This window comes from Amphiura filiformis, chromosome 2, assembly GCF_039555335.1.
Source record: "Amphiura filiformis chromosome 2, Afil_fr2py, whole genome shotgun sequence".
Lineage (NCBI taxonomy): Eukaryota > Metazoa > Echinodermata > Ophiuroidea > Amphilepidida > Amphiuridae > Amphiura > Amphiura filiformis.
In genome coordinates, this window is record NC_092629.1 from 48,210,587 (window position 1) to 48,282,675 (window position 72,089).

The following is a 72,089-nucleotide window of genomic DNA, read 5'->3' on the forward strand; positions in this document are numbered from 1 at the left end:
GTCCTTGCCCCTATAATATATCTTACTTGTCACCAATGCGCTATAATTTTTGAGAAAAATGCAAAAATAGGCACAAAATTAGGCAGGGTGTAGTACCAGGCTGTCAACTTTTGGAATTGCTTGGCGTGAGACAGAGGCGTACTGGGATTTGCCGACTCAATGTTCATTTTGTACCATGATTATTTGAGCCACGGCGCCGAGAATGTGAAAAGCGGGGGGTAGGAGCAACAAATTATTCATGACGATGCGTGAGATTTTACTCATTTTCCAGCTTTTTGCGTGAGCTTTACTACCTTGGCGTGAGATTATACTACTACCTTGGCGTGAGACCGTGAGAAAGTGACCCAATGCGTGAGAGTTGACAGCCCTGTGTAGTACCCCTTAATGTGTTTGAAAATTGGCGATGATTAAGCGACTGAAGTAGTTTATAGTTCCATGCTCTATCTCTGTCCAGTGTTCACACTGTGTCATCGTGGATAGTAGACGATTTCTAGATCAAATGATAAACAGACAGTAAGCTTACTTCAACCCAACAGAAGCCAGCTGCTCGGTCTAATATTTATTCATAACCTCATTTTATACGTGAAGCCTGTAATCCAATCAAAAGAAATTGATTGCCTGACCGCGCACTAATTGCATTAATAATAACTCACAATGACTCGGACGCAAGAACAATGACTTTCTGCAGCGTGAGTGTATAAGCTACATGTTATGGCAACGCACACACCTACGCGATGCCGTCGCGCTTCTGTGATTGGTAGCTCTTGTTGTCGGGCGCGAATGTTATATTCGCCTGGTTGATTTTTTTGTAGGGTAGGTTACAACAATGATTAAAACTGGTTATATTTAACAGTGTTTTATGGTATAAAATAACATAAAATGCCATTTTGATTTGTTCAAAATATTAGATACGACGGTAATGAATGACAATAATAACTGCACCATCTATTTTGAGGTCATTGTGTGAAATTGTTGGGTTTTGTTTTGGGCCTCGGTATTTTTCCTCGGTTGGAAAAATACCTCAGCCCAAAACAATTTCACACAATTCACCTTTTCAGTAAATCCCATAAGCCTTTGCGAGTACACCTGAGAATTTGTCATTTGATGTCACGCTGACTAGCAATGGGCAGTAACCATGTTCGATAACCGATGTGCGCATCGGCGCACACTGGCGTGACGTCAAATGACGAGGTCTCAGGTGTAGGCCTACTCGCAAAGGGTTATGGGATTTACCAAAAGGTGAATGACCTCAAAATAGATGTGTGCAGTTATTATTGTCTAAATATTATGCATCTCTGACTGTGCAATGGTATTTCCAGCATGCCAGGTAGTAGGTACATCCACGGCCTTGGCCCTTGCTAACGTACCGGTACATGTTTACATACACATACCCATTTACATAGTTCCAGTAACTGAGTGTAACCATATTCATTATGTTTATGATAAAGACTGAAGTCTTGCTGGCAAGACTACCTATTTACATGGCATGTACATGTAGCACTCAGACATACATGCATGCTGGATGCTGTACATGTATATAATCATGTATACCGCCTTTAATACCGGTAGCGGCCATGCATGATATTGAAATCGTTTACTTTATATTATTAAAAAAAACAAGTACATTTTTTAACCTTGGGCCATTCATTAATTGACAGCGTTTTTATTCACTTGCATACAAGATCAGATATAAAATTAGAAGGTGTACCAAGTGCCCAAAATCATGGGAAAAGTTCAAAATGATTTGAAAATCCTACCGCTGCTACTGCCTTGTTGCAGCACGGCACGGTGAATCACTTATGCAGAGCTCCGGAAACAAGTACAGAATTTGGGTCCCCGGGATTTGGGTGCAAAGTAATGTACAATTTCAGGAAATATTTATCGCTGATGATGAAACCGAATTCATTTTAAGAATATTTTAGATCAAATAATTACCTTCGATTCGAAAATGTAGTTACTCTTGCAATATGAACACCTTTTTTCAGCATTTTTATTCCATCACGGCTATGCATGTATACATGGCTTGGAAACAGGACGGTTCGCACCCTTTCAATTTCGCACCCGTGCACTTTCGCCCCCTTTTTAAACCGCGGGTAATGTGCTGCTGTTGATTGATGATGCACGATCGATCGCTTCAACTCCCGGCGGTACAGTGGGGTGTTGTATGTGTATAGTATTGGTTGACTGTATAGTCCCGGTGTTTAGTGTTGATTGTCTGTGTTTGCAGTACCGGTACTGAGTCCAGCGTGTACAAAAGCAAATAAACACAGCCAAAAAAGAAAGTCTCCAGTAGTTCCATCCCCATTTAATCAGATTCTGATGAGTTTATGGCAAAATAATTTATATAATAATTTTCTATACACTCTCCTTCGAAGATTGATACCAAATTTGATATCAAAAGTTTAATCATCGTGAGCATAGAAACATTTGTTTGGAAATTCGTGCAATTTTAAAAATGACATAGGAATTGTATCACGTAGCAGAGCTAGCGTGAGTGCCAAGAATTACGTCGCCTGAATAGGCCGGCAGGTTAAAGGTTTGCCCATGCATGTCAAAATGCAAATCAAATACCCCGCTCTTTCAATTGTGCGCAGGCAAGGGTACAATGATTCCTGTACGGGCATGCTTCAGGCCACATAATAAGCTGATACCATGCATTGATTTTTGCGTGGTCAATTCGTAATTTGTCATTTTTAAAATTGCACGAATTTCCAAATAACGGCTCCTTTGCTCATGATGATTAAACTTTTGATATCAAATTTGGTATCAATCTTCGCAGGAAAGTGTATAGAAAATTATTATATAAACTAGAGCGGTTCTCGGGCTTCGCGGTTCTCTGCTTTGGTGGTTTGTTTTGGTACTGAATGGTACATGTGTTTGGGTGATCATTGATGGTGTTTGTGATCGATTGGTTTAGGTTGGGTGATGTATGTTTTGTTTCTGTTCAGAACCTTGTGGGGATTTGGCGAGTCGATGGGTGGGGTAATTAGTTAAATGTTTGTAAGAAGGGAAAGTGAGAGGTTAGAGAGTTAAAATGAGGTAGACGGTAGAGGTTTGTAAAGGTTGAAGGGAAAACATAGGAGCATGGACACTTGGCCTGGTGAAATAGTTGTTGAATAGAAGTAAGAAGTTGAATGTATAATGTTTGTTGATGAATGAGACCGATTTGACCGAATTAATTACACGTCTGTCTGCAGTGGATACTTTGAAGGGAAGTGACGGCCCGGGTTGCCAAAAGATTTCAGCCTGAATTGCGGGTCAAATAATCGAAAAGTCGCCCAATTTTTCTCTTTACCATTGGTTTCTATGGGACATGAAATGATCGGAAGTCGCGGGAGCCAATGTTGAAAAGTCGCCCAATTTTTTCTTAACCATTGGTTTCTATGGGACAGGAAATTGTCAAAAGTCGCGGGGAAAATCTTCAAAAGTCGCCCAATTGGGCTACCAAATCGCGGGTTTGGCAATCCTCACTCACTGACGGGCGCATGTGACGCTTTCTTTGGCGTGGTGTAAACAAAAACATGGAATATAGCATAGGCGTGCGCAACATCATTTAAATTAATTATTATTTACCGATACAACATTGTAGGCGTTTCAATGTACAAAAACTTGTGTCATAGCGTTACGTAATCGCTATCATCATCATCAATTCGCTCAACACGATGAGTCATTCATCAAGTCAAGTACCAATTTCCTTGATGTGTTTATTATACAGGTTTGGGCAAAATCGATTTTTCTTTTATAATATCCCGTGGACGGCAATGCACAAAACGTACTACGCCATAATATAAATAAGGCTAAATAAAAATAAAATGATGTTTCCGGTAACATGCTCTGAAAAAATTGGGACGGAAGGAAGGAAAAAAAATTATTTACACATACTGAAATTTCGACCCAATTTAACACTTGAAGGCTAGCCAATAGAAAAACAGTATGACTCGGGGTCTCAATCGCAAAAGCTCTTCTCATACTACATAACAAGTGTGTCGTACTGTCCAATATCATTTACCTACTCTCTGTCATTCACTGTTCTTGTCTATATATAAAAGCTTTTTCTGTTTGTGCAATTATAGAAAACTGCTACATACAATTGGGAAATTTATGCAATACAAAACACTAAACAGATAAAATAATATTTTGAAATGACCATAATTAGGGGTAGAAAAAAGTAAGGAGTCAAAACTCCAAATGGACCCTCTTGTCTTAAATCCAAAAAATAGGGGTCCATAACCAAACTTTTGGGATCCAAAAATAGTCAAATATAATATTAACTTGTAAACAGTTAATGACTTGAACGTGAAATCAATAAGTGTAAATCAAACCAATTTTTTAAGTTTACCTGACTTGGGGATCAAATCTCGACAGAGGTTTCTTGCCAATACAACATTTTACTAATTTGACCTCAGATGACCCCTGGTGACCCCCAAATGACCTTACCAAAATATGGCTCTAAATGGTGACTGTATCCACCAAGTTTCATGCCCATATGACAGTTTTTACTAATATGACCTCTGGTGACCCCAAAATGACCTTCAAAAAATTTGGCTCTAAATGTTGACTGTACTAACCAAGTTTCATGCCCATATGACAGTTTTAACGAATTTGACCTCAGATGACCTCTGGTGACCCCAAATGATCTTCAAAAAATTTGGCTCAAATGTAAACTGTACTTACCAAGTTTCATGTCCATATGACAGTTTTAACTAATTTGCCCTCGGATGACATATGGTGCCCCCGAAATGACCTGAAGAATTTGGCTCTAAATGTTCACTGTATTAACCAAGTTTCATGCCCATATAACAGTTTTAACTAATTTGACCTCAAATGACCTCTGGTGACCTGAAATGACCTTAAAAGAATTGGCTCTAAATGTTGACTGTACTAACCAAGTTTCATGTCCATATGACAGTTTTAACTAATTTGACCTCAGATGACCTCTGGTGACCTCAAAATTACCTTCAACAAATTTGGCTCTAAATGTTGACTGTATTAACCAAGTTTCATGCCCATATGACAGTTTAACCTAATTGACCTCAGATGACCTCTGTTGACCCCTGAAATGACCTTCAAAAATGTGGCTCTAAATGTTGACTGTATTAACCAAGTTTCATGCCCATATGACAGTTTAACCTAATTTGACCTCAGCTGACCTCTGGTGACCCCAAATGACCTTCAAAAAATTTGGCTCTAAATGTTGACTGTACTAACCAATTGTCATGCCCATATGTCAGTTTTAATAATTTGACCTCAGATGACCTCTGGTGACCCCAAAATGACCTTCCAAAATTTTGGCTCTAAATATTGACTGTACCCACCAAGTATCATGCCAATGTGATGTGACAGTTTTACTAATTTGACCTTTGGTGACCCCTGAAATTACCCTCCACAAATTTGGCTCTAAATATTGAATCTACCCTATCAAGTTTCATGCCCATATGATAGTTTTTACTAATTTGACCTCAGATGACCCCTGGATGACCTTGACCCATTAACCAATACAAACTTGTTCTGTCTCGGGTCATGATGAACCCACCCACCAAAAAGTTTGGGTCAAATAATAATTGCCCTTGTAAAACAAACTGGGACATCCCCATACCCCCCATTTAACATGTGCTTAATATGTGACGTGTCATGTCAAAAGGAGACACTTTTGGGCAGGTTATCAATTTTGAGGTTTTTACATATCTTAAATACAGAGATATTTTGCTCCTCAATGCCGTTTTCCCCAATGTAATCGGACATTCGTAAGCGAAGATATTGAGTTCGTAAGTTATGGTATTATAAAATTGGAAATTGAGATATCGGCCTTTAAAAATATTATTGACAATGTTGAGAGTAGGAATTACCTTGAAAATGTCTCAAAAATACAAGATGTCAGTTATATTTGGGTCTGAAACTATCAGACAATATTTTTAACATTACTAACATCACAAATTCGCAATAAACCGAAATTGTGAACAAGAATTTGTCTTTAAAAAAGACAAGTTCACGGATCAGGTGTATAGTACACGTACTTTGAACTACTTTGGTCTAACATTTAATATTCATATCTAACCTACTCTGCACTTATTCAACAATAAATATGTGATATGAGACTTAATAATGATACCTGCATCTTGACTCTGGAAAACAATATTTTTTAAAAACCTCATTTTGCATTTAGTTTTTTAAGCCCCCTCGGGAGCCACATAGAGGATCTCATTTTGCATTTAGGTTTTTATTGCGTTGCAAAGTAGCAAAACTTTCTTTATATATGGCCCAATTTGTGCCTGGAAAAGGCTATCCCCTCTTACAACCTATCAGCAGGTCTGATTTCTATAATGAGGTGTCACCGGGTTTGCAAGAGATAATTAATACCGTACCAAATCTAAACACCATGAAATTCACCACATCACGACCAAGCTCACATTGGGCGCCCGTTCCTTTTTAAAGGAATTTTTTATGTCAGGGTCATGGTCCAGCTTTTATATGACACCAATATTACACAGGTTTATACACATGGGTTATTACAATGGTCAATAAACATTCAATTAACTGGGTTATTACAAGAGTAAACATTCAATTAACTATAGATAAATGGACTTAGTTTTGTGCATTGTAATTATATTGAACTTTTTCTGAAGTAAATCGCCTGCTGCATGGTTTTCTAATTGGAATACAGATGATATGTTTACTTTGTGATTAGGCCTGATGACCATGAAATGGTAGTTTTGATAAACCAATCAGTTATGTGTATTGTGAGCATGTGATGGCTATAAGCCAATTGAAAACATGTTTATAAAAAAGGCTAAAAAAATCCTCCACTTAAAAGACTCTTTGCCGGGTGTAAGACTAAATATTAAGTTGTCATAGATTAGATCATTAGATAAAGGCATACAAACTAGGGTAAGAGATATTAGGAATTATTTCCTAGCCTCTTAACCACACTGGTTAACCACATATAGCTATTCAAGACACAGGATATGTAAGGGATAAACTGTGCATATGAGATGTGGGTGCAACCGTGCAAGTGGCATCATTTCACTGCCGTGAAAAAAATCGTCCCGGGCAGATTTTTGGCTATTTCTCCATTTACGATCCTGCCCAAAAGTGTCTCCTTTTGACATGACACGTCACATATCTGTATCATCCAAGTATCCTCATCTTCAATGCAACGTTCACTATTTATCGCTATGGAATTATATTTACATGTTGAAAAAGGTAGGCCTAGGGTTGAGTTTCTTGACGGGATAATATGCAGGCCTGGGCGAGCGGCATGAGAAAATAAATGTTGGTTAATCCTGAAATCTGCCAGGTTAGTTATTTTAATTTTTATTATATCGGTGCTGACAAAATGCACAACTTCCTCAACGTTTATAAATTGAAATGAACAGTCTTTTATTCATACTTGATAGGGGTTTATCGTTGAGTGTCTAGGACAAGATTACACAATTTTTCGGCCTACATCATTTTTAGCATTTTAACTTTTTTATTACTTGCTCTTTTTAATACGAGCTTTATGGGAATTAGTTCGACAACAACACCGATTTAATGAGCGTTAGGCCTTTGTCTTATAGTGTTAGGCCTACTTTTACCGTTTTTATCAAATTTTTTGCGGACACAGACAAAATACCCAGCAAACACAAAACGTTTTCAACATCATTCGCAAAAGGTTATAAAAAGTTGTCAGAAAACGTTTAAATGTCGGGTTATATAAAGGGTATACCGTAAACGTTCGCCTAATGGCGCTATGGAGTGCATGGAAATGAGAGAGCGCCATCCCTGTAAAAGCCGACTATTATCACTGATCATTAAGGGTACGTGTAGTTAAAGGGTGAAACCTATCGACACATACAATGAACAAGATCGAACAAACTTGTTCATGATAATGCGGTAATCTTTCACCTGATACGTTGTGGCCCAGTGACCAGAGCATTAGACTATAGTGCGAGGATAAAGAGAACTTGTGGAGAAGATTGTTGGTTCGAATTCTCATGCAGTAATTTCTGACAGATTTTCTGTCAATGTTTTTTTTCTGATTTGAGGAAATTTTATTCTCTATTTTATCTTTAACATTGTTTGTATAATTTTATTATTTTATCTTGTATGTGTCTTTTTTCATGCTTTGTTTTTATCGTTTCATTTTAATCAGATGTTGTAATGAACCTATTTGATTGTATAAGCATTTGTTATGTGTGTGAGACGAACTGTCGTGTGCGACAAGTCTTTCAATTCGCGCGAGTGTCCTTGCCTATGCATCAGTGGTCATAAGAGGTATATCATTTTATTCGAAAGGGGGGGTCCCAAATATACGGGGGTCATAAAGTCTTGGAAAGAATAATAGGAGGGGTCATAAAATGTAGGAGTCACACGATGACCACAGAAAGTGTGTTATTTTATTCAAAAGACTGATTTCAATACAATTTTGGGGTTTGGGATCATAAAATTTTTGTTGCCGAAATAGGGGGTGCGCAATTTTATTGACGCAGACTTTTTGTAAATTTGGGACCCCCCTTCCGAAAAAAATGATAGCCCTCTAAGAGGATTCAAAAGATAACCTCTGCCCCAATAATCCCTAGCTATATTTGTTTGAAACTGTTCCACGGAGGATGTATCATAATAGGCTCAGTCTTCAAATGATATAAATAAAATTTGAATGAGTGAACGAACAAAATCATACAACGACCAACTGAATAGAGGCTGTGCATATGACGTATCATCCCGTAAATATGGCGGACTACTCAAATGCATTCAACAAAAGCATGATTGCATCTACCGCGACAGTTTGTCTCACACACATAACAAAATGCACTACGATCAAATAGGTTGATGACAACATTTGATTGAATGGACTGCACTGCGCCATGATTACGGGGAAGAAACCGGTTCAAATCCTTTGTTTGGGGCCAATCGATAAACGCAAGGCCTCTATAGCTATCATTGAATACTGGCTAGGATTCAACAACACAATGAGAACATGTTATAAGGCGCTTTGGAAGGCACACAATACCCCAATGGCTTTCCATATTATATGCACTCAACAACTATTCAGTATCGAAGCCCGGTATCGAAGTTACGTAATGTTACTATGTCAACGGGATCACGCGCTTAAAATATTAAGTAATGAACCACGATCGAAACAATCAGTACAGAAAAAAGGCATACCAAAATAGCGTGATCGTAATGATCGCTATACAAACAGTGCTTGGTTCCGATACCATCACGGAGTTACGTAACTACTTCGTGGTCTGATAGTTATATGATCAATGATCAATGGTCTGATCTACTTGGGTTCGAAAAAAAAAAAAAATAGCTGATCATTTATAATGCATAAATAAATAAAGTAATGTGGTTACACAATTTGAAACATTGAGGCCTATTTTTCAAAGGTCATTTAACTGTTAAATGTAGTGGAATATATCACGCATTGATAGGTAGCAGGTGGAGCAAATTTTGTCAGCGGTTTTTGTTGCCGTTTGTTCTCAGTGCCTATTTATCTAAAAAAAAATAAGAATTTAAATTAAATTAAAAAAAATTCACAATATTCATTCGTAAAATGGGGACAAAATCCAAAAACATTTCTTGACCCTTCTTCACATAAAAGTGGGAGCAGAAATCAAGATTCGAACAAGTACCATTCACCATTCAAGGCGCACCCTCTACCGACTGAGCTAACGGGTCAGACAATAGCAGGGTGTAATTTTCAACTGAAGAATATTAAAAAAATATGAAGAAATTACAATGTTATAAAAAGATTTACCAAAATGAGTTAGGTATAACGTATGAATCGATTTACAAATTAAGTCAAATGGCACTTTGAGAAAGAATACCTGAAGAAACCCCAAAACATCTGCTGCTCTTGCAACTAACCTAGTGACCTAAAGTATTGGGTCATGTCACGATATTTTTTTCTGAGGCACTATGGCCAGGTTGCTCAATTTAGCATACACGTATCCTTAATGCTGTTGAGATTTTACAAGGATGGCGCTCTCACATTTCTAAGAATCCAAAAGCGCCATTAGGCGAACGTTTACGGTATTAAGAGTATAAAACATTTTCATAACCTTAAAAACATTTTTGATAATCTACTGCTCAGCAAACAAAAATGTTTTACAGAAAACGTTTAAATGTCGGGTTATATAAAGGGTATAAAAACGTTTTAATAACATTCCAAAAACATTCTTGAAAACTTGATACAAAACATTCTAAACAGAATGTTATTTTGGGGTTGAAAAAATATTTGCGAAAAATGTTTGCCCAAAATATTTTCAATAACGTTTTAAAAACGTTTTCATGACCTTTATATAACCCGACATTTAAATGTTATTAAAAGGTTTTGAAAAAACATTTTAAGAACATTTCTGTGTTTGCTGGGTTCAAACATTTTAACATAATGTTATTTAAGTATTGACACAATATTTGGCAAAAATGTTTGTAAAAATAGTTTACAATAACATTTTTTGAAAACATTGAAAAATATTGTTGTATTGTGTTTTCATACAAAACGTTTTAAAACGTTATCATGACCTTTATATAACCCGACATTTTAATGTTATTAAAACGTTTTTAGCTAAACCAAAAGCCAAAATATAACTTATTTAAAACGTTTTTAAAACGTTTTTGTGTTTGCTGGGTAGTTCAATAGTTTTTCAATAGTTGTAGGCCTACTTAATATTACGAGTCCTGCTGCACGCTGTTTTCATAAATAAAATAGTTGTGCATAGGCCTAGGCCTATATCGCGATAAATATTATCTATCAATTCAACTGTATTTCTTTAATCATTGAATGGCAGAAAGTCGGGGAAAATAAAATAATGTGATTTCCAACAACTTCATATCAGAATTTCGACACGGACGACTCTTGAAAAATTTTATTTTTTCCAAAAGTGGCATAAATTATTTCATGTCAGAATTTCGACACGGACTTCTCTTGAAAAATTTTATTTTTTCCAAAAGTGGCATAAATTTTTTTTTTTTTTGCGGCAAAAAAGAGGGCGGGCGGGTTACCGGAAACCGAATTTTATTTTTAGTAGGCCTAACAAGATGAGTCATACATCATAGTTTATTGGTATCACATTGATACAACCTGATTGGTCCCCATATTTTACTGCTAGAAAGCCGATTGGTCAAAAAGCCACTTGAACATTTGCCCACACATTGATCAGCCACTTTGACCTTTTTATCACGACTTGATCACGCGCCACGATTAGTGACAAGTAGGTCTATTACTAGTAGGGATTTTACGATTTCAATATTACATTCGCATGGACGGTCATTTTTTTTGCGGGGTCGCTAGGATTCTAGCGAGTAGATTTCTTGCAATATTTGGCTTATTTACCATCCAATTTATATCCTACAATGTACCTGTATATCATTAGCATATCAAGCGATTTTTGGCGGGCCGTTCGGAAATTAACCCGGGGGGGGGGGGGTAATTATTGCACAGCCCCTATTATCATTGTTATTATCATTATTATTCTTATTATTATCATATTATTATTATTATCATCATATTATATTTTTAAATTAACTTTGTTTATATTATTATCAGTGTTATTATTATTATTATTATTATTATTATTATATTATTATTATCATCATAATATTATTAAATTACCTTTGTTTATATGTTTTGTGTTACTCCCCCATTGGATTTTGTGTCATACTTTCATTGTTTTTAATTTTATCCATTGCTTGTTGACACTAGTCTTGTATCCTTTTGGATCCATCCTTTGGTCGTCAGTTGGAACAAATTTCCCCTCTTTTTATACATATTATAATTAATAATTAAATATAAATTTATTATTATTACTATTTATTATTATTACTATTTTTATCATTGAATTCTAATTATTTCATTATTTTGGGTAAGCCTGCTGCTAAAATATCTGGCCTGTAATATAAAAAAAAAAAAAAATTGTTCCTCTATTTTGTTTTAAAATATCCTTTCTTTCCTTCCTTCCCGGGTTTATCATGACTCAGAGCTCTGATCATGACTTGATAAGTGCATGCGCTATGCCCGACGGCCCAGTACTATAAACATACTACGCCGCATTGCCGGGAGTTCAAGCAATCGATCGTGCATCAATTCACAGCATGACAGCAGCACAATACCCGCGGTATAAAAAGGGGGCGAAAGTGCACGGGTGCGAAATAGAAAGGGGGCGAAAGTGCACGGGTCCGAAATTGAAAGGGTGCGAACCGTCCAGCATTCCATGGCTTACGTGCAGACCGCCAGCATCCATCTTTAATGTGTCGAGCAGGGTGTCGAGGTCAATTAGTCGCAAAATAAACAGCGGTCTTGTGCAGTACCGCATGCGGTCCGCTTGCCCTTTCGCATGTTATTGTAGTCTCGCTGCGGAAACTAATTAAATTAATGTCGCACCGGGATGTCGCATGTAGGCCTAATTTATATTAATGATTAAGGGCTGTACAATAATGAGCCCCCGGGTGAGGAGGGGGTAAAATTTCCAAACGGCTCGCCAAAATCGCTTGTCCCCTCTCGGCCCGCCAAAATCGCTTGCCCTCCCCTCCCGGCCCGCAAAAAATCTTTGCCCCACATGCGAAATTTTGAGATCCCAATTTGCAAACTTTAAATGGTCTATATACCTGTTAGTGTTACGAGCGCAGCGAGCAGGAAAATTTGCATATTTAAGCGTTTCTGTACGGTTTTCCTAAGCCTTTTTAGAGCGTTTTATTTAAAAGGCGCCCCACCCCCACCCCAATTTTACCCTCCCCAGGGCTCATAATTATTGCACAGCCCCTAATGTGGCATGTCCGAATGTATTCAATTCAATATCAGGCCTACTATCGTTTTACTTTTTGTTTCAATTGTAGCTCTTGATCAGAGCCCTCGCAGTAGGCGCTAGGCCTACCTTTAAGATCAAGATCCAGCAATCCCCTAGACTATGCCATAGTCGATTTTTGATAAATAAAAATGTTATTAAACATGATGAACGCATTCAGTTGAACTCGAAATTATACTGATATTTAGTACATCAAAATACTATAGGCCTATAGTATAAAATGGTTATGAAAAAGTTTAGGCTATATAATTATATTTGTGACAGTAAAAATAAAGTATAGGCCCTACGTAGGCTTATATTATTGAATGCAACATATCATAATGGCATAATTATAATGACACTTCAATACTGAACAATTCTAATTTTAGAATCTGCCATCCGAAGCTAACAAACAGAGGGCGTACGGTGACTGAAAAGATCAGTTGTGAAAATCTATCAATTGTGCACTCATTAATTAAATCAGAGTTTTAAGCTTAAATGTAATAGCCAGAGTAGTGCACAATTGGCAAGTGGACTACGGAGAAGTCTATGCCCTTCAGATCCTTAATTCGAGGGCTGGAACTGCACTCATCCCCCCCCTCACTGAAGACGAGATGTACGGTACGCGGGAAGAGTAATCTCGCTGCGGAGAATAATTAAATTAATGTTGCATTGCAGATTATGAATTTATTCAATTCAATATTAGGCCTACTATCGTTTTACATTTTGTTTCATTTTTTGCAATTAAAAGAAAGTCTTGGGAAATTCTTGTCTGAAAGGACGGCATAGTATAGAGTAGAGGCCTACAATAATTATAGTATTGAATGATATAAATGTTATTACAAATTTCACACGCCTCTTTAATAATGATGACTATATAATATTAAATATACCGGGGTAATCAACTTGACATTGTGACCATATTCTATTATAGTTCCTAGCGCTTGCTAGGAAACCAAACATATTGCAGTTCCCCATGCGAAATGCACCAAAAATATTGCAGTTCCCCATGCGGAAATACACCAAAAATATTGCAGTTCCCCATACGGAAATACACCAAAATATTGCAGTTCCCCATACGGAAATACACCAAAAATATTGCAGTTTCTGGGAAGTGCGTGACGGAATGTGCAGTTTTGCATGCGGAACTGCAAGCGGATATTGCAGTACTGTATGCGGTACTGCACATTTAACGGTCGGTTGTAATACCTGATTTGAGACCTAGACGTGTTTTTTGAGACCAAGATGTGTTTTTGAGACCAAGATGTGTTTTTGAGACCAAGACGTGCTTTTGAGACCCTTTCGGCACTGACCCCGGCGGCCGCGCCGTGAGTGCCAAAAGGGTCTCAAAAGCACATCTTGGTCTCAAAACATATCTTGGTCTCAAAACACGTCTAGGTCTCAAATCAGGTATTACAAAGTCAACCGACCGTTATATGTGCAGTCTATGTCTCTGAGGTATATGTCTTTGAGACCTTTCTCTTATTTTTGAGACCTTTCTCTGTTTTTGAGACCTTTCTCTGTGTTTGAGACCTTTCTCTGTATTTGAGACCTTTCCCTGTATTTGAGACCTTTCCCTGTTTTTGAGACATTTCTCTGTTTTTGAGACCTTTCTCTGTATTTGAGACCTTTATCTGTTTTTGAGATCTTTCTCTGTATTTGAGACCTTTCTCTGTTTTTGAGACCTTTCTCTGTTTTTGAGACCTTTCTCTGTTTTTGAGACCTTCCTCTGTTTTTGAGACCATAACGTGTTTTTGAGACCATAATGTGTTTTTGAGGCCATAACGTGTTTTTGAGACCATAACGTGTTTTTGAGACCATAACGTGTTTTTGAGACCATAACATGTTTTTGAGACCATAACGTGTTTTTGAGACCATAACATGTTTTTGAGACCATAATGTGTTTTTGAGACCATAACGTGTTTTTGAGACCATAACGTGTTTTTGAGACCATAACATGTTTTTGAGACCATAACTTGTTTTTGAGACCATAACGTGTTTCTGAGACCATAACGTGTTTTTGAGACATTTCTCTGTTTTTGAGACCTTTCTCTGTTTTTGAGACCTTTCTCTGTTTTGAGACCTTTCTCTGTATTTGAGACCTTTCTCTGTATTTGAGACCTTCCTCTGTTTTGAGACCTTTCTCTGTGTATTTGAGACCTTTCTCTGTTTTTGAGACCTTTCTCTCTTTTTGAGACCTTTCTCTCTTTTTGAGACCTTATTGTACTATTGAGACCTTGTTGTGTGTTTGTTTCTGAGACCTTTCTGTGTTTTTGAGACCTTATTATACTTTTGAGACCTTATTGTGTGTTTATTTCTGAGACCTTTATGTGTTTTTGAGACCTTATTATACTTTTGAGACCTTATTGTGTGTTTATTTCTGAGACCTTTATGTGTTTTTGAGACCTTATTGTACTTTTGAGACCCTTGTGTGGTTTTGAGACCCTTTTGGCCCTCATGGCCGCCCATAATCTTCTCTCATCGATTATTTGACAATCAAGCGCGCTTCAGACTCCGAGTATTGTACGTACAATATTGTATGTACAATATGTACGTTATTTAATATATTGCCATTCTATTTCCAGTAATGTTTAAGTTCTAACGAATGTTTGATGACGAAAAATCGATAATATGTTACATACAATATCTAGCAGAAATATATTATCGATTTTACGTCATCAAACATTCGTTAGAACTTAACTCTCTTCACGCGGGTGTCGACTGCAGACGACAAGTTTTAAAAATTTTTAAAAATTCAAAAATTTCAGTAATGTAAATTGTCATGACCATATTTGGAATAAGCATGAAAAATGCATTAAAATGAGTACAAACAAGCCTAGTATTGGTCCAGTAGTTTTTAAGATAGCCCTTGATATTTTGAGAAAATATTTCAAAACTTCAACTTTTTCCGTTGAAGCGTATGGCTAGCACGCAGAGCATTAAACATTACTGGAAATAGAATGGCAATAGATTAAATAACGTACATATTGTACATACAATATTGTACGTACAATAAAAAGTCTGTATACTGCTTAAAGAACGCTCCATGTATGGAAACTTATCTCTTAGATGAAATTGATTTTCATGGTGCTTAATTGTCTCAAATTCAAGATTCGCTCAAATACACTTCTTTTAGAACGTAAAATTAGCAGATGGACTCCAGATAACGACGGTATATGTAAGCTTTGTAACATTGGTGTTGAAGATGTAAAGCATTTTCTTGTCATGCACTTAACAATATTAGAGCTGATGAATACTGTAAACTAGAGAATGAATTGATTAATTTAAATAGCCTTGATATATGGGAATTGTTTATTTCTGGCAATCTAGATGTAAAATTTAATCTTGCTCTTGGAAGTACAGCAACCACTTTCTGTAATTTAAGTAATACTGATGATATATATCAAATTTTTGATAAATTCTGTAAATCTTTCGCAAAGAGAGCGTGGAAATCAAGATCAGAATTGAAGACTACTGACAACTAATAATTGTGCTACATTCTGCGTTGCTTGTATTGTATACATAATATTTTTTTACCGTAAACCCACTTCAAGTCAACTTGGGTAGTTGTGTGTTTTCCTCATTCATTTGTCATTCAATATGTATTTTAAGTCACCTTTATATCATATTTGTGTAATTTACTTTGTTTCCTTTAATATGTTTATGAACGCACCGCCGGATTGGCGTGTGCCACTGTTACAAAAGTGTATGTTCTAATAAATAAATAAATAAATAAATAAATAAATAAATAAATAAATAAATAAATAAATAAATAAATAAATAAATAAATAAATAAATAAATAAATAAATAAATAAATAAATAAATAAATAAATAAATAAATAAATAAATAAATAAATAAATAAATAAATAAATAAATAAATAAATAAATAAATAAATAAATAAATAAATAAATAAACTGACAATGGCAGCTTTTGAGCCTCAAGGCAGACTTCTATTGGTTATTGTTGGTCGACCAGTAAGTTATAGGTGTGGCTAATGCGGCCCATACCGGGGCCCATACACGATCAATTTGATCAATATCAAAGACCATATAGTGGATACAAAATCTACTATTGTGCACGTACACATGAACATTATTAAATTAGTGATGGTTCCCAATATTGATCAATCAAATTGATCGTGTTAATGGGCCGCATTAGCTTGGCTTTAGGCATTCAATGTGACTGTTATGCATTGGAATCGGAGATTCATTACATCTTCTCTGATTGGAATCTAGTATTTTTCGCTCATTTATGTTAAATGAGATCAGTTTATAGAGGACATCTTTTAGATTCGATTATAAGGAATAGCTGCACTATAAAACAGTTTGTGATTCAGGAGCAGTTTTGGTTGACTAATTCATAAATATGCATTTTTAAAGTAGCTCTTGCTTCAATGTGGCGTAAGCCAGAGCCACTATACTCATGAGCTCCACAGAGTCATCTACCGCGCGGGATGTATTGAAGTTATCGTACAGGTATCGCACAGAGCCTAGACTGCGGAACTCAGTCCTAAATGATAGTCAGTCATTTATCTTTTGGTCGTTATATGACTATCATTTGCACGGAGCCTACCATTTAGTTATTCTCGAAAAGAAAAATAAATCCGCGTGGTAATAGTGATTCATCGGAGGCAATTATGTCTCATGTATGTGGCGAATGTCTAGCTAGTCACAAATGTGAACATTGTTTTACAGCAAATCATTGCATCAAAGGATCAAAAAAAAATTTCCTCGGATCAAACCTTAACATGATACACCCCAAAACATCTCAACTTGATCTCCACAGTTCAAAAGATAATAAGCTTAATAGTGAGGCAGAGGGTTCACCACCGTCTTGTTGTAGTTCATTTTTACAATGCAGTCAAGAAACCAGTTTCTCGGGGTTCAAGTATGTTGGAGGAGCGGACAGCAGTTGGTTTCGAAGGTATGTTTGTTTCAGTGTCGTAGGTAGGGGGAAAGGGGACGTCCTGATATTTAAGATATGTATTTTATATACTTTTTGCGCATTTGTGTTAAATTTGGCCCCTGGAAACTGTCCCCGCCTCTTTGCCCCTTCACTGAAATAGTTCTGACTACGCCACTGGTTTGTTTGATTTGCATTACAAAAAAGACACACCCAGGTTCCAGGTATGCACTGATCAGAACACAGAGATGTTGTTGACGATGATGATAGGTATTTAGTATTAAAGCATCGGGATTAAAAACAACCTTTTGTAGCATGTAGCATGTGTTTTTCTAAAATACTGGAAAGAGTTATGTTTAATAGATGTGTCAATTATACCGGATAAAAACAATATACTGAATGACAAACAATTTGGTTTTAGAAAAAACATTCAACTGGTATGGCTATTCCTGAACTTGTTGACAAAATAAACAGTGCAGTAGAACGCTCTAAAACTACAGATGTGTCAAAAGCATTTGACACGATAGACAATCATATATCACTTTATAAGCTGGAACATTATGGTTTCAGAGGAATTGTATACTTGATTGGTTTAGAAGACCTTTAATAGGAAACAATTTGTTAATTACAACGCCCATAGCTCTGAACTCAAAGAAATAAGGTGCGGTGTTCCTCAAGGGTCAATATTGGGGCTGTTGTTATTTATATTATACATCAACGATACTGTTTAAAATTCATCAATTTTGGATTTCGTACTTTTTTCACATACAAATATTAACTCCAAAGTAAATCTGATCAATTCCGAATTAAAGGAAGTTACAGTTGCTTTTGAGCTAATAAGTTCTCCCTGGATGCGAGCAAAACAAACTTTATGGTCCTTGGAACTCAACACCAAGACAGTTTGAAGCACTAAATATTGAACTATAGGAAAGAAAACAAGCAAGGTACACCAACTTGATGCATCGAGTTGGTGTACCTTGCTTGTTTTCTTTCCTGTTGTTCATATTCAAGGTATCCTCTTGTATCATTATTGATCCTTGATGTGTTTTGTGTCCTCGTCCGTTGGATTCACCTTTACCCACTTTTATTGAACTATAGATGGAACAAGCTTAACAAGAGTAAGTAAAACCAAATTTCTTGGAGTTCAAATCGATGAAAACTTAACATGGAAGGACCAAATACGGGGAGTTTCAATGACAATATCCAGAAATATTAGAATTATTAATAAACTGAAACATTGAATATTCTACGTCTAATAAAAAGTCTGTATAGGGCCTTATCATAGAATCGGAAAGATTCATTTTTGATTATATATGATCAACTGGGAATAATTGGAGTGATTCCTTAGCCAAATGGCATTTGGCTAATTGGCTAATCCCTTTTTTTTGCCAAATTTTTGCCTTTTTATCTGAAAAGTGATTTATTAGCTGGGTAAAGTATGGATGAAAATTATGTTTGATACTTGATTGTTAGCTGGATGTATGAATTTTGGTATCTTAAAATGGATTAGTAGAACAAGCACTGAAAAAATAAATCGGGACCGTGAGGGGTAATCCCGGACACACATGCGTCTCTATACAGATGGGGGTAATGCCGGACACTTGTTATTTCGAAAATATAAACAACAACAACAGCCCCATAGTTGTATGCTTGAGGTAACAGAAGTACCTAATACATTCAGGGGATTATCATCCTACTCCACTTTCCCTGTTAGCAACAATCATGTGTCCGGGATTACCCCGTGTCCGGCATTACCCCATCATTTTTTGCCATTTTGTTTTTTAATTATAACTTATTAACTATAGATGTCGAGTTATTAAAAACTGGTTAGTAGATAGGACATTACTCCTACTTTGCATTGATATGATTTTCACTGATGAACTTTATTTAATCTCGTACCTGTGTAGCCTTAACGAAAGGTGCCCGGGATTACCCCACCCTCCCCTATAGCAAAACTCACCTTCAATTTTTGGGGCTAAAACAGACTAAGGTGCATAGGCGTAGATCCGGTGGGGTGTATTGGGGACGTGGGATAAATCCCCCTTTTGCACCATGTTTTAACAGTTTAGTTTCAAAATGGCAAATTTTTTCACGCGGTTCGCGCGCATTTGTACCATAAACTTGTTTTCTCGCCAAAATGTCCTGCATTTCAGAATTTTTCCAACCCCATCCCCCATAATGTCAAAATTCACGCGTACATGGACTAACATATTAGCTTCCTATTCCCTGAGGTCAGATTTATTATGATATTAAAACTGATTTGCTTGCTTGAATATCAAGCAAAAACAGAAAAGGAAATATTCTTTGTTCTTCTACCGTTTAAACTCTCACAAATCTTATAAACCCCGATTTGGGTATAGAATAGTGTGAAATTGTAAATTTTCTTGCGCTTCGCGCGAAATTTACCAAATGTACATCAACTTTTACTTCAAATAGTATGAAATGGGATGAATATTCGCGCAATACGCGCACATATCTCATAACATTGCGCCGAACTAATGCTCACTGGCCATTTTTTTCTTGCCCTCCTCCCGACAAAAAAAAATGCTCTGAGTCAACTCTTTACTATTGGGCCCCCGGGATATTTTGCTGACAGGGCCCTTTTCCTTAAATCCGCCTCTAGTAATGCCCATTCGGAATAACGAGCCTAGTTTTAAATTCGGAGTAGTGACCCTTCGGAATAAAGAGCCTTTGTAATAACGACCCTTTGGTATAAAAGAAGGGCAACTATTGCAGACAGGACGTTTTTCACTAACTTCTTGATGTTGTTATTATTGCAGGACCGCTTGGTTAATTGTGGTACTGTTCGCCGGCGTTGGTCTTGGTTTTCAGCTTTATCTCTCAGTAGGCGAGTTTATCCTTTTTGAATCCACTACCAAGATTCAATACGTCACCAAACAAGAAGTAGATTTTCCTTCAGTTACTATCTGCAATACCAACATGTTCAGGTTAGCATCCTGGTTAGTTAAATAACTCTCTGGTAACAAGCGGCTACGGGACGCCAGGTAACCTCGGTATTTTCTTGTCAACCTAACCCTTACCCATACCCTAACCCTATCCCTAACCCTAACCCTAACCCTTACCCTAACCCTTACCCTAACCCTAACCCTAACCCTAACCCTCGCCCAATTAGATGTCGATTGACAGGATAGCGGTCACCGGATTACTACTTCCTGTGTAACAACAATAGGTTACCTGGCGTCCCGTAGCCGCTTCTCTCTGGTAACTACTATACTATGATCAGCTCGTAATGGGCGAGAATTGTTCAGTTTTCGTTAAGGGATCTAAAATGAGCGTTTATTGCGTTTCGACAGTATTTTTTGTGGGACATGAGAGCACCTCGGACCTATCGAATTGCATTCTGAATACGAAGCATGTCTTTCTGATATCAAATAATTTTCATTTTTGAAAATCACAATATAATACAAATTTTATGACAAATTATAAAAATTTGATATTTTTCAAATTTTGATATATAACAGTCCTCGAAGTAAATTATATAAATCTAATGATATATTCTTAAAGTGTATGTAGCAGGAAGGAAAAGCCGACGGTCAATTGAAAATTTTGACCTTTCATATTGAAGATATGGATTTTTTTCCCAAAAAGACCTAATTTTTTTTGTGTTTTGGAAAAAAAAATCCATATCTTCAATACGAAAGGTCAAAATTTTCAATTGATCGTCGGCTTTTCATCCCACCTACATACACTTTAAGTATAAATCATCAGATTTATAAAGTTTACTTCAAGTACTGTTAAATATCAAAATATCAATTTTAATGATTTGCCATAAAATGTGTATTAAATTGCGAATTTCAAAAATCAAAATTATTTGATATCAGAATGACATTCTTCGTATTCAGAATGCAATTCGATATGTCTGATGTGCTCTGATGTCCCAAAATAAATACTGTCCAAACGTTCATACCCCAGCCCTTAATGCGTGAGTCAATAAAGTCCCAACTTCTGCTCGCGTAAATTCATAACACAGCCAATCAGTCACGCAATATATGCAAAGCGAGGTTCGCGTAGGTGCTCCGCCTAGCTGTGCGTACGCTATTCTATATCAATCCACGATTACGAGCCGATCAAAGTATATACTGTATTGTATTTTTAAAGCCTTTCTGATTGGTTTATGATACGATATAATCGTCTGAGTAACCAATCAAAATAGGGCTTTTCGATCTGTTCGTAATTTTAATCTGAATTCGCTTTTTACCTAAACCGTTCTTTCTTTACCATATCTCTGATTGGCTCAATATGTGATATAAGCTTCTTTGTAACCAATCAAAATAGTTGTAATAGTGGCCGATAATTTGGCTGGTAGTACCCATACGGGGTTAATTACTCAAATTCAATGTAATATTCATTAAGCTTAAGCAATTACGATGATTTTATTTCAATTTTTGTTTCCAGAATGAGCACACTTTCGAGTTCTCAATACTATAATGGTTGGAGGAAGGTCTTTTCCAGAGGGCTAGGAGAATTAAACCTGTTGTTTCCTCAGCTGGGTCTTACAGACAGTGACATGAAGACCAGCAACTCGCTTCTATTTGGTGATAGCTTTCCTGGATTTCAGAATTTGTACGAGTTCGTTGAAAATGCAGCGCACAGTATTGAATCGATGATTGTGTTGTAAGTATTATTCCATTTTTGTAATTCACGAAATCACGTACCGAGACTGCGCGTCATCGCAGAATCACAGATTTGTTTTATGCACACATGGTCTATGCTTAATGTTCATGATGATTATATGAATACAAACATATTCAAAGTGATAGCAAAATTAATCCATATAGTACTATTATTACAGAAAAGCCCGCTGGATTTCTTTTAAGTTTATTAAACAGAATATTTACAACTAATGACAAACTCCAGTGACTTACTGGTTTTGGCTAGCAAAATTACTAATTGAGGTGATAATGACAAACTATTGTCTACAACAAGCATTCTTATTAATGAGATATAGCCAAACAAAAAAAGTTTTTTCTTTTGTTTCCTTTTTTTCAAAACTCTTTAATTGCGCACATTTTTTGAACTGGTTGTCCAAATTCACTGGGGTTTTCTGCAAATTGTAGCTTTGCAAATGCTGTTTAAAATCCTATAAACACTGAAAATTGATTATGTCTGACTTTAGACTGATTTTACTTGATCACACCACAAATGTCAAAGGTTACTTAAAAACTCACTGTTAAAACTCAGATGAGATGTTCGTATTTTAGTCTTTGTACAGAGCAGCAAAGTTGAGGATGATTACCAATAAAGGACCTCTATAATAACGGACATGTCGTTGGTATTTTTAAGTGTTTATTGTCTTCTTTTCAAAGATCATTAGAGCAACGTGGCTCCGTGACATTTCTCCAGGCCGAAGGGTCGCTAGTCCGAAGGTTCTCTACTCCGAAGGGTCGCTAGTCCGAAAACCAAATTAAATTCGCTAATGCGAAGGTTCTCTACTCCGAATATAAAATAAGGGATAGGGTTATGGTTATTGTTTAGGATTAGGGTTAGGGTTAACGAGCCTTATTCTATATTCGGACTAGAGAACCTTATTTATTATTCGGATAAGCGAACCCTCGGACAAAAGAACCCGATATTCGGACTAGCGAACCTTTTTCAGAATTCGGACTAGGGAATGGTAAATTACGTGTTCGGACTAGCGAACCTTCGTACTAAGGAGCCCTCGGACTAGGAACCTTCGGACTAGAGAGTTATCACCCGGGGCTCCGCGGTTAAGGATTTTGACTCCGGTGCAAGAGGTCTTCGGTTCAAAATCAAAATTATCCGCTCTTTCCAATACTGTATTTTGAATTGTGGAGTAGATGCGTTAACATATCAATTTCTAAGAGCTCTTTAAGTCATTGTTCATTTAATTTACAATCGTATGGCAAAACAGGCGAAAATAGTAACTTTTTGCACAAGATGTGCAATTTAAAGAGAATTGGCCATTGCTCATTGAAATGAACCTAGTATATGGACAATATAACGATGCTCTTTCATTTAATGTCATTAAATTTGAAAAATATTGTAAGGATCAATCCGGGTTTGGACTCTTAAAATCTACATCTTGGTCAAGCATTGTGCGTGAATAGGCCGTTTTCAACAGATTTACCTCATTCCCCTTTATAAACATTGAATTGCGTCATCTGTTGACGTAATGAAAAAAAAAGTGTGTTTAGCATGAAGTGTTAGCTCTCGTTCGATATAAAAACTTGTTTGGTTGGATGAAGGAAACTATCGGGGTTTTGATAAAACCAATCATGGATGCCGTATTTTCCACCAGTCACCAGCTCACTCAGGCTCTTATGATGCTATGCACTCAACCGTGTAGTGTAAACACATACTGTGTAAAGACAATGCATTGCTAGACTCTTTGTGCTTAAACAAATGTGTGTATTCAGGTGTATCGAGGTGGAAACTGCATGATGCATTTATAAAGTCGTTTTGTAGCCAAACATTTTGATATGAAAACATATTCCTCGCAGCAAGTACCGATCAATGGTACTCTGTACGGAGAACAATGACTGACATCGCATGATTATTTCCTTTATTATTTGAAACAGATGCTCATACAACGGGGAAAGATGTGGGGCAGAGAATTTTACCACTACTCTTACTAACCAAGGTTTATGTTATACCTTTAACTCAATTGAGAATCCGGAAAAATTGTCAGTAAAAACACCAGGTATGTGATAAAATACAAATAATTCAAATTATTAAACTCAACGGATCCACCACGGCACAGAAACCACATAAACAATTGAATACCTGAATACAACCCCCCCCCCAAGTCCATGGAAAGTGATTTTAAGAAAACCAAGAAATAAATACATGCTGGGTATACATATATGCTGGATTTCACATGCTCAATAGACGCACGGTGTATTTTGGGTTCACCTTAGGCTTATGTATAAGTAACAATTTCCCATGTTTTAACTACATTTGGCCAAAGTATGGACTTGGGTGGGTTTTGTATTCATGTATTCAATTGTGCGAGATTATTATCATTATTACCTTGCCACAACGGAATGACCATGGTGTTTCATTCATAACTCCAGCAGTTTGTGAAAAATAGTGGAACAGTCCGTTTATCCGACGGATCAGTATAAGTAAGACGATCAAGCAAAATGAGTCGGTTGTCGATCAAAGCCAGTTTTTAAGTTCATTACACCGGCCATTTTCAGAGCTTTAATTTGAAGAAAATGCCAACACAAAGAGACTTAACAGAGATATGGTTATTTTAGTGCTGCTATAAGAACAATGAAACGCAAGTTGAACACTATTATTGGCTGTAGGCGACGAAAAGGGAAAACCCTGTTCTACGCCTCCGACTGACCCAGATTTCAAGAATTGGGAAACAAATATTTCCTGTGCAAAAGTGCAAATGAATGTCGACCCAGATTTTGAAAATATCAGGAAAAATACTTTTCTTTGGTATTTCCCCAAATTGCAAAACATTTACAGATTTTGGTGATGTTTGGGGTAAGAAAAAACCCGTCCGACCGACAGACCCTACTTGAAAGGCCCGTCCGCCCGTAGAACAGGATTTTTTTCGTCGCCTTAGCGACAAACGACTCATTTACCTTAGTACGAAAAAGGTTAACGTTAGGTCAGGATTAGTGTTAGTTTAGGGTTAGGGTCAGACCTTGGATTAGAGTCGGGGTTATATTTAGGAAAATAGGGTTAGGATTATGTTTATGTTTAGTGTTATGATTAGGGCTTTTGTTTTAGGTATCGGTTAGGTTCAAGTTTAGGGTTATGGTAAACGTAAAGAGTAGGGTTTATAAGCTACTCCGATTGGGTTTTCGGACTATAATGACCATTCGGACTATCGAACTATAAACCGAAAGTAAGTCGAATTTGCCAACGAAGTATTCAATACGGACTCGTACCTTTTCATTTTAGCACTGTGTTTTGTATGATTATTCACAGGCAGAGCCCAAGGACTAACTCTAATTCTAAATGCAGAGGAACATGAGGTTGTTGCAGCTCCGCGGGAAAACATAGGTTTCAAAATGCTTGCCCATCCACGTGGCGAGTTTCCTAACTTAGAAGACAATGGAATAGAGTTAGCAACTGGAATGCATGTACCCATCAGACTGAAGGTTACTGATGTCAAGACGCTATCCTCGCCCTATGGTAATTAAGACAACATCCGTTGGTTATAAATTACTGTTAATCACAAAATGCATGTCACAAACGTTACCGTCCAAATGTCACAAACGTTACCACAGGTATTACAATAAAGTTCTTTAAAATTATGTTTACCTTTGTATGTGATTTACGAGTATTGTCATATTCAACGGACTGCAGCATCTATTCATCTATTGTATCCGATTTTAGTGCTGACATATTGGAAAATGTTGCCAATCAATATTCATGAGAGTGTACATTCAACGTCTAGTTTTCGAAATTGGGTGGCTTGTGTTTGGCAGGTGTGAAATACGTCTGACTAGGTGTTTAATTACGTAACGCATAATGGCTTCGACATCATCGAATGGCTGCCTAGTGCTGTTTTGTGTTTTTATAATCTTTAATAATTATTCTTTTCCTTATACTTATACATCACATTCGTTGGGAAGGAAACAAGTAAATCTGTGCCAAATAATAAGAAGCAACTTCCGGTGACTTTTTTTATCTGCTTTTTTTTTTTCGCAAAAGGTAATTGTGGTACAAAACCGTTGAAATATTTCACAACGGAGTATACAGCGTCGAAATGTTACTTAGAATGTGAAACGGACTACTTAGTGAGTCAATGCGGATGCCGAAACTTTTACATGCCTGGTAAGTTGTGTCAAGTTAAAACTATATATTTTTTGTGATCCTTGCGAACAGATGAATAATATAATATGCTTTTAAAAGAAATCGGATCATGTTCAATTTATACCACCCTCCCCCCCCCTTCCCCTCCTGTATAACCCTCTGGGTCATCTTGGCAATAATAGACAAACCATAAGGCTTGGTAACCATCATATTTGGTATCTTTTTGGTATCTATCTATGGATATCTAGGGTATCAACAGGAAAACTTTCTGGGGTATTGACATTGAAAAATGTCTATTGAAACAACATATTCACAGCCTTTAAATGTGTAATTTTGGTGTTAATGCGTATATTACGCAAACGTGATTCTTATAAATATAAAAATGTGTACACTTAGTATTTTAATAAAATGCGCGCATGCTGTATTTTATATATTCAGCAGCGCCCTCTGTTGTTTGTAAGTAGAGCGGTTTCCCGAAAAAATAGCTGAACCATTGGGTTATTATTATTGCATTATTATTATTAGTATTATTATTATTATTATTACTATTATTATTATTATTATTATTATTATTATTATTATTATTATTATTATTATTATTATTATTATTATATTATTATTATTATTATTATTATTATTATTATTATTATTATTATCACTACTTCTACTTTCTATGCAATTAAGGTAATGCTTCGTACTGTTCCCCTTTGGAGTTACTCAGTTGTTTGTACCCGCAGAACCGTAAGTATTTTCAAAATGGATTCTTTAAAAGATTTGGCAAATGTCGCACCATTAATGTACTTTATTGGATCTCAAAAGTACCATTTTGTATTAATCAGTCAGTAACTTTTAGTTTGACATGAATTGGCATGTAAAATGAGCGCTACCTGCCGATCTAACATTGCCTCTGATTGGTCAACTACAATCATTTTAATCACCAATCAGAATGGAGCTTTGCAAATAATTCACCCCAATGTTTTTGCGTGGTGAAACTATTCTAACAATGTTGCTGATTGGTCCAATTGGTAATAAAAACTTCTTTTTGGCCAATCGACAGGTAGTTCTCATGGGGTTAAATAGAATATCTTATAATGGTTTTCTTTTGTGAGACGATAATCACCACATCACCACGATGCACCATGCTTTTGCAAAAACCCTAAATCTGGTTCCTGATGCATGCAAGTTTCCATTTACACGAGGGAGGGATGTACAGCAACAATATCACTGGGGTGTTCTTATCTTAGGTTTGGGTTGGGTTTTATGGGTAACCGGTGTCTCATGTACTCATTATACAAGTGTTCAAATATGAAGAGCTCGTGAAAGTAAGGCAAAATTATAGGGTCGGGTCAGGAAAATTGAAATGAAAAATGGGAACCAAACAGTTATTTGTTGACACTGAACTTCTCTTTTGATGTTCACTGATGTTTATTATGCATGGCCGGTAGCATCAAAAGACGCCTGCGATTATATGCACCTAACCGTGGCCGTCCAATTTTGGACGGACTCCACGGACAACCAAGAGTGCATCTTGGACGTCCAAGATGCAAGGTTAGGAGTGTAATCTTAGGCTTATTTTGATATGGCACAACAAGACATTTAAAAGTTGCGAAAAGAGTTTTTCTAGCATTTGAACGTGCAGATATTATCTACTCTTGCTTACCACGCTGTTTAATTTGCTGGTTTAGCTTGCCTTATCAAATTATTTGTGACTTCAGACTAAAATGTGGTGTGATCAAGCAAAATCAGTCTAAAATCGGACATATTCAAGTTTCAGGTTTTATAGGATTTTTAACAGCATTTACAAAGCTACATTTTGCAGAAACCCCCACTGAATTTGGACAACTAGTTCAAAAGATGTGAGCAATTAAAAAATTTCCAAAACAGGAGGAAACAAAAGAAAATATTTCCTCTGTTTGGCTATATCTCAAAATCAACATTTCCGACCTCCGATTGATTTTGCCTGATCACATCACAAATAACATCGCTGAAGGGTAGGTCGTGACACAATGCTCAGGTAAACAATGGATAATGGTCAAAGAGCTGGTGCACTAATGAAGTATATATTATACAAAGTTACAATGTGACCGTACACGACGAATGAGCCTTAAATTCCGCCCGGTCAATTTTGTTTTATTTCGTGTTTAGAAAATATATATATCATAAGCTTTAAAATGGTATATCATTTAACTTCAAACGATATCCAGAAGCGGGGTTATGGTTTGTTGTTTGCTCCTACAACAAAATGGTATACCTTTTTCGGTTCTCTTTTCGCACATTGCCGGTAATAAATATCAAACAGTCATAATTGGCGGTCATTTCAAATCATCCTCAAGTCAACGAGGTTCAGGAATGTCCTCTCATTGTTAATTGTTGGTTATACATACCTACACAAAATATGCAATGCTTTGTAACCCACCACTTGAACAGATATATTTAAGAATTTTATAGACATGGTAGAAGCTTAATATCCTCATCAACAATATGATTATTTATTGGTTAAAAGGTGTCTGACTAGCGCTATCAAAATAAGATACATGTAGAACACTAACTTGAGGTACCTCTGAATACGACCTTCATGCACATTTTACACTGTAACTCAGAATACAATTTAGGAAATTTACGGCTCATTCGTGGTGTACAGTCACAAATTAGAGACATGAGTAGAATTAAAAACTGATCTTTTGCGTATTCTTTTAGTGTTCTTTGGAAGCAGTAAACACGAATATTGTGAATGTCCACCCGCCTGTCATGAAGTCATCTACACACCAACTGTCTCCCAGTCTGCTTTTCCCTCCAATGGAGTAGCAACTTATCTTGCCGTGCAAAGCGATTATGACATAATTAGCACGGCCTTTGGGGAAGTCATAAGGTTAGTTAATTATGATCAAGATAATGATCTGATTATAGTGCATTACATGCAAATATCTAATTATCGATCATGAGAGCCAACGTGGGCACGCACAGATATTTGCGTCGAACGTACTACGCAAAGACCACACGCTTATGGCGTGAGAATTGACCAATCACGGTTTTCGAATACGGTCGTCGCTAGGCAAGGTCAAAGTTCGGTCATGTAGGACGCGCGATCGTGTTATTCCACGAAAAGTACGCTGACGCAGAGGGTAAGCCCTGCATCTTCTCATGATCGAGAATTAGATATTGCCTATAGTCAAGATAATCGCACCCGACTTTTGACTTGTATTGCCAGTTAGGACTAACTAACGGATTAGGATTAAGGTATGTTTCATTTGGCAAACCAGGATAATATTTTCTAATCCCCCCAAAAATAGTGCTGTATTTTTCTGGAATAGGGGGTAGTAACATCTTTCTAGTTTCCTGGGACATTTTGATGTTATGAAAATGGTAATAGCATCTTAATATGTCACAGGGCTGTTTACATTATAAACGAGGGTCATTCAAAAAGTTCTACCTCCACCATCACATCTCTGTTATCTTACGTGCCAGGGTATTGAAATCTGTAATGATTTAAATTTCCACATAGATGTGGACAACCCTTTAAATCAAAATTAACTTTCTTTTCAGACCGTTTCCGATGTACCAAATCTGTATTCACTTTAGCCAACATTATCTTAATAAACATAAATCATATTTTAATCAAATTACATTTAAGCATGTTAAGAGTATAATCGTGAGTAATTTCAATTTCCTGGCACGTAAGATATTAAAGAGATATTACGATGGAGGTAGAACTTTTTGATTGACCCTCGTTTATATTTACATCTTTTAATTCATCAAAATTAAATCTCTAATAGAGGTTTCTTATTTTGTACAATTTTAGACGGTCGCTTCCTTCCCGGAATATTTTCGGGTTCAGAAGCCAACTAACTCAATATCTATCATCATTGGAAAACCGTACCGATGGTTCCAAATTCGGCGACCTGTATCCAGACATAGTACCAGTGTTTACGAAATACCTCATGAAAGAAATCTTTGGCGATATCGAGTTCGAAATTTTCCTTACCTTATGTGGACAAAGTTACGAATATCTCGTTCTAAATGAGGGTGATCTGAGCCCTGGAAGTGACTCCTACAAAATGATGTTTGATACCAAAGAAGATGAATATATCTTGAGTGGCGTCTTTTTAGATGTCTTTACAAAGGCATTCGCTGAGGCTTCGGATGTACCACTCGATGATGCTAAAAATATCGCAGAAGATATTTATGGCGATTTCGGTGTAGAGAAAGCATTTAGTGACACATTTAACGTCATATATAACGAATCACTCTTTGAGATTCAAACTTTCGCCGAAACCTTGATGGAAACGGTTGACTACTCTGCCATGGCTACCGACTACATGAGGTAAGTAGGACACGTAGGTGGTGGTGATGATGATGATGATGATGATGATGATGATGATGTTGATAATGATGATGATGATGACGATGTTGATGATGATGATGACGATGATGATGATGTTGATAACGATGTTGATGATGACGATGTTGATGATGATGATGATGATGATGATGATGATGACGATGTTGATAACGATGTTGATGATGACGATGTTGATGATGATGATGATGACGATGATGATGATGATGTTGATAATGATGATGATGATGATGCCGATGATGACGATGATGATAATGATGTTGATAATGATGATGATGATGATGATGATGATGATGATGATGACGATGATGACGATGATGATGATGATGTTGATAATGATGATGATGATGATGATGTACTAATGCAAATTTTGGTGTTAAGGCGACGAAAAAGGAAAACCCTTTTCTACGGGCCCGACCGACTCAAGAATTGGGAAACAATTTTTTCCCTGTGCAAATGAATGCCGGCCAAAATTTCGAAAATATCAGGAACATTTTTTTCTGTATTTCCCCAAATTGTAAACTATTTACAATTGTAAACTATTTACAAGTTTTGGTGACTTTTTGGGTCATTTGCAAGAATACATTTTGCAGAGGGTAATTTCTGATCAAGCAGGTCTGACCGGTTAGAGCAGTTAGGGTACTTTTACCTATTGTCTAATACTCTGCAGGAAGAAGGAGATTATGAAACAAACAAAAGTTGATAAAGACGAAAATAAAATATATTGCCATCCTAATCGCTGTAGAAGTGGCGTAATAATCGGATTATCTACCATAGCAATAGACGAATACAATTTTGAATATATCGCCCAACACTACAAGCAGGTTGCACTAATCACCTGTGTTTGCAATCATAGATTGGATACAATACCGCTCTTTTCAAAGATACTAATCTTACAGGTGCGAGTGATCAGCATTTTTTTGACATCTGTGGTTCAATGGATAGGTACTGCGTGAACGTTGTAGTGCAGGGCGATATAGTCAACAATTGTATTCATCTATTGCTATGGTAGCTTTACATCACTTCTACAGCGAATATATTATGTATTCCTTAAACACTTACAGAAGCAACTACTTACATGTTGATGTATTCATCGGTGACTTAAAGGTGGAACAAATATCAGAACATATAGCCTACCAATTTTTTCAACTTATATGTAAGTATTATATAAAATGTGATGTGATCAAGCAAAATCAGTCGATTAGCCAAACAACGGAAATATTGTATTTGTTTCCCACTGTTTTTGAAACTCTTTTTACTGTTCAGGTAAAAAAAAAACTAGTTTTCCAATTTCAATGGGATTTTCTGCAAAATGTAGCTTTGCAAATGCCTATTACAATCCAATAAGAAACTGAAAATTTAATATGACCGACTTCAGACTTATTCGCTTGATCACACCACAAATGATTATTACAATCTGGTACATCAACCCTGTCATACACCCCATGTTTAATTTGTGAACAGTGCTTACTACTGATCGAGTCACAAAGCAGGAATTGTCGTAATTTCGGAATTTTGATAGTTGTAGCTTATAACGCACCCTAGTCAAAAAGTAGGAGTTGTCACAATTCCGGAATTGTGACAGTTCCTGGCTTGTGACGCATCCTGTCGATGTCAACAAATAGGAATTAGCTGGAATTGTCACAATTCCGGAATTGTGACAGTTCCTACTTTTTGACAGACTGCACCAAAAAGAGAATATCGTTACAATTCTGGAATTTTTTAAACTCCTAATTTTTGACGGTCAGAATATTAATTATTATTCAATAAATGTTTTAAATACTGTAAAATAATCAGCCTGCTTCTTTTTATTTATTTCACCAAACCACACAGAGGTCATTTCGTACCTGTTTCGTAGTGTCAAATGACACGAATAGTCACAATTGCACTGTCGTAATGCCGAAATTGCGAAAATTTCTACTGTCAAATAGAGTATGAGCTATCACAATTCCGGTAATTCCGGAAAGGCGACGGTGAATTGTGGGTGCGTCAAAAACTGGACCGTCAAAAAAGTAAAATAAATAATGAAATTCTAAAACGTTGGAACTCGACAACGAATTCCATTGTAAAAGTATGTTGTTTTTCAATTTGTTTGTTTTTCTCAATCTATTTTAAACGGGCTTTCATCCTAGTAGTTTCATCAGCATATTCTGATTGATAAAAATTAAATGTTTCCAATTAAATATCAATTAATAATATTCTATTTATTCTATCTAGGTGACCTTGGGGGAGCTTTGGGTTTGTTCTTTGGCGCCAGTCTTCTGTCGTTCATCGAAACAGCAGATTTTTGGTTTCATAAAGGATGCAAGAAATAGAGCGAGATTTCTCAGTGACGTAGATTTCTTTTTGACATTGGCAGTGATGGAAAAAGTATAATTTTTGAAGTATAATGAATCCAGCACCTTTTGGCAACACGAGTTTGTGGTACATATGCGCGCGAAGAAATGTTGTGCAAAAGTGGAACAAATTCGCGGGCTAAAATGGCCAAATATGAAGTTAATTTGGTCAGAAACCCACATAGAGGCCTCAACATTGGGGGATGATTGTATGGACCATCCCGGGACCACCTCCATCAAAATATTTTCTCAGTCCCCTCCTGACACGAATATAACTAAAGAGAAAGCAATGCGCTTTTACAATTGAATACATGAATACAAAACCCACCCAAGTCCATGGAAAGTGATTACACAGTTATTTTCGTCTCAGATCCCCCCTCCCGGCCCCCTCCCCGGATTTACGCATGTGCAGTATTACGTCAAGTTAGTGTCCATGCACAAGTTGCATCGTAATATTCTGATTTATTATTTTGGTGATTTAATAGTTAAGGTGGTACTACACCCCTTGATAAATTTGTGACTATTTTTGCATTTTTCTCAAAAAATAATAACACACTGGCAACAAAAGTTATGTATATTATAGGGGCAAGGAATCCAGTTACTACACTGGAATTTCAGTGACTCAAGACAAGCGTTATTTATGGTAAGAAAAGAGGTACCGCTAGAATGTCCCCCATTTTTTAACATAAATTATAATGAACCACTTGTCTTGACTCACTGAAATTTCAGTGAAGTAATTGGATTCCTTGCCCCTATAATATACATAACCTTTGTTACCAGTGTGTAGTTATTTGTGAGAAAAATGCAAAATTAGTCACAAAATTTATCAGGGGGTGTAGTACCACCTTAAATTAAACCTCCTTCCTTTGTCTTTTAGACGTGAAATCCTTGATCTCACATTCTTTTTTAGATGCAAAATGGAACTTTATGACCTTAATCTTAACCATTTTGTTGTTTTTAACTCCACCCTCAAGGACCGTCCCACCACCAGATCATCTGCTGACCCCCTATTGTTGATTCTCAAACGATGCAAAACCGAATCTCACAGGGCATCGTTTTTCAACCGTATCGTTCCCCTGTGGAATCAACTTCCTCTTACAATTAGATCCACTGTCAACATGCTCTCTTTTAAGAGCCAGCTCTCTGAGTGGTACAAGAACAAACTAGAGGAGAGTTTTGATCCTTACAACACATGCTCTTGTGTTACATGTTGCCAGTGTTCTGGTTGTAGGCTTGTGTAGGGTTTTTTTTTCAAATTTTTTGGAGGGGGTGTCCTCATTGTTTTGATCCTTGGTGGGACTGTCCTAGAGGTGCTTTTCACCTGTTAGTCCTTGCCTTTCACTGGTGCAAAATTTTATCTATACTTCCTTTTTTTTGTATGTACTTTTGAATATTCATGTGCAATATATTTTGATGTTATAATATAATTATTGTATATACCAGTGATAAAGTGTAATAAATAAAATAAAAATAAAACTTAAGAGGACATATTTACATAGCTCTTAAGGTTGACTTTTTATTAAAACGAGCTCATACATAAGGATATCGTATAATACTGCTTTAGATTTTTTTTAAAACTGTGTCACTGACGTCATTCACATTTAGTCCCATAAGAAAGCTGATCGAGTAGATTATATTTAAAAATTATTTCATGTGAGATGGGATCATGGGAGATACACTTTCATGCAATGGGCTATTCCAGAAAATAGATGCGCATCTTATAGAGGAGTTTGGATTTCCGGACTTTTTGACCAGTCATTATTTTTTGAAAAGCCCGACTTTTAATGTGTTCAAAGGCGAAAACATCTAACCAAACAAAAATAGTTCTAAATCAGAAATTCTCATTTCATTTTGAACATTTAGTTGCATTTCCAAGCTTTTTCCAGTAACACTGGCAACTGAAATTCCGGTAAGAATGCAAACTTAGAAATCCAGACTTTTTATTTTATTAGAAAGTTATTCCTCTATTAGGGGGTTTGCAGCTATTTCTGTAAAATAAGAGTGTAAACTCTAGCTGGTAGAGATGGAAGAAAACAAATCACGGGTGTCTTAACTAAGTAAGTAGCAAGCAGTTTATTCAAGAAAATTGCTAAACTCATCTGAAAATAATAAGTTCTATGTAATTATAGAAGTCCGATTAAATGTTTAAGATAATGTAAACAGTCCAAAAACCTTCAGAAAATAAACAGCTACCCTCGAATATATTTATAAATACGTACGGTATTGATAAATATGCACGTGACTCATTGGCACGGCATACCATGTACCAAGACCAGCTAGCGTGATTTAATCTTCATGAAAAGGATAGGAACTCTTTAGATAAATAACATCACATTTAAGTATTAATTGAATAGCAAATCAAACACAACATTTTGAAAATATTTGCTGACAGAAAAAAATATTTATCGACGAAAACGTTTTGTTTTATACATAAACGACCTAGTGTTGCCCAACATTCTAAGATTGCTTTATTTGCCGACGATGCTAAGTGTTTTATTAATGTAAAAAAACCTTCAGATTGTGAGCAGCTTCAGTGAGACTTGGTCACTTAATGCACTAGTCAATTGGAGTAATACCTGGGAGCTTAATTTTCACCCTTCAAAATGCCAGGTCATTTCCTTGACAAGATGTAGGAAACCCGTTCTTTATGATTACAATATGAATTGCACAACTCTCAGTAAAATTGATACCATCGAAGATTTGGGTGTCGACTATCAACTAAACTTGTCTGGGATACCCATATTAACAGAGTTGTCAAAAAATGCAATCGTAAGATGGGCATGATCATGCGTACAATAGGGTTCAATGCCCCAGTAAAAGTTACCAGAACTCTTTATAGTTCCCTGATCAGGAGTGATCTTGAGTATGGTAGCTGTCAAGGAGTTCAAAGACGAGCTACCAAATTCATTTTACATTATCCTGATCCGGATTATAAGGAGAGGCTTACCAATTTGGACTTACTTCCCCTTACTCTCAGGAGAGACAAACGTGATCTCTTGGGTTGTTTTTTTACAGATTTAGGGAGGGACACTATGATATTAATGTCAATAATTATGTTAAATTCAGCCAAGGGAATAGGAAGGACAATCCCACCACTAGATTATCTTCCGATCCATTTAAACTCAAAATTCAACGTTGCAAAACCGAAGCGCACATGACTTTTTATCATGTTTATTTTAATCGCATTGTGCAGCTTTGGAATCAGCTGCCTTTGTCTACAAGGACAGCCGGTTCCTTTTCTTCCTTCAAATCCGGGGTGGTTGAATTTTTGAATTCTCATTTTACTCAAAATTTTTGTTCTTTGAAAACATGCTCTTGGAGCTCTTACTGCAGATGCTCGAATTGCAGGCTTATTTAATTTGGGATGGGGCTGTGATGGTTTTTTTCCCCAATAATTTGTTTTCAAAAATCGAAAGGTGGGATGGTCCTAGAGGTGATTTTGCACCTGTTTGTCCCATTCTTTTCGCTGGCATTTTATTCTTTACTTTGTCTTGATTATTAGTATGTGCAATATTTATATAATATATTTATCTTTGTAATTGTATATGAGCCAGTGATGAAGCATAATAAATAAATAAATAATAAATAAGTTTATAATATTATTACAAAGTTGAACAAAATAAAATAGCACGCACTTTGAGAGTAGAACCTCGTTTCGAGACGACCGTGCAAAAGTTCAATAGCCATACTCATTCATAAGTTTTAAGTTTCAGTTCACTTTTGTTCTCATCCAAGTATTCACATTACAAAATACATTAAACATTCTTAAACACTTGTGAAAGTTCCTGCAATATTATTGGTTCTTAGCCGTGTGATATGACACGATATAACACGGTTCAGAGCGTTCCCTTCGACGCGATACTCGTACGCGCTATTTGAACCAATCGGAGGTACGTAGCAACAACGGGACTGATCGATTCTAAGCCCTAGGTAATTTGTTGCAAAATGTAGGATTTAATTTGATTAACATTTGATATACTTATTTGATTTGGTGTGTTTAAAAATCGTTTCGTATAACACCGGCGACATCAATTTACTTAAAATAATGTCGTCGCCCGTGTTATATGAGATATGAACAACAGCGGCTAAAAACAATACCATTGTTTTAATGTATATAATTATATTAGACATGTTCATACAATCAAATGAACAAATGCAATCACATTTCTATTTTTTTGTAATCGCATGATGCGTTGAGATAACTAGTTTTGGGCCCATAGCTCCCCCTCCCCCGGGGCCACCATGCACCAATGAGAGTGAACATGTCGATATCAAATCATGATAATTTTAACATGGTAAAATTACTGGTTACGTGTATCATATGAAACTAAATAACAATTAAAACTACTAATTAATTTTGATTAATTAGCTTTTATTTTATGCTGACCATAGTGTTTAATTTTCACCCCTATTGAAACTTAGACATTTGTGTCATTATCAAGGTCATTTTCTCATCTTCTCTGTATCTGTATCAAAATCTCCTGGATTGGTGGTAACAGCCCAGCAAACACAAAACGTTTTCGACATCATTCGCAAAAGGTTAGAAATGGTTGCCAGAAAACGTTTAAATGTCGGGTTATATAAAGGACATAATGGGTATAAAACGTTTTCATAACAATTTAAGTGTTGACAAAATATTTGGCAAAAAGTGTTTGCAAAAAAATATTTTACAATAACATTTTAAAAACATTTTTAAAAATATTGTTGTAGTGTTTTCATACAAAACGTTTTCAAACGTTTCCATGACCTTTATATAACCCGACATTTTAATGTTATTAAAACGTTTTTATCTAAACCAAAACCCAAAGTATAACATGTTTAAAACGTTTTTAAAACGTTTTTGTGTTTGCTGGGAGGTTGCAAAATTTACCTAGTTTAATTGGGAAATTAAAGTTAAATATGTACTAGTTGATGAAAATTAATAGCTTTCACACTCTGTGTTGTGATTGATTCGAAAAGTGGTTCGGTATAGGCAAACCAACCTAGAGAGTTGGTACATGTCTGGATAATTTCTATATTTGCATGGGAAAATGATTTCTGTCAAAATAATGTTTCATGACAAATGCAATACGGAAACACAAAATCACCTTCACCCCTAACTTCACTGAACTTAATGATATAATTTCAGTAACTTATCGTTCTTCAAACTCAAGTTTTTGTACGCTTCCGTCATCACTGAAAGTTACTGACAATCCAGGAAGAAAGTAGAGGGTCTTTCTCAAAGTAGAAACTCGTTCTGGTGTTTGCTGGGCAATGTCGTTTTCCACGAAACCAATGCGTCCTGTTACACGATTTGTCACCTGATAAAAATGTCCAGAACAAATCATTACGTTACGTTACGTTACGTTACGTTACGTTACGTTACGTTACGTTACGTTACGGGTGACATTACAGTGCATTGCAGCTGAGAAGAATTTAGAAATTTTCATCTCAGATTACAGTATCATTCATATACGAAACATTACGTCTCAGTGCTTTCCATTACACTTCATAAAGGCACATATAAAATTAACAGATGTGGAAATAGGAGATAAAGTGATCAGTAGATAACAGTTGCAGTCCTACTAATTCATGGCATATTGGATGGCCTAGGGGAAAGTTAGCCCATATTAGCAAGACTATCCTTGCCTTCAAGGTGAAACAAACCTACTCATGTTACCCTCTGGCCATGGGCTGGCCTGGTGTCAGATCTTACCCAGGGAAAGATGCCATTCCAATATATGTCTTTAAGGCCTTTTCGGGACATTTTGTGCATTTTAAGTGCATGGTAAAAATGGTCATCAAGCTCAATAACGAGATGATTGTTATCCATAGTCATACAAAGGTAAATGTCGGTACGCTTGCTCTACCAATGGAGGGGGATTGTGGAACAATTTCTTCTAGATATCTATAGTAAACCCCAAACATTCATTACTTTAACATGGAATCTATTTTACCTTGTTCATAAGTTCATCAAGACTATCGCAATTCGCCCTGTCTAGAAAAACCTCGCATATTGCTTGTGTAAACCATGATCCCTCGACCGTGTTTCGCAATGATTGGTGACCTGAAAAATTTAGTCCATTAGAGTATATTTCTTTAACTCACCACAGAGTAAGGGGGGTTGCTGTTGGTGTAAACCTTGCCGCAAACAAAAGGCTCAAAAATATGATAACAAATAGATTCTTCCAAAAGAAAAAGCCTCTTATAAGTAGATATGGGTAAATCAGACAAGCAGTGCATAGTAACAGTTTTCATCCAACAGCTCCGATCACAGACAATTATAATAGCCCTTAAAGGTCAGGTATATTGCTCGGACAACATCATATCATTAGCAAAGTAATAATATATTATGAGGAAAAGGAAAAGGACTCTTTTTTTGAGAAAATAAGACGTTTAAAATTGATATTCCGCAAAAACCAGCTTAAGCGATGAGTTCCTTCGAACGAGACAGATTTGGATTAGAAAAAAATTGACGTCATGAAATGACTGTGCCTGCTCTGCGAGAAGGGACATTCTCAATGCACAGAACGTATACTGTTGTTGTTCATTGAAAAACCTCTGAATTAAGTATTACAAATTTAATGGTTTTTTAACATATGGATAAAATCAGCCGCTTCTTTTTTATATATTAGTAAATTGTAATATTGTAATATGTATATCAATATCACGAGAAATATTTGGGCTAAAAAATAATCTTAGAATTTCAGCGTGATCAATCTGAGATTAGCATGTAAACCGTGTTAAGTCCACAACCTCATATATCTGATTTCCCTGTGCGATATTGCAATATGCTATAGTTATTATAGTTTCAGTTGGATGAAATATTACAAAGCAAACGCATAGTAACAATACTGTGTGACGATTTGTTCCCCAAATGAGAACAATAATCTGCATATTGTTATGGTAAATAATAGTACAACTCGTTGTTGCTAATGCCAAGCTTGTCAAAGTGATTGTGATTGTATGATAAGAGCATGATATAATGTCCGCTTCATTTACTTACGTCATCAGCCAAAAGGGGGAAGAACACGTACGCTTCAAACGGGGGAAGAATACGTACGAGGCTGAACTTTACCCACAGAATTTCTCCTTTTTCATCAGGAGAAATACGCATAAAAAATTGCAACGAGTGTCAACTTGTAATGTAATAATTATTCTTTTCGAATACCGATAAACTTGTTTTTGCAATAGACCTGCGCTTTAATTCAACTATGGTAGTACATAGTCCAGTACTACTTTCAATTTGCGTGAACGGTTGGTTGTTATCAATACGAATCGAGTATCAATGAAAGCTTCTTCAAATATCTCCGCGCTTGTTGAGCGCTGCATTAATTGGTCGGGGGCAATATGGCTTGGTAGCCGCAATCCATTATGAATATTTGTTTGTTTATTTTAACTGTCGCTCTGTGCGGAGACACAATTGGGTCCTGATGGGACACAGCTCAAGCAAAGTGCTCAGATGCTCAAGCTAAAGAGTCTAAGCATGCTGACCTATGTGCAAACAAAATAGAGAAACAGATATGAAGATAATGATCAAAGAAAAGAAGGTCATTCCAACTGAAACAACAAACAACAGTGAAACACGGTTGTTTGATGAATTGTATAACTGTGTCATTTTAAAGAATATTTGAACAATGATGGCGCTATTAATCTTAAATCATCTTTGCATCTTTACAAGGTTTGAACACTTGTATATTGGTATTAAAACATCAGAAAAAATACTAACAAATGGCAAGAATATTTTCAAAAATCTTTTTATCATGAAATATAAGGAATAAGTCATATTATTTGGTTTATTTAAATTTAAAATATATGTAAATAGCGCCCCCATGTTCACACAAATGTACAGTTTATAGAATATAAACTGGCTTCAAAAAGAAACTTATAATTTTTCACAAGGTCATATCTTAAAATACTGTCTATAAATATGAACAACAATTACACACAGGATTACTTCAATACTCTACTCTAAACACATGTCAGTAACCAAGCAGTTGTCCAACTGACACAACAGCAAAATGCACTGACATGGAGCACCTTCCTGGACCACATTCACAGCCCAACAGATTTCTTTTGTTTGGTTCTAATTATTCGCCTTTGAATGTGGTCCCGGAAGCTGTTTGGTTACTGACAAATGTTTAGAGTCGAGTATTGAAATAATCCTGTGTGCAATTTTTGTTCATTTTTATGGAGAGGATGTTAAGATATGACCTTAAATTATAAGTTTCTTTTTGAGGCCAGTTTAGATTACCACAAAGAAGCAGAAATAGATGAATAATTTGATATAAAAACGAAAATATTTGTATTTTAATGTAATAACTGTTGGTATTGTCCAGGTGTAAAGAATTGAACATTATAATGTTTTTGCTAGAAAAAAATGACCTCATCAAATAACCGTGGAAAATATTACTGTCAACTTCTGGGTCAAAAGATACTTCTTAATCCAATCTCAACTGCCACTGAGGCATTTGGCAAATTTGCATAAAAGCGGGCAACCAGCTTATTTTTGTTAAATCGGATACGTTGAATTTGAATCTGTCGTCTACCATGCAGTGTTTTGAGACATTGATCCTTAAAATGACTCCACGTGATCATATAGGGTCGGAAATGAATTGTATTCCAATAACACTTTCAAACATGTTAAATTATTCATCTGGTTCCATAGATGCTGGATCAATCAGTCAATCAGTTACTTATGTCATAGCGCCAAATTAATTCAAAATGTTCAACGGCACTCAATAGCTCAAACTACTGCTGATATTAAGCATCCTGAAATAAGCTGTTCAAAAGTACCAATTTATGATTGGACCTGGTAGTTTATTCCATCCACAATCTGGGAGCATAGGCAGCAAAAGCACAGTCACCAAAAGAAACACATTGGCTCAACAAGACAGGTACCATCTGAGCATGATGATCTAAGCTACATTTTGTACTTGTGTCAAACTTTGATGTACCGGGTGTCCCAATAAAAGGTTACATGTAGATTTTTGAAAATAATCTAAGTTAATGTTAACAAATATAATATCCTTTTCATGACATAATCTATGTACCCTCTACTAGTACTCCTGTGAATGTCAAGTTCACAACCTACGTACTTGGCCCGCATTCCAGGCATCCCTGACTAAGCTCTTTACGTGACATAATGCAACACGAGGTTCACTATACCACCGTCACAGCCACCGTGTATTTGGCGGGGCACTTGAGTAGGCCCAGTCATAGCATGGCAGGTACAGTAGTTTATTCTGATTAAGAATAAAACTTGTTTAGTTTTATTTCAAGAGTTCAGTCAGAAATGTAAAAAACAGACAGCAGGGATTTCAAGTCAACAAGAAATTCAAACAAGGTCTAAATGCAAAAGATTGTTCTTCATTTCACTATGTTGATGACAGAAGATAATGCGTACAGAACTGCTTTCACCAAAAACGTATTCTTCTCTAATGACCATCTTCATTTATTTGATACCACCAAGAGTCAAGAAGCTCTAAACCTGACTTATTTTCAGTGTGCAATGTTTATTTTTTCAATATGTTTCTTTTGTGCAATGAAAAATAAGAAAAACATAAAAAGTAATAAATAAAGAAAAAATCTGAAAACAAAGTCATGCTTGTGTTCAACTTTCGTTGTTCGATATTTTGATGGTTAGCCACTCTTGACACCCCTGTCATCTTCCGCTCATAAGTTAAGTTGCCTTTAAGATACGGAATTGAAACTTCGCAAACAGTTACAAAAAGGATGAATAAATAATATCTGAAAAAATGACATTGTTTTGGTGCACCATCACAAAATACGGTTCATTTTCTACATGTAACCTTTTTATGGGACACCTTGTATTTCAACCTTACTATATAAAGATTAATCTCTTTGGAAAAAAATCTTGATAAAGATTCAGTATAAATGCATGCTTGTTGCAAGGGTGACAGGCTGGAAGCCTGTAGTACAAAATCCCAGATTATTCTTGTCATGCTTGGTTCTCTTTATTGATGTTGCTTGATTGTAAAATGTTGTTGGGGAGGGCTAAATGGGAAAAATTAAAGCTGTGATTGCCAGGAATGTTAACTTTCATTTGGCATTTTAAAAGGGAAAAGACACCATTTTCTTTTATTTTTATATCATTGTTTTTTGGGTCGGTCGTGTCAGGGCAAACAAAAACTTTTTTATGCCTAACCAGTAGAAAACATCTATATTTCTATTGTGGTTTGCAAAATCATCCATCCATGATTCGCGAGTTGACAAAATTGGTAGTTGGAATTGCAATCAAAAGCGAAATTCTGACAAAACTATGATATATAGTTCTATATGCTGTGCTTTATCTTTCACTACCGAATTATGTGACTTTGAAAAGCAAAAACGTTGACCTGAAAAAAATTGAAGCCTGTGAAAATCGAAAATCTAGAAGCCTAAATTTCATATCTAAGTTTAACAGCAGGGTTTAAAACAATATACAGTACCAAACATTATAGTTTTTTCCTGACATTTACTGATTAGGAAAATTATTGCTTTTCATTTGGCCGAGAAAATTAATTTTACAATGAAAAGGTTTTTGCTCATTTCAACACCAAATTCGATCGTTTGTATTGCCTCATTAAATGACTGAGATAGCTTCGTATAACAATAACCATCGATTCACTAGCATTCTGATTGTTAATGTTTTTGACAATTAGATGTGTTTTAATTACCTTGAGTTGTGGCATATGCATAGAACATATCAGCTGTTTCTGGCACTATAGCAAATCGTTGGCCTGGACCATTGCTAGTTGCAACTTGTGAACTACTCGCTGTATTTGACATAATATACAAAAATATTGTCGATACAAAAACTGATTAAATAATTAATAATATCATTGTACCTTAATCTGAGAGTGCTCACATACAATATGTCATTGTGACGTCAAATGGAGAATTTTGGTTTTTATTTTACTATCACCTAATAGACCCTTAGCTATCCATTGGTATCAAATAAAATAGCTCATGTTGAAGTTCGCATAAGATATGGTAATATTTGTTGGTCTGTTTGTTTTTTTACCTAGGTAGGGCCATAAAGGACACATGATTAGGTCTATAGAAAATCCATGGTCAAGAAATATTTGTTCCTAGACAAACAATGATGGAACCAATTAAAAGGATTATAAAGCAAACGATGTTGATGGGTTTAAGGAGTATATGAGAACAAGAAATTTACGGTCAAAAGAAATAACTTCATATTTTCATATTCATATTTTTACTTCAAATTCGCTCGAAAGACCTATTCTTCTACAATGTAAAATACTAAAAAAGTAATCAAAAAGTCTTACCCTCTCTGCAAGCTTGGTAGAAAAATAACTTGGGTTTGTTTTCCATTGCTGGACAGGTTGTTCCATGAAACTGCTTCTCTATATCCTTAAGCACCATAAATTGTGCATCTGAACCAACTATTTTCCCAGCTCTTCCATGACTCATTAATACTACTACAAGTGAGTTCGGGTTTTCTTCATTGCATAATTCAGAAAAATGTTTGATTTCTTCTTTGATTTGCTAAAAATACAAGAACAATTACGAGTTAACATATCTATTCTACCTGTAATTTCATAACTCAAGCCAAACTAAACAAAGCTAAATGTATGCTTGAATAACAAATGAGTAAACAAATATATAAATAGTAATTAGTAATAAGTGACGACAAAGAGCAAGTAGGAAAAAGCACGTAATTCTACTCAAACATTTGCAAATTGGTAAGGGCCAAAAACCTCTAATGAAAAAAGAGGGCAAATAGTCAAGATTTGGTAAATTAAAGCACAAAGATATACCTGTGACATCAGATTCTACAATTATATGCAGAGTTTTACCAAGACCTGTATAATTCAACATAATTCAGGAAAAGACCCGCCAAGGGACCATAATACAAGTTGAAGAAACAGGGGTACCTCCACTAATACGAAATAAAGTAGAAGAGGTCTTAAGACAACTGAAGGACAACTAAGCACCGGGTATTGTAAAAATTACAATTTGCATTATCAAGGCCGGAGCAGAGGGGACTGCAGGAACTAAAGAGGATACCAAAGAAATGGAAAGAAGCTAACATCATTTTACTTCACAAAAAGGCAGATATCAAAAACTGACGCCCAATCAACCAATCAATCAGAAATCAAGAAAGTAAACCAAGTCAAAGATGTCATGCAGAAGATTAAGAAATCCAAATGGGGATCGGTAGGATATTTATCAAGAACTGAGGATTACAGGTGGACTAAATGGGACCCAATAAGAGGAGCGGAGATGACATAACCACCTTCATGAGTGCAGCAGCTTGGGCAGTAGAGGCAAGGATTAGAAGCAGATGCAAAAATTAATTAATTAATTATAATTATTTAATGAATCAATCAATTAATTAATTAATTAATTAATGTAAACAATTTGATTAATATTAACATCGTAAGGTAAAATTTAATACCTAATGTGCGTATGTAATATATTTATCCGAGATATAATTTTATTTAAAGTATTCACATACCTCTGCAGTGAGATTCTCCTTTGAAATAACTTTGTATCTAAGTTGGGAAAAAAGATGCTGCATGTTGGCATAATCAACTTCAGATCCATTTCGTTGCGAAAAGTTCGATGGAATTGGAAAGTCCTTGATGTTTAGAACAAACGCGAGGCCATTTTGAACAGAATGCATATTGTAATTCTGCAAGATCAATATAAAGCATTGTGATCATTTAGTGATCTCTGTTTATCAAAGCAATATTAAAACTTAAACTTGTTTTGAAGGCAAGTTTAAAACATTCAAAATCATAAAGCCCACAAAATACTAACAAATGAATAACAATTAAAGATATTATAAAGCAATTCGTGGGCTCAGAATTACAAGGTTCTAATTAACATTTTGGTGTTTTGAAATATAACCTGTAAAAAATACCCTGACCAGCTATCTACGGCGACCCCCTTCACCAGGTCACTTATGCCTGGCTGAAGTTTCGTCAGCGTTATCTCCTAGATTTCAGCTGTTAATACCTAGATATGCTTGACATAAAAAAAGAAGACGAACATTTACCCGGCAGTGAGGTCTTTGAAGAAGTTAATACTTCACAGAATAGTCGTATCATGTATCATTTACAGCTTGGAGAATGACGGTTTCACCAAAATGTCAGACAGAACCTTGTAATTCTAAGATCAAAATAACATTACATAGATCTAAACATACAATGATTATAATACCAATGATTGACCACATTGTTTGCCGTATCAAACGACACCATTTTTCCAATGAACATGTATATTATAGCTATGTTTACTGTTCTTTTTGTAAGTTGCTAACAATTGGAAACTGACCGTATTTAAATCCAGCTGTTCTGGCGAAGGCAAAGCAGCTTTAATCAGATGATCAGTGTAGTGGCCATCACCGTCAGGAACGATTTCACCAATACCTCCAATCAATTCAGCGGCAACTGATGGTTCACCTGAAGGAGGATATTCAAACACAGTATAAGTTATCTAACTTACCACTGGCGGATGCTATAATTAATGAATGAATTAATAATTAATGAATGAATTAAAATTACTTTTAGAATGGGGCGATCCGGGGCCAGCTACAAAGAGCAAATGACGCTGAAGGGGCTGATTGAAAAGATCTATGAATGAGTTAGCCAATGATTTTGCGAGAATTTTTGCATATGTGATCGATGTGAAGATTACAGAAAAGCTTTTCAGACAGCCAGACACCAAGAAATTTAGCAGAAGATACACGTTAAATGGGTAGGCTGTTAAGAGTGAAATTCAGATCCAGAAAAGGGTTCTTCTAAATGGAAATGACCATGACTTTTGTTTTGGAGGCATTGATAGAAAGGTGATTACGATAAAACCAAGAATAGATGACATTAATGTCGGATTAGAAGTCAAGCAAGTCTTCAGGAGCAGAAATAGATTTGAAGAGCGTATTATATTATCATCAGCATAAAGAACAAGGGAATTGTTTAAAGAAAAGGATGAGAGACACGTGTCATTAACACAAACAAGAAACAACAGAGGCCCCAGGACAGAGCCTTCGGGAATTCCAGAAAGCACAGGAACAGATTGAGAATCCACACCATGGATAGCAACCAACTGGGACTTGTTGGACAGCTAAGACCGGAACCAAGAGAGGAGTGGACCGGAAATACCCGCAGGCTCTGAGTTTTTGAAGCAGAAGACTGTAAGGGACGCGATCAAAGGCTTTGGATAGATCAAAAAGAACCATGTGATCCTCAAGGTGATTGTACCATTCACAGAGAGCGGTTGTGAGTGCATCCGTGGTGGAAGACTTATGTTATTGCTGCCGAACTTGACTATGAATAACCTTCTCCAGAAGCTTACATCAAATTGGTTCCAACTACATAGGTCTGTAGTGGTAACAGCATGAACATCCCAGACTTGAAGTCAGGGATCACTCGAGTGAGTTCCAATGCAACATGAATGCGTCCAGTTATGAGATTCAAGATGAAAAGATCAGAGAAGATCGGCGAGACAGTAACCACCGTGCGTTTCAGCATGAGGCTTGTGATTCCATCAATCCCAGCTGAATTGTAGTTGAGCTTGGAAATTAAGGGGTGGAACAACTACAAAGAAAGGTGGAGGAAGAAATGTCATAATGGAATGTCAGAAATATTGGAATCATTGAAGCAAATTACAAAAGATATTGACAATTTCAGTCGAAGCGGCACCAGATTTGCCATTATAGTAAACAGGAATAGTATAGTATAGGAATTGGTGATTTACCCGACCTAAACATCATTTATATAATGTCCAATTATTCCAATCTGATAATCACAGTAATATTGTATTGTTCACCTGGCGAGATTGTCTTTGTATTTTCTTGGTTGGGTATTGCCTCTTCTTGGTATAAACTAGTAGATACTTTTGATCCTGTGTCATGACCTGTTTTGGATGATGTTGAAAGAAGAACACAATAAGCAAAAAGAAAATACAGCGATACTACATACAATGAAGCCCAACCTTGCTCATGTCTCACAGACCAGATAATCAATGCGGCGTCAATATTTACAATTGCTACAAATGAGGTGTAAAAATGCGCAGAAATAAATTCTGCTTTAAACGCATTTTACAGATTTGTAATACAATCGCCCGTTTTTGAATAATGGCCATTATTTAATGGGGTTAGTTACTTTTTTGAGATGTTTATAATATATTGCTTCACCTTAGATATCAATCCTCCTTGCAAATTAGCATCGAACCTCCAGCCAATGTTCCTTGCCCGTGCATGCCAAGAAACAAGGTCACAACTGTAGCCACTCCCTCAATGGTCGCCATTTCAGTAATTGACAGTGAGTTTCAATGATGTAATGCAAAATGGCACTGACCATCTGATCACGCGCGTATCTATAAAAGCGCATTTATAAATATACCCGAACTACACTGACATAGGAGCTTATTTCATTCTAATTATCTCAAAAGAAAAAGATAACAACCCTCAATCCTTCCTCTGCTCACGCGGTCACGACAACCAAAAATATGCCCCTACTATAAGCAGTGAAAGCACAAAGGCGTGTCTAATCAACAATCGACCTGCCAGTCCGCCCCAAATGTCCTCGGGTTTAAAAATGCTAAGTTTAGCCCCGGTATTTAGCCAACGGAGGAGCACTCCTAAACAATACCCAAAATTGGGATCTAATGTTAAATCATATATTGATAAACGATCTTTGATCCCAGTTGTAAAATATAACTGGCACTACATGTTCATCCACGCCAAACATTCAACACCTGAATGGAATTAAGCCGGTAGAAAGTCGAACAGAGATTGAATACAACCAGAATTTGACAGATGAAATGATAGAAAACCCATAACAACCTCTGCATGCATTTTAAACTGCAGCTTATTCTAAAGAATTACATTTCAAGTCCCATTGGTTAAATGCACCGTTTTGGGACATAGTCTCCATACTATGGCCATGGTTGTGGTCTCCATCTCAGGAATGGGTTTTTTTAAAGATAAAAAACTGTCTCAGCTGTTCAATATATCTGCCCATCAATTAATACAATTACATTTTTATTGGGTCAATTTTAAAATTCTGGTTGCGAGAAATTGTTGCTTTGGCCTAAAATTAACCTTTACATTGAACGACCGGTGTATTTATAGAATCATATATACGCACGGAGGCATATTTGGTAAATGATCATACATCTACTGTTATCGTGATGACCAGGTAACATGGGTAAGGTGACATGTGTTTAAATACAACAGAACATAAACCGCAACCAACACTTTTTGCAAGCGACGTGGTTTGCACCCAACTAGTCAAGTAAGCTATAGTTCAGCAAGCTAGTCAATCTGGGTAGACTAGCTTCAGAATTGCTTGAATAACGGTTAGTCAAATGGCCACCTTAACTAGTCAAGCGTCATGCCGAAGCTAGTCCAGCCTACTAGACTAACGTTCAATCTAGTCAGGATGGTCAAGTAGACTTCAAGTTGGTTAATCAAGAAGACTTAACTAACATCAGGTTAACCCAAGTAGGAACTATCTGGAGACTAGCTTAAGTTTGTCAGGCTAACATGCTGTTATCCTAAAAAACATTAAAGTTTGGTTCACCTCAAGTTCGGTAGTGACTTCAATTTTTTTTTGGAGCTCCGACAAATCTTGTACTGGTACATGCACCCATGTACCTGAGCGTGCGCGATTTACTTTAAGATCGCGATTCGAAACTGCGACCAGTGAGCGAAATACACACCTAATAACGTCACTGCCGAATTTGACGTGAAAAGCTTATTGTTTTGTCCTTTTTACCTGGTGAGCTGACATTTGTATCTCTTTCATGTTCCTCTTGTTCTTGCAGCTTTTGGTAGGAAATAGTAGACACAGTTCGTCTGGTGTCTTATAATGGAAAATACGATTGAGGATGTGACATTTTTAATAGCGAGAAGAATGTTGAAAAGTAAAGAAAGAAAAAAAGGTTGCGAGTAAAAGAGTGAGGCTCAACAGGTGTAATTAAACGATGATTGATGATGATGATGTTGATAATGATGATGGTGATGATAATGATGAAGGCGATTATAATGATGATGCTGATGGTATAAAAGTAAATGATGATGACGATGAAGATAATGATGATGATGATGATGATGATGATGATGATGATGATGATGATGATGATGATGATGATGAAAGTAGTTTGTCAAGCTGATTCAAAAGGAAGTAAACCCATGTTTGTGGCGCTTTTGTACGAAATCTAGAAGGAATCCGCTGTAATGTAGCTGCACATGGTTTTTTATACTTACATGCGTGTAGTGATATAGCGCTATATTCAAATGCAAAATCTACGACGGTATTGCAGTTTGTATGGATACCTCCTCGTACAACCATGATAACTTTTATAACTCGTGTAATTCATTGTCAATGTCTCCGGGATGGTCCGACTAAAACTTGCTTGGGAAATGTTGCGAAGGGGTTGTGTCTTGAGCTGCTGATCTTTGGGTCTATTTGCAACGTATTGTTAACTCTAGTAATATTCACTCGTGATCTAGCAGTCCGCTAGTCTGGACCCTGCCTGAAGCTTCAAACTGTCGCGTCGGTTTATTAGAGTCACATGATTCTAAGCTTGCTCACATTCTAATATTGAAATTGTAAAATTAAAAAAGAACTCTTGAGGCCCGTCTTTAGGCCATAATGTATCCCGCTAGGTATTATTGAACGAAACCACTCCTGCCACACAACTTTATTTTGCATTTAAATATCGCACCATACCAACAGCACTACCATGATTATGACATACTTGGGAAGTGAAATCGTGTACAGCTACAAAAATGGGTGTTTTTTTCAAATGAATTCAAATGAATCGGGTTTGGTGTGAGCAAATACAACAATTCTTTTTCTTTTTTTTTCAATTTAGACGTTCAGAATCTGTTCTTTTCAATATTTTCATTTACAGCGGATTTTTTCTAAATTTCTAAATCCGCTTGCAGTCTTACATGTTTCGCTTGGTTCCATCAGCCACACTAAGGTATCGAAAAAATTCGACGACAGGCGGTACGAGTTGTGCTCCTGAATCAAATTGAATGCACCACTGATTGAACTTAGTCTTTCCTGTCTGATCTTCGTACGAAAAATGCTAGAATGAATGTAAAACGCTCAAAATTTTCTAATTTTGACGAACCAAGTGAATTTGTATGACCAACATGTACTATTCTTCAAAAACTTTGTGGTCATAATTACGCCCATGTGTGTATTAAACACTGCAAAAATATTCTACTCAACATTGAGTAAAAAGGTCACAAGTCAACAACTGAGTAATAAATTACTCAACATTGAGCTCATATAGGTAAAAACTCAACAAATGAGTAAAGAAATACTCAACATTGAGCTCAATGAGTTTTGACCTATATGAGCTCAATGTTGAGTAATTTTTTACTCAACTGTTGAGCTGTGACCTTTTTACTCAATGTTGAGTAAAAACATTTTTGCAGTGAAGGAACTTTATAATACGACATCATACTTATCATTTCCATATAATACTCCATGCCCATGGTGGATATATCAGATATATATACTAAAAAGCCCACCTGTTCGAATCATATGCATGGAATATGAATTCCATTCACATGTGCATTAAATATTGCAACTGTTGCAACTACACCTAGCACACAAATTAACAACTCTTGATCAAGTTATAAAATACCACAAGTTGTTCGTCTGGTCCCGAGGATTAAAAAAGTCAATGTACATGTATCTCCAGGATGCATAATTAATGATGTATAGGTCAAAGGGTACAAAACAATGTCATAGGTCAAATTTTCAAATTGCTCCAAATTGAATGAAAATATAATCAAATTATACGTATGTACAAATGATTATGATGAATACAAACAATGTATAATTTGCTATATCAGAAGTCTTCTTTATTCCCCAAGTTCAACAACCCTTTAAAGTATAATTGGCAGTTTATAGCTTAAGCCCCTATAACATTAAACCTAGCCTCCGTAGACATAGCAAACTATACATATTTTGTTTGCTTTTGTCAAGACGAACAATTTGAGAGTATTTAAATTGCAATTGGAGCATTTTGAAAATTTTACCTATGTACAATTATTTGATTTTATCCCTTTATAAAACGATAATTCTAAAGGGCGCACTAATACACGCAATTGCGACCTCTAAGCGCCAGAATACAATAAAATGTAAACGAACAGATTTGGCTAATAAATTACAAGCAACACAAAAATACACAGTATCAAGTATCAAACATTGAAAAACAAATATAAAAAATACAATACATGTAGTTTTAACTACAATTTAAAAATTAAATTTAATTCAATTTAAAATTGAATTAAAACAATAATGAGAGAGGCTTTTAGAGCGACACGCCTTGATGAGGATTACAGAGCAACAAACACACAAAAACCGCAAAAACCAGAAAGGCAGGCGCGTCGCTCACAAATCCTCAATGGCAAAAACATTTCCCACTGCTCCAAGACATATGAATGCAAAACAGAAAACAAAGAGACTGGAATGCAGTGAGCAAAGATCATAGCAGACAAGCGAAGTTAGAGAAAGAACCAGATAATACAAAACATAATAAAAACATGCATATGGCAGGCAAAACATGCAAAACAATAAGCAAGAAACCGATTTCGAGAAAAACTGAAAAGCGAGATGTCCACAAAACTTAGCAGCCATAGTATTGTCTGAAAAGATAGCTGTTTTGAATTGTTCGATAGAGGCGATATTTCTGATGTTACCAGGAATGCTGTTCCACAAAGTAGGTGCGGCGGCCGCGAATGCTCTGTCTCCATATGACACGGTGCGTGGCCTTACAGTTTATTGTTGAAGTAAGTCTTGTGATGCAGATCGAATAGGCCGAACGGGCTCGTACCGTTTGATAAGTTCTTTGACCTATATGCTAGTCTAGAGCTATATTACAATCGACTTTTTTACTCGTTGTGACTAAGGAAAGAATTGACGCATACGTTATTTAATCGCTCATTTCTTCACAAACGGTCAGCCGATTCCATTAAAATTAGCGTTTAAGAGGAATAATAAGATGGGATACACGCTGATTGTTTGATTTGTGGATTCTGATGTCTATATCTCGACTTACGTCCAAATTTATTCGCCCGGTATTTTTTTCTGGGACACCCTGTATGTCCAAACACTTCTGTGAACGCAGTTAAATAGGCTTAATTAAAAGCCTATTAAGTGATCCCAGCGCAAGTGTAAAAAAAAATTAAATTGTTTTAAAATTGATTAAAAGTGAAGGGTGAGTCATTCAAATTGTCATTTGGTATTTTTGAAATGAAAAATTGGGCAAAAACGAAGCAAACAGCAGTATTGGCGAAGTTGAAGCCCTATTCAAATACATGTAGCCAATTTATATACTGTCAGTATATAAATTCAGGTGAATGTCTTATTTTGTCTTAAATACACAGCTTTTGGTTGAACCACTAGCAAGCTATGTTAGTACAACTATGACAATGACAAAGGTACCAAAATCTGAATTTTGATGATTTTTATGATCGTCCAGATGAGCAAATAACTGAATAGGCCTTTAAGCATCGTAGGTGTGAACATACCCGTTGAACTTACCCCATCAGATATTTGAGCCTTCCAGTGTGCGTTTGGAGCAATATTCATAACTTCAATTTTGAGATTCTGTTGATTGTGTTTCACATTGAATGATGTTTCAAATGAACATCCGTAAAACCCGACGGCATTCATATCTTTAACTAGACTCTATAGGGGGAATAAAAAATGTTATAATCAATTGTCATCATTCATTTTATTAGAAATCAGGATTTTAAAAATAATTCCCAGGGCAACTCTAAACATCGACTAGAAAAGAATTCTTTCTTTCCAACTAAAGTGATATTTCTTATAGATTTAATTAGAGTTTAACTGTAAAAAGCTGCCAATCTACCCATTCATGCCTAACTTATACTACCTTACCATTTAATATTTTACCAAAATTTTTACTATAATGCGACAAAAACATATTCTTACACTTGGAAGAAAAATCCTAATTTTAAAACTAAACCATATTTGGGTGAATTTATTTGTTTAATAAATGCACTCATCTCATCCGGCACATTGTGATACCCCATTGAATCCAATGTGACTTCAACAGGCAAAGTTACAAGCATTTGATTAGACGGAAGGTCCAGTTTTAAAAGTGACAAACTGGCCTATTCAAAACTCCACGGACTCGTCATCTGGTTTGAGAGTGGTGAATGGCTAATTTATGCGTGCCTTAAATATAAAACAAAAGGAGCAAAAGAAAAATGAAACATAAGAACTGACAACTAAAATGAAAGTTATGAAAAGTACAGAGAAGTAAAAATTGAAATAAATACTGCTTTAAATAAAGCTTCATTGAAGAAACTGTGTTATATCTTTGTTGCGCTTGTTGGAATCTTTTTGCGCCTTGTATAGGCCAGTATGTCTTTTTTTAAACTGGACCTTCGTCTATTCAATTGCTTGTAACTTTACTTCTGGAGGTCACATTGGATTCAATGTGGTGTCATAATGTGCAGGATTAAATATTGCGTCTATTAAAAAACTAATTAATTCCAACATGGTTCAGTTTTGGAATTGTGATTATTTTTCCAAGTGTAAGTATACCTTTTTGGCGCACGATATAACTGAGCTGCTACGTTAGTGAAGTGGTCTTCTCACTCGCTTCTCACCACTTTGGCCAGGGTTCAATTCCCCGCGTTGCCACATGTGAGTTTGGTGGCGGATCCATGTTCGCCCTCTAAGGGGTTTTTTCGGGTGCTCCGGTTTTCTTCCTGCATCTAAAATCGGGACTCTTCCCATATCCCTGTCCCGTCATATTCGGTTTGCCTCCCTTGAATTTAGTAGCCTCTGAGCAATATTGGGCTTTGCTTCAGTTTTGGAATTGTGATTATTTTTCCAAGTGTAAGTATACCTTTTTGGCGCACGATATAACTGAGCTGCTACGTTAGTGAAGTGGTCTTCTCACTCGCTTCTCACCACTTTGGCCAGGGTTCAATTCCCCGCGTTGCCACATGTGAGTTTGGTGGCGGATCCATGTTCGCCCTCTAAGGGGTTTTTTCGGGTGCTCCGGTTTTCTTCCTGCATCTAAAATCGGGACTCTTCCCATATCCCTGTCCCGTCATATTCGGTTTGCCTCCCTTGAATTTAGTAGCCTCTGAGCAATATTGGGCTTTGCTTGGCTTCGGCCGAATGTAATAAAATTATTCATAGACAGGGGTGTCTGATGGGGATGCTCCCCTCGGAGAAGACGCAATTGAGGCCAAACAGAAGCCAAAACGACCACTTTTTAACTTCCATGCGCAGGGAGTACATGTGGGGAATATGTCCCCTTACCCTCTCAGAAGTTGGAAATGTTTTGAAAATAAAGACAGAATATTTGAAGCATTTGGTGCACGTTTTTATACTACAATTACTATTAATTCTTAACAAAAGGAATGTTAAGTAAATTTGACTGGTTCTATTTTGGAAATAATGCTTATTTAATCATCTAGCGGCAAGTTCGTGTAAAAGACAATCATTTTGGTTATTTCGGGTATACTGAATTCAAACATTTTGCCTTTCAAGCCCCACTCCCCATATATGCTCAAACAGGGGCAAAAATTAAACATGGTCCAAATTCACTATAAACATGTCAAATTATTTGTCAATAAATATTGTGGCCTATTAAAAACAGGCAAAATATAAAGTGAACATCACATATTTAATCAATCTTGTTTCGGTATTTCGGCGGTCGGTACATCACTACTAGTTATAGTGGCAACATTTCAGGGCGTCCATCGGACGGGCTGGGTTGGAAACAAAGTAGCCCGTCGGAGACAAAGTAGCCCGTCTCGGACGGGTGGACCGGCTCTATTTTACACACCGAGACATAATACAGAATCTTGTTAAAATGATAGTTACGGGATCAAAAATAAATAAGTAGGGATTCTATTTAAAAAAATGAATAATACGAAATTAGAGCGTCTTCTTCTTCTTTCGTATGCTGCTAACAAGGGGGATTCAGATCTCAAGTTTGCTGTTGAGCCGCCAGTCTCGTGTGGAAACATCAACTTTAGAGAGTACCTTGGCTCCTCTTGGGTGTTAGAGTGTAAGAAAGAAGAATACATAATTAGAGTGTAAGAGAGAAGAATACATAAGAAATAAATAGTTAAAAACGAAGTTAACGCAATAGCATTCGACTAAGGAAAAAGATTGCAAAATTTTGCTAGCACTCAAAAAATCAATTCGCAAAATGAGTCCGTATAACTTTCTTAAACGAAACTGAATTATTTGTAATCCTTTTGATAACATCAGGTTTACCTTGATCTTGTCCTTCAAAGCAATGCCCACCGAGAGGTATATGTTTTTGACGTTCTGGAATGGTGGCATTGGAGCAACAAACGATGTTACTTTCATTCGAACAGATCCTCTGAAGAATGACATGAACCTGGTGAAGTGCTTGGTTAACAAAATGATTTCATCACTGTGTACATGTACTTGGATTTCTGAATCAAGGTTCCTGCCAGCATCGAAAACTTTAAACCATGGTTGTGCCTGACCAGCTTCATCTATTTAAAATATATATATATGTATATATAATAATAATAATAATAATAATAATAATAATAATAATAATAATAATAATAATAATAATAATAATAATAATAATAACAATGGCTTATTGTGCAAGAGTCAAACGATTCCTGCCAAATTCTTGCAATGCAATGTAATTCTGCCAATCTACCACTTTTTTACACCTGCGGGTAAAGTTTGCCGCTAGAATACAAAAATATAGATTTCACAATTGACATTCATTTGATGAATATCGCCCAATCCTTCAAACATTATAATACTACCACTTTTTACCCCTGTCCATATCAATATTGCTGCATATTCAGAGTCAGAAGCTTACACTGTGATAGCCACTGTGCAAGCTTTTCCTTACCCAAAACAGTGACACACCCTCGTATCTTTAAGTTTAACATAAATATGATTAATTTTACTTAGAACATACATACCAGAAGAGTCTGTCTGTTTGCACCAAACCTGAACATCCTTTGGCTTTGGTCGTACTGCAGAATGTGGTATGAAAACTTTAACGGATTTTTTAAACCTTGTTCCGCTAGGTCCACATTCTATAACAGAGGACATTGGTAATTGATCCTTTTCCATCGGAGGGTAATTTTTAGTGCATATTTGTTGAAGTGACATCTCAATTTCATCTCCATCACGTATTGCACGTCGCGGTACTATGCACCGAGTTTGATGTTCCTCCAGTGCCAATTCACCACCTTTCGAAGTCAACACCTTGGTTGCCGATGCTTCAACAATTTCTAAATCTGTGTCATGTATAAAAGCACATTATTATTGCTAACTGATGTTGCGTACAGTGTACAGGGCCGGGAATATTCACTTTGTCACAATAAAAAAATATATTATATAAGAAATTAAAGACGTCTTGGAGTATAAATTGTAGTGTAATGAATGAATGGCGTATTTTAACCGATGATAACAATGTTTTTATGATATCTCATATTAAAACAAATTTTATACCAGTTTTAAATTTAGCCTATGTAAATCAAAAACGGTTCAAAAACCCCTCAAGACCGTTTTTACTACGAACCAGTTGGTAAGACGCCAGACTTATGATGGAAGTTTTAACAACTACTCGTAGTTCGAATCCCCAGGAAGCCGGGGAAACTAATTTTCCTTTCTAAATTCAAAATTGCATTCCGATTGATACAATTTTGAGCAGCAAGTTCGCTAGTACCCAAAACCAAAGTACTAATAGCCTATTACAATATTGTCTAGTTGTCAGTATGTTTGACGTTGTTTTGGTGTCCATATGTTTATTTTTATTTTTGATGGATTTGACTTCTGAAGTTCAATTCACGCTGATCACTGTCCGACACCCTATTAGTTTTCAGTTTCTATTGGTTATTATTGGGAAAGTTGGGCTGTGTGCCAAAATCGAATTCAGGATCATCAAATTTAATAAATTAAACAAAATCTTTTACTTAAAGCCATAATATAACATTTTCAAACAAAATAGATTAGCATTTCTTTGCCATAAAATGTTATCTTTTACTGTCAGATATATCCCTTTAATTTTGAGCCGAACAACTACGGCAAAGCAAAGAAAATTGGAATTTACTACCAGCGCACATGTCGCCAATACGTACCACTCCTTCGGTCATGTTATGGTACGATCCTTTGTTGTGTATATCACCGTCCGGCACGCCGTGTACGTACTGTGTGTTATGAACATCGTGTATGCGTTCGAGTAATAATTCCATCGTAATAATAAAACGCTGATTCCGGCGTTTTATTCAAAATCTCGGATTTTGTCAAAACTACACCACCCAAGAGTCTTGATTTTTGCAAGGTATATTGGTTTAATAAAGTACAATATAATCGTGTGAAAAAAAGAATTAAAAAAATTCAGTGAGGGCGTCCTCCTCAGCAAATGTTATAATATGGCTTTAATAAAGCTGCACGCCTCTTTAATTAAGCATATATGTTAAAATATGATAACATAACATTATACTACCTAATGGAGTTTCTTCTGCCAATATTGCCAAAGATGTGTGCAATCTTTCACCACCTCGCCAACCTTCAGATTCATTGTGACATGGTGGAGAATCAGTTCTATTTGTTGTAGGGTGAGTGCTTGCAATATCGTCATCGGAAGTTTTAACGTCTGTAAGCTCCGCAGATGCTTCTGCTGGTTGAGGTTTGCATTTTGGTCTGATGAAGATCACTGGTTCATTTACCAAATTTATTTGCATCCTTTTTTAGATTTATCTTTACAAGGTGTCGGTCGCTGTAAAAGAGGCTCCATTTTTAAACCGAAACCGCTTTCTTTTGCAGTCAAGACATGCTGTGTTGAAGATTTTTCGCTATCATTTGAATTAGTAACTAGACTTGTTGGCTCATATATTTCTGGGTAAGTTAACCCTTCTTCTTCATCTCTATCAGAGCCGAAGGCAGATTTGTACGATGGATATACATCCTGGCTTTCCTCTTTTTCGAACGTCTGGTCGTTTGCTTCTGGCACGTGTTCTAAAAGGGTCAAATGCGTTGAATAATTATCTTCCTGTTTAAATTATCATCATCACTGTTGTTGAAACGGGTACATCCCGTCAGTCTGAAACACCGTCACACCGTTAGCCCTAACCCTAACGCTAACCCTAATTATAACCCTAACCCTAACCCTAACCCTAAATTTTCGGACTGACGGGGATTCGCATTGACGGTGTTTCGGACTGATGGGGTGACCCGCTGCTTCCTACGTGAACTTTCGTACCTGAGCGACTTTATAATGTGCGTAAACCTCAAGAACATCGCCGCTAAGCGCGCGTAGTACGTACATATAGTTAAATTGTAATGTTCGTACGATTTGCATGCCAGACTCAAAATGCCGTATGAAACATTCACAATATAATTACGTCACACGTTAACGCCCGCTGCATTTCATGTGGTGCCCCCCCCCCCCATCTTACACTACATGAATGTATTTTATTTATACCTATGATTCAATTTGAAAGGATAATAAACATAAAAATAAAATGGTTTTGGACAATTTTTCCGCCCTTTATTCTTTAATAATTCTTTTTGCCACCCCCTTTTTCTTCTGTTGCCACTTCGTTTTTGCCGCCCCTGCTTTTACCCCGGGGGCTCGATCCCCCAAAGCCCCTCCCCCATATACGCGCATGCTGAATCTCGGTTTTGTTTTTACGTCAACAATTAAATTTAGAAAAGATAACCAAGTTCAAGAGCATTTGGGTATTTATGGTATACCGCGGACTCCCATTGAACATTGGTCTGAAATCATATCTATAAATCATACATGTCACTTGTTTGATGTGTGACCGTAATTAGTTGGACAAAGTTTTTAAGCTTCAGTTTGAAATGATATCCAGTCAACATTTGATTTTCAGTGTCTATTGTCGCATTAATTGGTATAATTTTGCGTAATGTTTTGGAGTCCCATACCACATCATCAGGCTACAATATATTGACATAAATATACAAGTTTCTTCATCCTTTGCTCATGTTAAGATGTGTTGTTTGGGGATTATACGTTGCTAGATTTAATGAAGGACTAAATCCATGTTGTTTTACGAAATAACGGGGCGAAGAGACTCATTGTTTTAAGCTAACTAATCATAGTCACACTTCAAACAAGTGACATAATGTAATGCTAATAATTAAAATGATTTATAGATATGATTTCATACCTCTACCATCGTCAGCAATAATAATGAGTGCCGCGACTATTAGCTACTATTAAAGCACGTGTTCAATGGGAGCCCGCGCTATACCATTATAGATAGACCCATGATATTGTGATGTACCCTGTATAATTGTATATCATGAAATAGGGGAAGTTACCTTTCTAATCATGCAATAGTTTGTTTATTATGACATCTAGGGGAAAACCCAGATGAATGCAATAACAACATCATTAATCAAGACTATTTATGTCATGGGGAAAATCCCCTGGTATCAGTATGTTGTAATAGTGAACAATGATGGCAATGTCTATTATTGGAACATTGGAAAATCCCAGATGGGGGATAAAACACAATGTTAGTAATAATTCTAGGCAGACCTGTATCGATATGATTGTAATGTGAATGGATGTAGCTATAGCTCTCAAAAAGAGAGTAAATAATGTTAACCAATTAAAATCAGGATACTCAAGGAGTATTACTGAGTGTGCCAGGGAGATCATGAGTTTCCGATAGTGCATTTAAAACAGCCTCTGAGCGATGGAGATGGATGGATATTTTCACCGACAAGCTGGAAATATGGTTATTTCAAAGCTACGAAAATGGACCAAAGTAAGACATAGGGTCTACTGCGGATTGTGAAGGACTTTATGGAAAATGTTATAACTATTATCATCTGGATACGGATCTGACAGGCGGCCATAGCCTTTATTATGGCCAAGATTTCAAGACAGAATGCCATGGGAAATTGAGAAGCTCCACATGTGTGTGATGGTCTTCGTGCTTCAAAAAAGAAGTACATTTTAACCAGTTTATATAGCCAATAATTGAGCTTATTTTAATACAGCAACGAAGGAGATAGCGAGCAAACAAATGTGCTCTTCCTCATCGAAGGATTAAAGTTCTTCTGTCGAATTGCTGGAATTTGCTGGTATTTTGAAGACAACGCATCTGTCAAAAACAGCGGAGCTGTGTTAAAGAAACCTGTTCCCTGGAGAAAGAGAGAATGGTGAAAGAAACACCATTTTTGGAGAAAGCAGCGCAAGGAGATATATTTGTGGAGAAAGCAGCGCAAGGAGATATATTTGTGGAGAAAGCAGCGCAAGGAGATATATTTGTGGAGAAAGCAGCGCAAAGGAGATATTTGTGGAGAAAGCAGCGCAAAGGAGATTGGAGAAAGCATCATCATTTTCGTGTGAGGATTTCATACACAAGGATAATTATAACCGCAAGTGTACACTGGACTTCGCTGGTTTTCGCAGGACAAGTGAATAAGGATATATTACATCAGTCGTCCAGAACATTGCAAGAACTCTAGAATCACCAACAAGAAGACCGGTGGTTAAGTACCAATAGAATAAAAGTGATTGTGTGATTTTAGTGTATATTGTTGTTATATGTACCAAGCATACTTTGTTTTCAATAAAAGACTTAGATTATGTTAGCTTAATCAAACAGTGTATTTGTGTTGTGCATTCGTGTGAGTTCGGGTAAAAGGTGATTTTGGCCTCGAGTCAGTACGACTCGTAACAATATACAGAGGCCTCCATTTACGAAAGCAGGATGAAGGTTGACCTGACTGAGGCAGATTTAATGTTAAACTACAAGCCTAAAATAAATTTAGTATACTACCTGTCCCTTCTGTGGCGGTCAAAAGTGCGTGTAAACCTTCGTAACGTCGTTGATTCTCAGTCTCATGACTTGCGAAATTTTCACATATAATTGAATGACAACTGGATTCCTGTAGCGTCTTTTCGTATTCTTGGAGTTCATCGAGTAAGTTATCGAGTAAGCCTTCTTTCGTCTTCTGTGGATTAACACAAGCGTCTGTTGACTTTGCCTCAGCATGTTCATTATGATTTAATGTTCGAGCTTCGTATGTAATCGATTTGCGAGGTATTCTGTAACGGCGCCAATGTGTTCTGAAACGGTACAAACGTTTTCTGCAACATGGTGTTCTGATTATCTATAAAGAAAAGTCATTATAGAGAAACAATGTCGAGTATCAATTTATAAATATAATTTTTTTGTTACTGTGAAGGGGGATTTTAAGAGTAGCATACCATATTTTAAAAGAAGATGATCCGATCAACAACCTCATCATCGCACTTGCAGATAATGGTGTCAGTGAGAAGCACATGATAATTGCTTTCATATTAGCCCTGTGAAATAGTAGGGCTGAAATGTGTTTTGTTTAGATTTTGTAAGCTAAAATATGTCACAGCCCCTGCCATGAAAACGGAATTAAACAAACGGAATTGCCAACATGGCTACAAAATATGTCACAGACACTTTTAAACATTTTGATTTATAATTTGTCTATATGAAAAGTAAGTTCTACGATACCGTTAAATATATTGCATGGCCTCCTTACTGTTATTAAAATATTTCAAGTAAAAACTGTTAACTCTCATTAGCCCAAACAAACCGCTATATGACAGACTTTGACAGTTTTATTTTTTTCATCACAACCGGCCCACTTCCCATACGGGTGGCGGGCCCGTGCCCCTCTCTTTTCGTGTTGTGAATTGCTCTGTAAAAATTAAAACGATACGCTCATGATATTGTTGTGCGGTCAGCTTTGTATGTGCATCATGATCACCAATGCATCAGAGAACGCTATTATCCGTGGAGTGAAATTGTAACGAAATCAGTACGTCGCCCTCTGTATTAAGAATTATGCGGTCGGTATAAAGTTGTCTGCTGTTCATCAGTATGTGGTAGTTACATTGAACATAAAAATTTACAAGGATAATACAAAACTTGCCCATATAAGAGCTACGAGCATTATGGCACCGGCTACACTTGCACTAGCGATGATAGTGATTGTTGTATACTCTAGACCTTCATCAGGTTTTGTAATGGTTTCTGTAAAAAACGATATATGCAAGCATTTTAAGAATATAGGGACGTTTAGTCTTCAAATTCAAAATGTATTGGAATAAGTTGAATTTGTTACCGCAGTGGACTTTGAGGCACTCGAGCGTGGGGTGGGTGGGTGTGTTGGATGGTGAACAAGCTACATTTTTATTCTTAAGATTTTTTTATTTACAGTAATAAAATAAATAAAACCTTAATGGACAATGACAATGGTGACCGTTTGGTCAACACTTGCCAGAATTACAATCCCAGACCGGCCCAAATGAGATTCCCTCAGCCCAGCAACCGTCTTTGGACTTGAACCCACCCAGGTGGATCAACCTATGCACTGTTATATCACATTCTAACAAACAGCAAGTGGGTAAACTCTCTACGCATCTGTCCAACATACAACTCAGTAGATGTGGACATACAACTCAGTAAATGAGATTCCCTCAACCCAGCAACCGTCTTTGGACTTGAACCCATCCAGTTGGAACAACCCATGCACTGTTACAAGCTGTATCAAAATGATTGGTACCAAACAGTTAATATTTATTGACAATGGATGAGCCTGACACAGCAAAATTCAACATAATATCCAAATAATTTGCAGATCAATTGTAAAGCATGTCATAAACTATACATTCTGGAAATTTCAAGAGTATCCAATGTTGTATTTGGAAGAGGCTGGCTTTTCAATGAACATCAAAATTGATGGGTACATTAAAGCAAACACACTGCTGCCTATCACAAATGGAAATCACAAATCCATGGAAAGATGGACCAACGGAAAATTCCGTTAGGACCACCGTTCCAATACTGTGACTTCCTTCTGCACCTTGACGCAGATGGTGAAGAAGGCTAATAAGGTAATGGGATGACGAGACGCCTTTAGCAAAAAAATGAACATACCAATTGTAGCAGTTGCGTACTCAGATGTCTCAGCGGTCGTATAGTGTGCTATCAGAAAAGATATATTAAAGTAATTGAATACATGGAAAGTGATTTTGAGAAAACTAAAAAAACTTTGTATCATTATAATTCCTTCAGTTAGATTTACCTGGTAAATAGGGCCAGTTTTACATGCAAATGAGTGGGTTAGGTACGACGATTAGCATTTCGGGGACTTCGAGAGGGGTTTTTGAATCACATAGTAAGTGTATTCTTTACCCTTTGCTCTCAGACTTTTTTTTCTTGTTCTGTGCCCATTCAGCTTCATTTCTGCGTTTGTAGCACTTATTCTGTCATCACTGTTGCTATCACCTCAATTTAGCACGTCAGTCATCTTGCCCTGTTTGCAAAAATCATGCAAGTCCTGGACTTTGGTGATTTTTAATAGATGCAGGTAGAGTGTGGATTTGTGTTGTTCTTTTATACATATGATAGGCCTATGTATAAGCCACAATTTCCCATGCTTAACTCAAAAGTATGGACTTGGGTAGGTTTTGTATTCAGGTATTCAATTGTTTAAAAAGCAATGGTCTATCTGAATTTTGCCGGACAAACAGGAGCATTACGACCCACAATACAATAACAATAACATTATTTAGACAAGAGCCCTGCGTTCGATTTAATACATGCCTGCGTGCACAGATTCTCAACATCTGTGCTGCGTGGTAACATGCGTCGAGCATTTACTTTGTCATTTTGGCTACTAATTGCAAGTTATTTTGTATTATTAATATTATACATATTCATAGTGTCATTGCCAACGCTAATCAAGAATTGTAACACGTGACATCTCCACATCTTGGTACCAAGGTCGATACACTTTGGAAAAGACTTTTAGACAATTTTTATGCATTTGCATATTGTTCATAATGGACGGCTCCAATGGAATAATAAAGATCACAATCAAAGTTGTTCGTGAAATTTGCCACATGTTGGTACCAATGTCGATACGCTTTGGACAATTTTTTTTAATTATTTATTATGTTGTAATTACCGGGTGTCCAAAAAAATGTTACATGTTATAGATGGTCATTAGAGAGAACAAGTTTTTGGTGAAGGCGTTTCCGCACGCTGTATCTCCTGTCATGAACATAGTGAAATTAATAACAATCATTTGCATTATTTTTGGATTTGTTTGGGTTTTGCTGAGTTGAAATGTCTGCAGTGTTATATTCTAAAGCTGATTAATTTTCAGTGTACATCTTAATTTGTCAATGTTTCTTTTATCCAAAAAGTTCAACCATGCAAAAAGAGAAAAATAAAAAGGAATAAAGAATAAATATGAAAACAAAGGTGTGCTTGTGTTCAACTTTCAATTTGCGATATTTGGATGGTTTAGCGACTCGTTACACCCCTGCCATCTTACGCTCATAAATTAAGTTCCTTTTCAGATACGGGGTTAAAATACAAGAAAGATAAAAAAAATATCAAAAAATACATTGTTTGTTGTACCAACACAAATTGCGGTTTATTTTCTACATGTAACGTTTTTATGGGACACCTTGTATATATAATGTGTGTATGCGAGCAGAGAGTTGATATTCTTGAGAGGGCACTCTATTCACGTGGTTTCTTTTCCAACGCTAAAAGATCACGAATTTTGGTGGTTTGCAAATGAAAAGTGTCCGCACTATCGATTGATTATGTAACTGTTATGAATAATTTATTAGGTTTTTCAATGCAATCGCCTCGACCCATTAATACATATTATCTGTATTATAAAAGTACTTGGAATAACAATCCGGTGAGTTCACTGAACTACGCCCTAAAACTGATGGAGTTTTAATGGCGTTTAATGGCGTTTCTCCTCTCCATACACAGATGAACAAATACAATAGATGAAGGTCAACAGGTATGACCTCCTATGTGACATTTTGTGACATGTTATATGTGATGTACACAAACCTGAATATCATAAAGATCAGTATTCGTTTGTGCATTGTGAACTGCACATTTACGTTGCTAAATATTACTCATTATATATTAGGACAAATATTGGTATTATGACAATACGGTATATACATTGTATATAAAACGACTGAAAGATCCTACTATCATGGCGTCAGGTCAATGTTCATAATATCCCGTATGTTTCTTAAAATTCATTCATATTTGAGACAAATTGCTGTGCTCATTTATAGGTGCACAGGTAGATCTGTGTTTTTTTTAATTTTCATTTCTTTTTAATGAAAGAATTAAGGTTTTCCACTGCACGGGGCCACAAGGGTGATACTAATTTTAATGCTATATTTTCAAAACGAATACGTGTTCCCGGTTGGCTCTATAGCGATTTCACAGAAAAGGTATTTCTAGTACAATGCAGCGTCGGACTCTAGCTGAGAGCGTAGCCTAAGTCATTACGGACTCCAAGAAGGGTTCTCCATACACAAATGAACAAACACAAAGGAGGGTAGTCTCTCCCGTGACCAGCTTGATTTCGATGGAGCGGAACCAAATTGACTGCGGAGGAGACGGGTCATTTTGCTATGCAAATTATTTAGTGTCGCAGCCCTGATGCGAGTACATTATGTGGTATGGGTGTATGCAAAGAGCTTTTAAATAGAAATAGAGTCGCAATAGATTATATAATCTTTTGTTCGTTTGATGCCGATTAGAAGTTGCGACAGGCTATTCATAAAAGTGGCACCATTGTTTCGAATAAAGGGGTTCCGCCATTAAATTGGTCACTGATCCGGCATCATATTAACGCTCTACACAACAGGCGAGTATCAATAAGTGACCACACTACAGTCATGTGTAAGGGCAGTCATGTGTACTCACGTATCCCAAATGTGTGCTTGTACGTGGTCTGAGGTCTATAAGGAGGCTTTAGCTGTCGATGCAATCATCTTTACCATCCACCTGACGTTAGGCGTTTCATTTAAATAAATTGAATGCTCTTGCTGACCGTTTACACATTAGAATGTATAAAGGCTGCCATGTCCAGTACATATATCTATATTACACTATAATGGTAATCGCTATACCATTGTATACGTATACATGTAAGTATAAGTATAGGCCTATAAAGGTTGTTTTTAAGAAATTTCCATTTAATTTTATTTTAAGAAGGAGATTGGTATAGAAATAGTGGCGTACCCAAAGAGGGGAGGGGGTTGGGGAGGGGCAGATTCACCTCTGTGAGAAGTCTTGGGAGGGGAGGAGGGAGGAAGAGGAGAGGAGGGGATATGGAGAATGAGAGAGAGCTGGAGGAAGGGAGAAATAAAAAGATATAATAAAGACAAGTAGATAAATAGAAATATAAGGAAAATGATGGGAATGAGAGAGGGAGGGTGAGAGGGGACAATGAGAGCGAGGGAGTGATAAAGTGTAGGCCTAGGAAAGAATAAGTACAGAGAAGGGAAAAGAAAGGAATGATGAATACATTCAATAATAATTATTAGGCCTATATAATAACTAAACACATAACAGCACTGGGCAGCCATTCGATGATGTCAATGCCTTTATTCATTACGTAATTAAAACGCCCAGTCAGATGTATTTCACACCTACCAAACACAACTCACCCAATTTTGCAAACTGGACGTTGAATGTACACTCTCATGAATATTGATTGGCAACATTTTCCAATATGTCAGCGCTCTAATCGGAAACAATAGAACAATAGACCCTGCAGAGCGTTGGGTGTATGTATGTATTCCCAGGGATCGATATAATGGGATAGGCATCGTAGTATTACGTAACACACCGAAAGATGTAGTTTAACTCTAGACAATAGGCGCCATATTGCAGGAGGGTTAGAGTTCATAGAGGAAACGTTAAAGGTTAGTAGATTAGGTCACCCAGGCACATCACTAATGTGTTTCAAGAGTTGTAATACCGACAGGTAAAAACATTGATTTTGTAAAATTCTCCCGATTTTTAAAAATTACTAAATAAGGTTAGTACTTCAAACCATTCTTTGATGAATCTATGCAATATGACGGTAATTTTGAAACATCTAAGAATCAATCTTAAACATCTTCATGATATTCATTTTTTTGCGCATGGTCAAAGCATGTTCTTGCGCTATCCACAGACTATCCGGTGGAAACTTCAAAGCAACGATCATGCGTTAATATTTACAAAATGGCGAATGATGTAGTTTAAGTCGAACAATAGCGTGACCGGCGTGACGTAGTTTTTGGCATTGTTCCTATATGCACTTTCACCCTCCTGGTATTCCAAACATTTGTATTACAAGTTATAGTGTGATGTATTGTGAAATATCATGTATACAGGGTGTCTCAATAAAAATAGGCCCTATGGAAAGTGGTGTATAACTTAAAATATCGGTAGTAAAATAAAAATTTTCTTAAAGATTCAAAAACCATGAAGTGTCAGCTTAACAATGTGATACCCAATTTCAGTATTTGTCCACGAGGTACCATGTATTTTGAATGAAAGCACACAATACAAGATAAAGGCGCCAGTTCTAAAACTGCCTTAAACTTAAGGTTGATTTTTGCATTATTTTAATTTCTTTTTTTTCTGTTCAAACAAACTTTTTAACATTACTTAAGTCCTTCATAGCTTACTCGATTCCAACTCGATTTTTTAATCCCAATATGTCCAACTTACTGAATATTTTATGATTCACTCCACTTCAATTTGTGCGCATTTCATATCGACATTTGAAAAACCCGCCTACAAATGTGTATATTTTTGATAGAGAATAAACATCTTCAAAGTAAAGGTAAAGTGAAAATAACAACAAATAATGTTTCTTCTTCTTAAACAAGAACAAGGGCAATAACACTTTGGGTGCTCCATTTTATTTCAATGCCAATGATGTTAAGAAAATGGTAGTTGTTCCAAATCTACCTTACACAGAGTGGACTGACATTCACATTTTAGATGTCTCTGGGACAAATATTAAAATTGGGTATCATTATAAAATGTGTCATAAAAACAAAATGGTAAATGCTAATTCCTGATTTTTTCACACAAGGTCACTATATGGATAGATCATTTATAAAAAATTTAAAACCAAATAAAAATGGATTCTTTTCTCTATTGCACTCTTTTGACTCACCCTGTATATGATTATACTGTAAAGCAGTTGTAATAAGTGCCCCCAAGAACAAAAATTACATTTTCAGGAGCTGAGTGAAGAAAATTGTGGACTACGCCAAAAGTGCGCAGTTTCTCAAACGAGGGATATATGTAACAATTATCAAGCACGAATCATATTTTAAACAAACTCTGATATTAACCATAAAAGCAAATAAAAACAGCCGTGTCTCAACAGGCGATATTCAAAATTCACGGGCACCGAAATTGTCTGGTGCCATGACGTCCCAGTAATACAAAAAAATTGAGCACAGATCACCATGACGTCATTGCCCTAGACAATTTCGACGCGGGAATTTTGAATATCGCGTGTTGAAAGACGTCTGTTTTTATTTGTTTGTTTTTTATGGTCATTATGAGTTTGTTTTAACTATGTGATTCCTGATTGATAATTATTTTTCTAACATATAAAGGCATAATGTCGTGATTGCCGGAGACTTCCTAGTGAAAAATGTTTCCAGTGAAGTTTATCATGATCGCAAATGAACTTCTCTGGACAAGTTTCAACTGGATTACGTCTGCACCTTAATTAGCTGAACAGGCATGCAGCAAGAACAATACTGTCGGATAAGTATGATATATGTGACCTGCTACCACGAAATCAGCGTAAAGTTGACGCGACTTCATACTCATTTTGTTGAGTTGGTCTGACTAAGTTGCTGTTCTTTGTTTGCCGCCACCTGTACAAGCCAGTAGTATTATCCTTCGTGAATGGCCCATTGTGGCCCCCATTCACAAAGAACATACAGACGTATGTCATACATACTTAGTGGCTTTAACTGGTGAGTGAACACCAACGCAATAGCCAAGGTGAGACTGGTAATTCAAATATTGGTCGGTGTGCGTTGGTTTGCGGTAGACCATAAGTTTGACAGTACCGTCATCCTTCCTAACAATCAGAGTATCCAGAAATGGTAGAGAACCTTCTGTTTCTTGCTCAAAAGTAAACTTGATTGAACCAGACTTGTCGACCCGATTGATGTGGTCAGTCAACTGCTGCACATTGTCTTTGTTTATTACCTCCAACACATCATCCACGTAACGAAGCCACAACTTTGGTTCTACAGTCGAGAGGAGCCGTGGCAATCGCCTGTTGTTCCAACGCTTCCATGAATATGTTAGCTGCTATCGGCGAAACAGGGCTGCCCATGGCTGTACCAAAAAGCTGGCGATAGATTTTCCCTCTGAATGTAAAATATGTGGTCGTTAAGATGAAATCAAGCAGTTGGACAACATCATCACTGGTTAACTTGAAACCTGTCTCTTTGTTATACACCCGAAGTACATTCTCTTTCTCAAGTCTGTTTTTTACGATGTCTAAAACTTGGTCAATAGGAGTGTTGGTGAAAAGACTGACTACATCATGAGAGTTGAGAATATCCTCTTCCTCGATAATAACCTTACCAAGTTCCTCCGATAGATGCTGCGAATTCTTTACATGGTGTTGCGTTTTACCGACTAAGCCACCCAAAATGTCCGCCAGCCATCTTGAAGTACTGTATCCAATCGTCGCCGTGTAATCAACAATAGGGCGCAACGGAGTGTTAGGTTTGTGAATTTTGGGCGTACAGTATAACCTAGGTACATTTTCAGCCGTAGGATACAGTTCGTCGGACGCATCACATACTGGTCTATCTCGAAAAACACGCATTTCGAGAAAATCGCAATTGAAAATCTTCGTATTAAGTTAACCTTTCTACAATTTAATTAGACTATGGATTTTAATGAAAGTGGTTTTAAATTAAAGCATATACTTAACAAATTTATTTATGTGGAATTTTGAATTATATTTATGTATGCAGTATTGCTTAAAACTACACTAAAGTTGTAGTTCTGTATGTGAAATAGTTAATGTCCCGATATCGTATTTAAAATTCGTTTCATATTGGTCTATCTTGGGGGCTATCTCGATTTCGCGGACAATGATGTGACTTTAGACGCATCACATACTGGTCTATCTCGAGATAGACCAGTATGTAATGCACTTTCAATACGATATCGGGAAATTAACGATTTCACATACAGAACTACAACTTAAGTGTAGTTTTAAGCAATATTACATACATAAATATAATTAAAGATTCCACTTAAATAAATCTGCTAAGTATATGCTTTAATTTAAAACCACTTTCATGAAAATCCGTAGTCTAATTACATTATAGAAAGGTAAACTTAATACGAGGATTTTTAATTGCGATTTTCTAGAAATGCGTGTTTTTTTCGAGATAGATCAGTATGTGAAAATACGTATTTTGAAAAAATCATAGATAGTTTAAATTAAACATTTTATAACTAATTATCTAGGAAAAATTGAGGTCTGTAATTTGTTGTATTTGAAGAGCTCCGTAAAAAAGAACTATATACCAATTTTCTCAAAAAAGTCAAAAATTCAAGATAGACCAGTATGTGATGCACCCGACGAGTTGTTTGTACTTTACTTCACTGATCTTACCTTCCTTCTTTAGGCTGGATAACACGGAGACAAGTTTTCGCTTGTACTTTTGAGTTGGATCTGTTGGTAATTCTTCATACGTCTTCTTGTCGTCGAGCATGGTCGTAACCTTTTCCTCATATTCTACCTTATCTAACACCACCGTGGATTTCCCTTTATCTGCTGGTAGGATGATGATATTTTCTGCTTTTTTCAGATCTTTGATAGCTTTACGTTCATCTTTTGTGATGTTTTGTTCAGGAACTTTAGATGAATTTAACGTGCTCGCTATTTTCGCTCGCAGTTGGATTCCATCGGCCAGCGGTAGGTGTTTACATGCCAGTTCTGTTGCTAGTACAAATTCCTCCGCGCATATTTCTGGTGGCGATATGGCGTAATTAAAGATAGATATAAGCGCTGGATCAAAGAAGCTGTGGAAATTAGAAAGAGGGGGCGTACAACTATGAACAGAGACGAGGGGCAG

The 72,089-nt window shown here is 36.4% G+C and overlaps 1 protein-coding gene and 4 long non-coding RNA genes across 5 annotated transcripts in view; 3 read left to right on the forward strand and 2 right to left on the reverse strand.

The window, feature by feature from the left end:
* Positions 1–1,953, reverse strand: part of LOC140136122 (uncharacterized) — a 4,861-nt gene extending 2,908 nt beyond the window's left edge. The window contains exon 1 of the long non-coding RNA XR_011856615.1: positions 1,936–1,953. This is a non-coding gene — a long non-coding RNA (uncharacterized lncRNA). The remainder of the gene's footprint in view (positions 1–1,935) is intronic.
* A 15,342-nt stretch (positions 1,954–17,295) lies between these two features.
* LOC140136129 (uncharacterized) lies at positions 17,296–22,293 on the forward strand. Its single transcript, XR_011856616.1, has 3 exons — positions 17,296–17,690; positions 20,450–20,617; positions 22,086–22,293. It is a non-coding gene; the product is annotated as an uncharacterized lncRNA (long non-coding RNA).
* A 4,054-nt stretch (positions 22,294–26,347) lies between these two features.
* Positions 26,348–29,292, forward strand: LOC140136136 (uncharacterized). The gene is made up of 3 exons (XR_011856618.1): positions 26,348–26,450; positions 27,114–27,170; positions 29,127–29,292. It is a non-coding gene; the product is annotated as an uncharacterized lncRNA (long non-coding RNA).
* A 949-nt stretch (positions 29,293–30,241) lies between these two features.
* Positions 30,242–33,440, forward strand: LOC140136143 (uncharacterized). Its single transcript, XM_072157850.1, has 3 exons — positions 30,242–30,750; positions 31,851–31,942; positions 33,004–33,440. Exons 1-3 carry the CDS (start codon positions 30,368–30,370, stop codon positions 33,099–33,101), a joined length of 573 nt encoding a protein of 190 aa, XP_072013951.1. The 5' UTR covers positions 30,242–30,367; the 3' UTR covers positions 33,102–33,440.
* Positions 33,441–38,293: 4,853 nt separating this feature from the next.
* Positions 38,294–43,877, reverse strand: LOC140136154 (uncharacterized). Its single transcript, XR_011856621.1, has 3 exons — positions 43,781–43,877; positions 39,059–39,168; positions 38,294–38,422 (listed from the first exon to the last, which is right to left on the reverse strand). It is a non-coding gene; the product is annotated as an uncharacterized lncRNA (long non-coding RNA).
* Between the last annotated feature and the right edge of the window lie 28,212 nt (positions 43,878–72,089).

Coding starts and splice junctions, on each gene's coding strand:
- LOC140136143 (XM_072157850.1), top strand. CDS start 30,368: ATGAAAGAAATCTTTGGCGATATCGAGTTCGAAATTTTCCTTACCTTA. Junction 30,751..31,850: donor ATGGCTACCGACTACATGAG/GTAAGTAGGACA, acceptor AAACACTTACAG/AAGCAACTACTTACATGTTG. Junction 31,943..33,003: donor CCAATTTTTTCAACTTATAT/GTAAGTATTATA, acceptor TATTCTATCTAG/GTGACCTTGGGGGAGCTTTG.